General features: G+C 44.4%; 1 protein-coding gene across 1 annotated transcript; it reads right to left on the bottom strand.

Annotated features, from left to right (window-relative positions):
- Window positions 1-8,739: 8,739 nt before the first annotated feature.
- fgf5 (fibroblast growth factor 5) lies at window positions 8,740-44,020 on the bottom strand. The gene is made up of 3 exons (XM_034169608.1): window positions 43,813-44,020; window positions 32,511-32,614; window positions 8,740-9,705 (listed from the first exon to the last, which is right to left on the bottom strand). Exons 1-3 carry the CDS (start codon window positions 44,018-44,020, stop codon window positions 9,340-9,342), a joined length of 678 nt encoding a protein of 225 aa, XP_034025499.1. The 3' UTR covers window positions 8,740-9,339.
- Window positions 44,021-58,873: the final 14,853 nt, after the last annotated feature.

The following is a 58,873-nucleotide window of genomic DNA, read 5'->3' on the forward strand; positions in this document are numbered from 1 at the left end:
TAACAAGCTCTTCTTTGAGCGTACAATATTTCATTTACTTCTACGCCTCACCGCGCCTCGCGTGTGTATCCTGTGCTTAATATATTATTTTTAACAAGCTCCTCTCTGAGCATACAATATTTCATTTACTTCTACGCCTTACCGCGCCTCACGTGCGTATCCTGTGCCTTACTATATTATTTTTAACAAGCTCCTCTCTGAGCATACAATATTTCATTTACTTCTACGCCTTACCGCGCCTCGCGTGCGTATCCTGTGCCTTACTGCACTATTTTCTGCTTCATTAATTCTCATGTATTCTGCACTAACTCTATTTTATTTTATTTTTTTTATATAGTTTTTCTCTTTTCTTAAAAAATTATGTCCTTTATTGAGCTCTTTTTACTTACTGTCAGCTGTGCTACTTTGCACTTTTCTCTTTAAATCTCTTTATCACGTACGGTATTTCTACTGCGCCCCCTCAGGCGCTTATCTTGTGCTTCCTCTGCACGTATTCTCTGTTAAACTCTTTTTCTCACTTATTTCACTTCAGTCTCCTTTTTCTTTAAATAACCTTGTATTACCTTGTACCTATTTGTCAGTATACTCCCCTAAATTAACCCCTACAGCGCATGCTATCAGCCGGCACGTTAGTAACGAATTTCAACACCAATTATTCCCCAAGCATCCAGGTTAGTTCTCCATGCACTCTTTTCCGCACCAGAGTTCATGAACATTCCTGACCTTTCACTCACACAGACATTCTTTTTCCCGGGAACACACACACCTTCTGAGCATTTTATCTACAAGGCCTGATAATTTTCAATCTTATCTTTTTTAGTCTCTTATCAATTTTCTTAGTCCAGGTTCTTTTGGGTAAGAGGCAATTAAAAATATCACCTGTCAACTTGGGCGGAAATCCCAACTCACTCCTCCAGATCGTGCAGAAGTTATAAAAGGTTTCTGCTTACCTTTTAGTCGTGATCACTGTTTTTTACGGTCTGGAGGGATGAGCTGGACCGTCCCAGGCTGCGGGAATGCCCCTGGACCCTCCTGAAGCTGGCTCGCCAAGTTCTGTCGTGGTCCTTCTTTTGGTCGTCTCAGGATGTCTTCTTTTAGATAACACAAACTAATTGCAAGTGATTTGCTAGAAAAGGACACAACACTTTGGAATAATTCAGCCTTAAGCAAGATAAAATGCACAGAGTTTTTAAGTTTATTTAAGCCTTCGACACAGAGCTTATACAAACTGAGTCCTCTAGAGAGACTAAATATGTGACGACCGTGCTCATCTATTTATTGGAGACCCGCGGGCATCGCTCCTCCTTCGACTTTTTTATTTATTTTATTCCCAAGACATGGTTTTCTATTGGAAGCGTCCTCTAGTGAACCCTAAGCAGGTGTTAGGCCATTATTTCAATGTGACAAACGCTCCCATTAAAACTTGAAGGATTTACAACTGATTTTTTTAAAAGACTTTCAGCCACAGGTGCAGCTGACCTGAGGCCCCCTGCACGTGGCCTGCGGGCTCATTACTGCTGGGATATCAGCCAACTTGGAAAGTACCTGACAGATCAAATGACTGATAGAGCCCTTGGGTTGAACACCTGCTAGTTCAGCCAGAGGACATATAGTTCAGATCAGGACACTTGATAGTTCATCATAGTTCAAATAAGGACCTAAAAATTCTTCTACAAGACTCACAGTGGCCCCCAGTTCCTTGCAAAAACTCCTCCAGACCTGAGAGGAGAACTGAGGGCCACGGTCTGAGACAATGTCCGCTGGTATCCCATGCAGACGCACGACGTGGTGGACCAGGAGGTCTGCCGTCTCCTGGGCCGTAGGGAGCTTCGGGAGAGCCACGAAGTGGGCCGCCTTGGAGAACCAGTCCACTATCGTCAAGATGGTCGTGTGGCCCTGGGACGGCGGGAGGCACGTGACAAAGTCCAGGCCGATGTGGGACCAGGGGCGATGAGGCACCGGTAGAGGTCGGAGGAGTCCTGAGGTCCTCTTGTGGTCTGCTTTGCCCCTGGCGCAGGTGGTGCAGGCCTGGACGTAGTCCCGGACGTCGGCTTCCATAGACGCCCACCAGAAGCGCTGCTGGACTACTGCCATGGTCCTACGCACTCCTGGATGACAGGAGAGTTTGGACCCATGGCAGAAGTCCAAAACCGCAGCTCTGGCCTCTGGTGGGATGTACAGCTTGTTCTTCGGGCCGGTCCCCGGGTCCGGGTTCCATGCCAGGACCTCCCGGACGGTCTTCTCCACGTCCCAGGTGAGGGTGGCCATGACAGTGGACTCGGGGATGATGGTCTCTGGGGGGTCTGACAGCTCGGCTCTGACTTCCTCTTCATGCACCCGGGACAGTGCATCCGACCGTTGGTTCTTGGTCTCGGGGCGGTACGTAATCTGGAAGTCAAAGCGCCCGAAGAACAGTGACCAGCGGGCTTGCCTGGGGTTCAACCGCTTGGCGGTCCGGATGTACTCCAGGTTCCGATGGTCCGTGAAGACCGTGAAGGGCACCGTCGCTCCCTCCAACAGGTGTCTCCACTCTTCAAGAGCATCCTTCACCGCCAAGAATTCCCGATTGCCGACGTCATAATTCCTCTCAGCCGGGGTCAACCTGCGGGAAAAATAGGCACAAGGGTGGAGGACCTTATCGGACTCCCCGCTCTGGGACAGCACGGCTCCTATCCCTGAGTCAGAGGCATCCACTTCCACTGTGAACTGGCGAGTAGGATCGGGCTGCACCAGAACTGGCGCAGTCGAGAACCGGCGTTTCAACTCCCTAAACGCGGCTTCGCACCGATCTGACCAGGTGAAGGGGACTTTAGTGGAGGTCAGGGCTGTCAGGGGGCTAACTACCTGACTGTAGCCCTTAATGAACCTCCTGTAGAAATTTGCAAAGCCGAGGAACTGTTGCAGTTTCCTACGGCTTGTTGGTTGGGGCCAATCTCTCACCGCCGCAACCTTGGCCAGATCAGGGGCGACGGAGTTGGAGGAGATTATGAACCCCAAGAAGGACAAAGAGGTGCGGTGGAACTCACACTTCTCGCCCTTCACAAACAGCCGGTTCTCCAACAACCGCTGTAGGACCTGACGTACATGCTTGACATGGGTCTCAGGATCCGGAGAAAAGATGAGTATATCGTCTAGATATACAAAGACAAACCGATGCAGGAAGTCCCGCAAGACGTCATTAACCAATGCTTGGAACGTCGCGGGCGCATTGGTGAGGCTGAACGGCATGACCAGGTACTCAAAGTGACCTAACGGGGTGTTAAATGCCGTCTTCCACTCGTCTCCCTTCCGGATCCGAACCAGGTGGTACGCATTCCTAAGATCAAGTTTGGTAAATATTTGGGCTCCATGCAGGGGCGTGAACACCGAATCCAACAGAGGTAACGGGTATCGGTTGCGAACCGTAATGTCGTTCAGCCCTCTGTAATCAATGCATGGACGGAGTCCGCCGTCCTTTTTACCCACAAAAAAGAAACCAGCACCCATCGGGGAGGTGGAGTTCCGGATCAACCCGGCAGCTAACGAGTCCCGGATGTAGGTCTCCATTGATTCGCGTTCCGGACGTGAGAGGTTGTACAGCCTGCTGGATGGGTACTCAGCGCCCGGAATCAAATCGATGGCACAATCGTACGGTTGGTGCGGGGGAAGGGCGAGTGCCAGATCCTTGCTGAATACGTCAGCAAGATCGTGGTACTCACATGGCACCGCCGTCAGATTGGGCGGGAGTTTGACCTCCTCCTTAGCTATCTCACCGGGTGGAACCGAGGATCCTAAACACTCCCGGTGGCAGGTTTCGCTCCACTGCATCACAACCCCAGACGGCCAATCAATCCGGGGATTGTGTTTCAACACCCATGGAAAACCCAAAATCACTCGTGAGGTAGAAGGTGTTACAAAAAACACTATCTCCTCCCTGTGATTCCCAGACACCACCAAAGTCACTGACTGTGTCTGGTGTGTGATTAATGGAAGAAGAGTGCCATCTAGTGCTCGTACCTTCACAGGGGAAGGCAGAGCCACCAGAGGGAGCCCTACTTCCTTTGCCCATCTGCTGTCCAGCAGATTCCCTTCTGACCCCGTGTCTATAAGTGCTGGGGCGTGAAGGGTTAAATCCTCACAAAGGATTGTGACTGGGATTCGTGCTGATTTTCGGGGTTCCCCCGCATGCGTGTTATGACCCACCCTTAGCCCAGTCTCTAAGGACGAGTGCTGCTGTTTTGACCGTTTGGGGCACTCTCTCTGTGTGTGCTCGGTAGAGCTGCAGAGAAAACACTCACCACGGATCAGCCTTCTTTGTCTCTGATCTGATCGTTTTTTGGCCCTGCTTGTTTCCATAGAAACATCAGCAGGGGGAGCTGTTGTCACGTGGAGAGCCCTGGCAGTGGAGCGTGGGGAAGTCGGCTTCCTTTCAGACCCGGGAGGAAGAGGGACGGCTTGGACCCAGCCACGCCTCTCGTCTCGCTCCCGTCGGTGTTCCGTTAATCGGTTGGCTAACCGTATAACCAGGTCAATAAGCCCATCTAAATCCCGCGGCTCGTCCTTCGCCACCAGGTGCTCCTTAAGGACCAGAGACAGTCCGTTTACAAAGGCGGCGCGGAGCGCAACAGCATTCCAGCCGGCTCGCGCTGCCGCGATGCAGAAGTCGACTGCATACTTCGCTGCGCTTCGACGCCCCTGCCATATCGACAGCAGCACACTTGAAGCGGTCTCGCCTCTATGAGGGTGGTTGAACACCTGTCGGAACTCCCTCACAAACTCAGTATAAACCGTTAGGAGCCGTGAATTCTGCTCCCAAAGCGCCGTAGCCCAGGCGCGTGCCTCTCCTCGAAGCAAATTGATCACATAAGCCACCCGGCTGGCGTCTGACGCGTACATGACGGGACGCTGTGAAAAGACGAGCGAGCACTGCATCAAGAAGTCCGCGCACGTCTCCACACAGCCTCCGTACAGCTCCGGAGGGCTTATGTATGCTTCAGGGGAAGGTGGGGGGGTTCGTTGAACGACCAGCGGAATGTCTGTTTCTGGCATACGGTCAGCAGGAGGAGGTGCTGCAGCAGCGCCCTGAGCACGCGCTTCCACCTGGGCGGTGAGAGCCTCCTACGATTGAGAATACTGCTCTGCTCGGTAACTAAGTCCAACCGAGCGGTAAAGGCGGTTAAGATGTGCTGCAGCTCACCCAACACGCCTCCTGCTGGCGCCTGTGCACCTCACTCTTCCATTGGCCGTTCAAGCGATGGTTGACGCCCCTCGGGATCCATGACGCTGGCCAAGAAATCCTGTTGGGAAAGTGTCGTGACACGGACCCACAACAGGGGGCGTTAATGAAGGGACAATGGAATAGCCAAAAAGTAACAATTTAATGTTGTGAAAGTGCACAACGTGAAACAGACAGATACAAATGTGTTATATCAATCCAACAAAAGGTGACGTGTGGCAGGCTCGAAGATAGGAGATGTCCGGTGAGAGAGAAGCTGGAACCCACACAAGCCTCACCACCAACGGACCTGAAGAACACCGGAGCCGCCAAGCCCTGTGCCCCAGGTGGCCACTGTCTTCAGCAGTCAGACCCGGTACTGCTGGCAGAAAACAGAAACAGTTCTGGATGAGTGTGAGTTCGCACACTCAGTAATCCCACAGTCTGTGTTCAGTTAAGGAGGGAGAACCTCCACCTCCAATCACACACTCGTGCAGCTCCTGTGATAACCACTTATCTGAGTGGGGTGGGAGGTGAAGCCGTCGCAGTCCACACCAAACGCCAACTCCGCAGATAGGGTATCCGTCCCAGGAAAACGGATGCAAAAAGAGATCAGACTAATATTTGAATCTTTTAGTCAGCAGAGAAAATTACCTGTATGGTAGAAGATTTCTCGGCGAGGAGGTGGAGTTGCAGTCTGGTCTTTATAGTAGTGGTGATGGGTGACAGCTGGTGTTGATTGATGACAGCTGTCACCTCCAGCGGCTCCAACGCCCTCTTGTGCTTGGAGCCCGCACTCCAAGCAGGGCGCCATCTGGTGGTGGTGGGCCAGCAGTACCTCCTCTTCAGCGGCCCACACAACAATTTGGTTCTAATTAATCATACCTTAATCTCCCAACCCTCTAAACCTAAATGTAGACCAAACAGGATGCTTCCGTTTAGAATGTTGATGTCTTTGGTGGTCTTCGGCTGCCTTTGTTGGTCATGTGACATTCTGTAAAACTGATGACGTGTGCAGAACTGTTGCAAAAAACAAACAAACAAAAAAAAAAGAGCAGCTAATTTTGCAATGTTTAAAATCGAGCTCAGGTCAAGGTCACAGGTCAGATGTCTCGTACCCAATCTGACCCGAGCTACAGTTCATGTTTGGCTTCACGTCATGTTTTTGAGACATCACGTTGTCCTTGTCAGCAGGTCCGCGTAGACGGTAAAAGCTGCATTACGTTTTATGGTATGTTTTGAGTTTTGTTTGGTGCTCTAGTTTCTGTCACACTTTTTCTCATTCAAATATTTTTTAAATGTTTTGAACCGAGAAAAGAGAAAACAAAATGCCAAACACACAAACGAAAATAACTAAAGATGACTTTAATTAAAAACTGAGCGATAGTTAAAATAAAAATACAGCTGTTACAAGGTCAAAATTTTCATGTTTTCTTTTCTTTCTTGTTTGAATGACTTTGAGGAATTATGGTCAACGGATAAATAATAACACCAAAAAGATTAATAACAACAATAATAATAATAACTCAGAAGGGGTGACGATGAATATCATCGGTGCATATGCCCCACAGGTAGGTTGCGAGAAGAAGTAGAAAGAAGATTTTTGTAGTGTGTTAGTTGAGGCGGTGGAGAGTGTGCCCAAGCATCAACGAGTGGTGATAGGAGCGGACTTCAATGGCCATGTTGATGAAGGGAACAGAGGTGGTGATGAAGTAATGGATAGATATGGTATCAATGACAGAAATGTGGAAGCACAGAGGTAGTTGACTTTGGATGGAAATGGCTGTGGTGAATATCTACTTTAAGAAAAGGGAGGAGCACAGGGTGACATAAGAGTGGAGGAAGGTGCACCCAGTGGGCAGCCAATCTGTTGCTTATAGAAGTAGATGAAGGGCATCAGAGGGCCGATGTCCCGTAGCTTGTATTACAATCAGAAATATTTTGCTGATCAATATAAACTTTAGATCATCTCTCTAACCCTACTGGTTATGGAGATATAGCAAAAATGGGTGTGTGCACACGCCATGTTTTTGATGACCTTGACCTTTGTCTGATCCGCTCCAAAAGTTAATCATCTCAAGATATTTGTCAAAATAATATACCCACAAGGTTTGGTGAAAATCCACCCAGCTGTTTTTTTAGTTATGTTGTTCATAGACACAAACACACACACACACAGGACTGATAACAATATCCTCCTTCCCCGTTGTAATGACGGACCTGAAAAAGACGTTGCTTGGATGGCAGCATGTGTTGCTCCAAAACCTGGATGTACCTTTCAGCATTGATGGTACCATCACAGATGTGTAAGTTGCTCATGCCATGGGCACTAACACACCCCCATACCATCACAGATGCTGGCTTTTGAACTTGGTGCTGGCAACAATCTGGATGGTCTTTTTCCTCTTTTGTCGGGAGGACATGACGGCTATGATTTCCAAAAACAATTTGAAATGTGGACTCATCAGACCACAGCACACTTTTCCACTTTGCGTCTGTCCATTTCAAATGAGCTCGGGCCCAGAGAAGGCGGCAGCGTTTGTGGATGTTGTTGATGTATGGCTTTCGCTTTGCATGGTCGAGTTTTAACTTGCACTTGTAGACGTAGTGACAAACTGTGTTAAGTGACAATGGTTTTCTGAAGTGTTCCTGAGCCCATGTGGTAAGACCCTTTACACAATGATGTCAGTTTTTAATGCAGTGCCGCCTGAGGGATCGAAGGTCACGGGCGTTCAAGTGTTGGTTTTCGACCTTGCCGCTTATGTGTAGAAAGTTCTCCAGATTCTCTGAATCTTCTGATTATATTATGAACTGTAGATGATGGAATCACTAAATTCCTTGCAATTGAACGTTGAGAAACATTCTTCTTAAACTGTTGGACTATTTTTTTCATGCAGTTGTTCACAAAGTGGTGATGCTCACCCCATCTTTGCTTGTGAATGGCTGAGCATTTTGGGGATGCTCCTTTTATACCCAATCATGACATTCACCTATTTCCAATTAACCTGTTCACCTGTGGAATGTTCCAAACAGGTTTTCTTTGAGCATCCATCAACTTTCCCAGTCTTTTGTTGCCAGTGTCCCAGCTTTTTTGAAATGTGTTGCAGGCATCCATTTCAAAATAAGTAAATATTTGTACAAAAACAAAAAAGTTTATCAGTTTGAACATTAAATATCTTGTCTTTGTGGTGTATAAAATTCAATATAGGTTTAAGAGGATTTGCAAATCATTGTATTCTGTTTTTATTTACATTTCACACAATGTCCCAACTTCATTGGCATTGGGGTTGTATATCAAACAAAACTGCAAAAAACTGGTAATTTTAAAATGAAATTTACAGTCGTTATGGGTTATACAGACACAAATGAAGTCTTGTTGTCTATGTTTTTTTTAACCGGCCAAATTCCAACCCCAATTACATCAATAAAAAAAAAAGAAAAAAACTGAGCTTGGAGTGACAATTTATTATTATGTATCAATCAATGCTTCTACCATAAATCGTAGTGATATTTTACACATATCTGCCCCAATGTCTGAGGTGATCTGGGTGAAACACTGTGAAGTTGTGACTCTGGTTGTCTTTAATGACAGCCAGTTTCTATAATGACACTGTTGATGGAGAGTTTTGTCCTTGATCCCTCACAGCCACCCAGAAGGAGCAGGATGCTGGTGGAGAACCAGTCCTCATGTGCAGGACAGTTCTTGTAAATCTGTTTGTTAAAGGGTGGAGATATTCAGAACCTAAGACAAGAATCAACCACCTCCTGGATCCAGATCGCTCTCACCATCAACACTAAGTTGTATAGACACGCCTACAGTTCTTTAAATAAAGGATGTTATTTTTGAGTTATTGACAAAGAAAAATATGTATCAAAATGTAACATGTTCTTCTGAAGTACACATCATGTTTCATGAAAAACACTTCAGTAATTTTAAGTAGACCAGCAAAGACTTCAGCTCCTCGGCAGAAGTAATTAAAAGTTTTGCATCATTAGCTCGTGTTGAAGGAAAACCCGGGAACGAGCTTCAGCTTCAACAAACTCAACAGTCACATGTGAGTCCGTTAAAAAAAATATTTTTTTTAAATCACACTTCGGAGACCCGGAATGTTCTGAGCACATTAAACGTCCAAACCCTTGGACACTTATCCAAACCGATACTTGGGCCAGTACTTCACTTGTCTCCGTCTTTGCGCCATTTCTGCCTGGACGCTGAGCTTCACCTGGGGAATTCTGGGCGGAGTAGGGGCTTTCTGTCTGTCCTTGCTCCTGTCTGTGATGGTGAAGCCACGTTCACTCATATGGAGGAGGCTGACCCTGGGCAAGAAGTGTGTGGAGACGTGTTGGGATTTGACCCGTGGGCTGGAGCCCATTTTCGCCTTCCCTCGCTTGTTGAGGGCCACGAACCACTCGCGGCCAGTCCTGTGGTTCATGTGGATTACTGAGGCGTACGTGTTGTAGCTGTTCTCCTGAAAACGCTCCCTGAACTTGCAGTCCTCTGTGAACTTTTCCTAGAAAGAAGGAAAATAAAGGCATCAAACAGGAGAAAGCAAGAACTCTTCACCGTACACAAAGACCTCCATGCAGTTATCAATCAATCAATCAACTTTTTTCTTGTATAGCGCCAAATCACAACAAACAGTTGCCCCAAGGCGCTCCACATTGCAAGGCAAGGCCATACAATAATTATGAAACACAGTCTACGTCTAAAGCAACATAACCAAGGGATGGTCCAGGGTCACCCGATCCAGCCCTAACTATAAGCCTTAGCGAAAAGGAAAGTTTTAAGCCTAATCTTAAAAGTAGAGAGGGTATCTGTCTCCCTGATCTGAATTGGGAGCTGGTTCCACAGGAGAGGAGCCTGAAAGCTGAAGGCTCTGCCTCCCATTCTACTCTTACAAACCCTAGGAACTACAAGTAAGCCCGCAGTCTGAGAGCGAAGCGCTCTAATGGGGTAATATGGTACTATGAGGTCCCTAAGATAAGATGGGACCTGATTATTCAAAACCTTATAAGTAAGAAGAAGAATTTTAAATTCTATTCTAGCATTAACAGGAAGCCAATGAAGGGAGGCCAACACGGGTGAGATATGCTCTCTCCTGCTAGTCCCCGTCAGTACTCTAGCTGCAGCATTCTGAACCAACTGAAGGCTTTTTAGGGAACTTTTAGGACAACCTGATAATAATGAATTACAATAGTCCAGCCTAGAGGAAACAAATGCATGAATTAGTTTTTCAGCATCACTCTGAGACAAGACCTTTCTGATTTTAGAGATATTGCGTAAATGCAAAAAGGCAGTCCTACATATTTGTTTAATATGCGCTTTGAATGACATATCCTGATCAAAAATAACTCCAAGATTTCTCACAGTATTACTAGAGATCAGGGAAATGCCATCCAGAGTAACGATCTGGTTAGACACCATGCTTCTAAGATTTGTGGGGCCAAGTACAATAACTTCAGTTTTATCTGAGTTTAAAAGCAGGAAATTAGAGGTCATCCATGTCTTTATGTCTGTAAGACAATCCTGCAGTTTAGCTAATTGGTGCGTATCCTCTGGCTTCATGGATAGATAAAGCTGGGTATCATCTGCGTAACAATGAAAATTTAAGCAATACCGTCTAATAATACTGCCCAAGGGAAGCATGTATAAAGTGAATAAAATTGGTCCTAGCACAGAACCTTGTGGAACTCCATAATTAACTTTAGTCTGTGAAGAAGATTCCCCATTTACATGAACAAACTGTAATCTATTAGACAAATATGATTCAAACCACCGCAGCGCAATGCCTTTAATACCTATGACATGCTCTAATCTCTGTAATAAAATTTTATGGTCAACAGTATCAAAAGCAGCACTGAGGTCCAACAGAACAAGCACAGAGATAAGTCCACTGTCCGAAGCCATAAGAAGATCATTTGTAACCTTCACTAATGCTGTTTCTGTACTATGATGAATTCTAAAACCTGACTGAAACTCTTCAAATAGACCATTCCTCTGCAGGTGATCAGTTAGCTGTTTTACAACTACCCTCTCAAGAATCTTTGAGAGAAAAGGAAGGTTGGAGATTGGCCTATAATTAGCTAAGATAGCTGGGTCAAGTGATGGCTTTTTAAGTAATGGTTTAATTACTGCCACCTTAAAGGCCTGTGGTACATAACCAACTAACAAAGATAGATTGATCATATTTAAGATTGAAGCATTAAATAATGGTAGGACTTCCTTGAGCAGCCTGGCAGGAATGGGGTCTAATAAGCATGTTGATGGTTTGGATGAAGTAACTAATGAAAATAACTCAGACAGAACAATCGGAGAGAAAGAGTCTAACCAAATACCGGCATCACTGAAAGCAGCCAAAGATAACGATACATCTTTGGGATGGTTATGAGTAATTTTTTCTCTAATAGTCAAAATTTTGTTAGCAAAGAATGTCATGAAGTCATTACTAGTTAAAGTTAATGGAATACTCAGCTCAATAGAGCTCTGACTCTTTGTCAGCCTGGCTACAGTGCTGAAAAGAAACCTGGGGTTGTTCTTATTTTCTTCAATTAGTGATGAGTAGAAAGATGTCCTAGCTTCACGAAGGGCTTTCTTATAGAGCAACAAACTCTTTTTCCAGGCTAAGTGAAGATCTTCTAAATTAGTGAGACGCCATTTCCTCTCCAACTTACGGGTTATCTGCTTTAAGCTACGAGTTTGTGAGTTATACCACGGAGTCAGACACTTCTGATTTAAAGCTCTCTTTTTCAGAGGAGCTACAGCATCCAAAGTTGTCTTCAATGAGGATGTAAAACTATTGACAAGATACTCTAACTCCCTTACAGAGTTTAGGTAGCTACTCTGCTCTGTGTTGGTATATGACATTAGAGAACATAAAGAAGGAATCATATCCTTAAACCTAGTTACAGCGCTTTCTGAAAGACTTCTAGTGTAATGAAACTTATTCCCCACTGCAGGGTAGTCCATCAGGGTAAATGTAAATGTTATTAAAAAATGATCAGACAAAAGGGAGTTTTCAGGGAATACTGTTAAGTCTTCTATTTCCATACCATAAGTCAGAACAAGATCTAAAATATGATTAAAGTGGTGGGTGGACTCATTTACTTTTTGAGCAAAGCCGATAGAGTCTAATAATAGATTAAATGCAGTGTTGAGGCTGTCATTCTCAGCATCTGTGTGGATGTTAAAATCGCCCACTATAATTATCTTATCTGAGCTAAGCACTAAGTCAGACAAAAGGTCTGAAAATTCACAGAGAAACTCACAGTAACGACCAGGTGGACGATAGATAATAACAAATAAAACTGGTTTTTGGGACTTCCAATTTGGATGGACAAGACTAAGATACAAGCTTTCAAATGAATTAAAGCTCTGTCTAGGTTTTTGATTAATTAATAAGCTGGAATGGAAGATTGCTGCTAATCCTCCGCCCCGGCCCGTGCTACGAGCATTCTGACAGTTAGTGTGACTCGGGGGTGTTGACTCATTTAAACTAACATATTCATCCTGCTGTAACCAGGTTTCTGTTAGGCAGAATAAATCAATATGTTGATCAATTATTATATCATTTACCAACAGGGACTTAGAAGAAAGAGACCTAATGTTTAATAGACCACATTTAACTGTTTTAGTCTGTGGTGCAATTGAAGGTGCTATATTATTTTTCTTTTTGAATTTTTATGCTTAAATAGATTTTTGCTAGTTATTGGTGGTCTGGGAGCAGGCACCATCTCTACGGGGATGGGGTAATAGGGGGATGGCAGGGGGAGAGAAGCTGCAGAGAGGTGTATAAGACCACAGCTCTGCCTCCTGGTCCCAACGCTAGACAGTCACAGTTTGGAGGATCCCAAAAAATTGGCCAGATTTCTAGAAATGAGAGCTGCTCCCTCTAAAGTGGGATGGATGCCGTCTCTCCTAACAAGACCAGGTTTTCCCCAGAAGCTTTGCCAATTATCAGTGAAGCCCACCTCATTTTTTGGACACCACTCAGACAGCCAGCAATTCAAGGAGAACATGCGGCTAAACATGTCACTCCCGGTCTGATTGGGGAGGGGCCCAGAGAAAACAACAGAGTCCGACATTGTTTTTGCAAAGTTACACACCGATTCAATGTTAATTTTAGTGACCTCCGATTGGCGTAACCGAGTTATGTGACTTTAGACCTGGTATTGCTCCATGTGGACAAGCAGGACTGTTGCCTTCCCTTGCAACAGCTTGTTGCTGCATACAAACGGTCTGGGTGATGAAAAATGGAACATGAGATCAACAGGTGGATTGTCAGCAGGAACTCAAGTGTGAAGACGAAACCATGTTTGAAGGTTGACCAGTCAATGATCTTCACACGGTCATCATGACCTTTTTGTTTGTTACTTAACATCGGTGTCAAATAAACCAAAATGACTTTCCTTGACAGGGTGGACTCACCCAGTCTCTAAGGCTTTCATAATCTCATGAGGGATGATGAGATCGACCATGACAGGGAGAAGGTCGCTGGGGCGGGAAGAGTTGACTAAGTTTCAAACAGATCCAATTCAATGATGTCGTTTTGTCAAGAACTATAAAACTCTAGTTTTTCTTGATTGAAACATCCACCAGCCCATGGAGGAAGTGTGTGTGTGTGTGTGTGTGTGTGTGTGTGTGTGTGTGTGTGTGTGTGTGTGTGTGTGTGTGTGTGTGTGTGTGTGTGTGCGTGCGTGCTGGGGGGGGTTATGATTACATCTGTATGTTTCAGATGGGAAAGTCAAAAAGTGTTTAACGGCCCATCATAATGAAATTTTCTGAACAGGCATCACCTGGGTCGAGATGGATTTGAGAAAATGTGGTTGAAAAACTGAATCCTTTTCAAAATTGTTTTCATCTCTAAGTGCTTCAGCATTGTAACTCCACATTTTCCAATGCCCAAAATGATGGAGGCATGAAATGTCTGGTTTTGTCCACAAACAAGTCATAATTCAGTAAAACCCATGAGCTCTAGCATCTGTTGGGGAGTGAGGTTTACTGGCGACCATATGCAAAGTGACTCCTGCTGGCCTCACACGGTAATGACTCTGACGATCACTCATTCAGGTCAGATCTGGGAGCGTTCCTGGTACCGCCAAATCCACGACAATAAGGAACCATTCGGGGTCCTGGATTGCAACCACCTAGGCAGTCAACCAGTCCATCCCCAACTCTGGGAAGTAACATCAGTCTGTTGAAGCTGGGAGAAACATGGGCATCCTCGTGGTCTTCTGCAGCCACCAGGGTCTCCAGAGAAATGCAACACATGGCCAAAATGTTGTACCTGGTGTTCCTGCACAATGCAGGTGACTGTTTGGCACAAAGTCATTCCTGTTGCACCCAGGGACACTTCAAAGAGATATAGTCCTAAATACATCAGTTGTTGCCCAAGTTAACTGGTTAGCAAGAATCACAACGATACACAAGTATAGGAAACACCAAAAGATTTTGATCTTCGTTATCCAGCAAAGATATTGACATCACCAAACACCTCCGTCCTGTGACCCTGTGACTCCACAAACTCCTCCTAGGCAAACTCAAAAGGTTGAAGACCCAGAGACATGGCCGTCCCTAAACCTCATGATCACCATCATAGTAAAATGCAGCAGCGAGACCTTGAGCTTCAGAAGCTTCCAAATTATACAAAAATGCTTTTGACCATGTTTTGTGTTTATTTTTAAAAGACAGAACGTTAGGTTTGATGGACAGAAGAGGACAGAGAGGTGCTGCAGGGTCCAACAACACTCTGTGTGGTCTGAGGGGTAAAAAGTAAAACTGTTGGTTGTTCAGCTATTTTGTTGGTGGAATATTGTACAATACACCACAATCTGCAATCAGAATATGACTTTATCAAAATCCAACGTTTTAGGTTCAGCTTCTCAAATGAGACGCATGTGAATGTTCCTAAAAATATCTTGGGTGGGAAACTCGAACACGTACCCAGGGATGCCTGCTTCCTCGCTGCAGACATTCTAAAACAACACAAAGTGTTCTGGTTTGGTGAAAAGTGCAACATAGCAGAAAATTACAGCATTTGGTAAACATGCCAGTCACAGGAGAGCGCGCCACGATGCAAATGCTAAAGTCATCTAAAGCCAGCGACGGACGGAGCCTTCTGGCTGTTGTTTTAAAGCTAATTGGAAAAATGCACGGACTCCGGGGTGGCTTCATGGAACTGTGTTAGCAGTCAGGGAACGACACATTTGGAAACAGATCTAGTGGTGCGTGTCTGAATGTGCACACAAGCATGCCGCGCACGCACTCGGAGCAGAAACAGACTTCGCTCCCTGCTGGGTTCGACTGGATTTAAAAGCGGCAGCGGATTCCAAAGATTGTATTGTTAAAATCATAATGCTTGTACAGCTGTTTAACCTGGCTGCTGCTCTGCACCATTGGTCACACTCTTTGACAAGGACCTTTCCCATGATCCCCGGGGTGAGCTGGGCTCAGGGCACCGCGGGAAAGATACCAATGATAACACTTTACTTTTATTCTAATGCACTAATGCTCCATTTAAATTACACATACAAATATAGAAATGTATGTGTACAAGTTCTTGTCATAATTATCGGGACATGCGTGTTTAAAGTACAGAAACAGAATGTAAATGAACCAGTTTAGTATGAAAATCAAAGGTATTGATCTTCATCAACAACAACAGCTTTTATATGGTAAATGGACTGCATTTATATAGCACTTTTCCATCTGCATCAGATGCTCAAAGTGCTTTACATTAATGCTTCACCTTGACCCCGATGTCAGGGTGCTGCCGTGGTCACTACACACTGAGAGCAACTAGGAGATTAAGGACCTTGCCCAAGGGCCCTTAGTGACTTAATGATGGCTCTTAGTGACTGAACAGTCCCCCCTAAAAATCGGTCCGCCCTGCCCTCACCGCATGCATCATTTTGGATCTCAGCAGTGTCATTTCTGAGCATCACCAGCGTTTCTGCAATTATCACCCCATTTCTGCTTAAAACTGCACTCCAGTCATCATCAATCTCAGCGACCGATATCTGTTTAAGGTGCTGTCAGAGGTATTAGGGTTCATGCCAGGAAATGGCTGGACACAAATGTTTTACTCAGACACAAATGAGATTCGTTCAAAGCGATTTACTGAGAGAACAAGCAGGGTTCTGTACACAAAGAGGCAGTCCAAAATCAGCAAGAGTAACAGAATCATGAGGCAGAGGTGTGGTCCAAAAAACAAGCAGGAAATTCACAAAAACACAGCAAGACAAATACTACAGAGAAAGGACGGGAAGCAAAGGCAGAAAACATAACTATCTGGTGGGGAAGACAGGGTCAAGAGAGGGTTAAATACAGAGAGTGATGAGGAACAGGTGTGCAGGAAAGATCCAAAGCAGGGCGTGGAAAACAGAAAGGGAACCGGTAAGGTTAGTTCTTATGCTGCGTTTATACATAATGATGACAAGTCACGAATGCCACGAAGTACACATTCTTGGCCGCTGATCACGAATGTGATGATTCGGGGTAGAGGCGTCAGGTGTCCTCAGGAACTGGTGCAACCTGTTACCACACGTTACGATTAATGGCACATGTTGCTGGAGAATTATCAGGAACCATTACGCACGGTCAAGAATAGTGTTCTGTGTTGTTGCGCGCTATTGCGCGTAACAGCGCATCGTTAAGTTCTGTCACGTTGTGAACGAGGTGAATTGTCTCCACACACACACACCCATATTCATCCAACCGAATTCAGATCGCTTCAGTTTTTCAGAAGAACTTTGTGACTGCATGCATAGTTTAGCTCTGTGCCATGGAGTGGCGCAGAGAGGAGGAGGAGGACAGAGACAGATGTGTGGCTTCATACGATGCAGCAGGGTTTAATTGTGCGCACGCTTCTTCCTCCGCCGGACTGGAGGAGGTGCAGAGATTTCTGGCTGCACGTGAGGCTCCTCTCACTCCTCTGGCTCAGACTCATTCTCCCGCTCATCGGTTACAACAGCAGGTGGAACACCTGCAGAAGCATCCTGAGGAGCTTCAGCAGGAACTGTGGAACGACATGTGGAGCCAAGTTTAATTGTGCGCACGTGACAGAAAACTGATTTGTCGTGGCGCGCAGTGAAATGTGATACCGCGTTACAAGTCGTGTCAAAACTTGACAGTTTCCGTGTCACTTCGTAATAAGGCGTGACAGTTTGGGTTCCAAGAACCATCACAGGAACCACTACAAACGTTGTCACGTTCTATTAAGGATCACTACTCATCAAGACGGATCAACACGCTCAGTTGCGACCTCCACAACGTGAGACGAAATGAGGGTGGTGTGTGACATTCGTGAAAGATTTTTTGACAGGCAAAAACATGCTCCACGAATATCAAGAATATCACACACCAACACGCACTACTACCTATTCAGATGCATTAAGTCACATTAAGAATGTCAGGAATGACAGAAAAATGACATTTGTAACGCGTCTTGGTTATGTGTAAACGCACCTTTACTTGTGTGAAGTTCCTTAAGGCAACTTTGTTGTGATTTGGGACTATATAAATGAAAATAAACTGAAATAAATTGAAAACCGCACACCACCAAGCACCTAAGTGACAGAGAACAGGAAGCAGTGAAACAAAGTCCAAGCAGAAAAATAAGGGACAAACATAACCCACAACACATGATAAAATCCCCAATCCTGACAAGAGCCAGAGCTTCCTGTTTTAATTATAACACTGATGTATCTTTAAATTGAGTCCATTGTTGTCCATGTCGTTAGCATTAATAATGACGGCATCTCATGTCGCCACCTATAGTCTGCCACTATAAACATGCTGCCATGTTAGTTTTTATTCCTCAAATATGAGTGCAGCATTGCGGGTGCCCACCCACATTCCAATACCATATCAGAGAATGACTACGTTTACATGCCGTTAATTCGGGATAAGGTCAATATTTCGGTTTCTGAATCATTAGGAATAACCCGTTTACATGCTTAAGCAGACAGAGTTACTCCTGTATACATGGTGACTGGTATCATTTGGAATATCCCCATCTAAACAGTGACGCATGGACAGCGTCCAGACGCACGGACAGCGTCCAGACGCACGGAGAACGTCATGACGCAAATATGCGTCATTTCCATTTCTTCTTCCTCTTTCTACCGTCAATAAAAACATTATTTTCATGTCTTTCATGATACTAATGAAGTATTCGGTTTCCTCCTCGCTCCAAAAGTGTGGTGCTGTGCTGCCGCGTCTGGATTTCGCCATACTTGTTTACCTCTGCTTTTGTGGTGTCCGGTGGGTTGCGCACGCCGCATACAAGTAGTTGCCGTACTCAAAAGACCAAGATTCCTTGCGGATAGGACATGCGCAGAACACAAAATAATGTTCCTTTCTATGGGGATATTCCGATGCGTGTTTATATGACCTGATATTTGGGTTAGAAAAGGAGTAACCCAGGGGTCATATTCGGGTTTTTAAAAACCAGAATATGAGCATATTCGGGTTTTTGCAGGTGTTTACATGGCCATGCACAACCAGGTTATTGCTAATATTCCGGTTATGAAAGGGTTATTGGCTGAATAGTAGAGAAGCTTGAATCTAACTATGGAAACCACCTGGACAACTGAGAGCCTACACAGAAACATTATTGGCTGAATGTAAACGTAGTCAATGTTGGAGCTGAAATGAATACGTTTCAAAAACATTTTTCTGATGCAGACACTCAAAGCACTTTACAAAGCCGTTGCTGATGCCTCTCAGTCAGGTCATCACTGAATATGAGAATTGGTTCTCAATAGATTTTTTTAATTTATTTTTTAAATAAAGATTAAGAAACTTGAATATCTGAGAGGGATGCAGAGTACAGCCTCTACCTCTTCATATCAAAGGAAACTAGCTAAGGTGATTTGGCCATCTGGTGAGGATGTCCCCTGGTCATCTCCCTAGGGAGGTCTTCCAGGCACAACCAACTGGGGGCAGTTCCCGGGGAAGACCTAGGACATGCTGGAAGGATTATATTTCCTAGCTGGTATGGAAATGTCTCAACATCCCCCAGGAAGAGTTGGTAAACTTGGCCAAGGATGGGGGAATATGGTGTGAGGTGCTTGGTCTACCATTGGACGGTGACAGAAAATGAATGAATGAAGGAATAAATAAAATCACTTGGGGAATAAGGACCTTGTGCAGTGGCTAATACTCTCTCACATCTGCATTGTGTTGTGTTGACTCCTCCCACTCGGATGCAAACGTACGATCTCAGGCATGGGAGGTGGACGCGCTAACCAGAAGGCCAAAAACCTGGGCTCGGGCCCTGTGGCCAGACAGTCCTATTAGTTGTTGGGGAGTGAGGTTTAGTGACTACTATTGCACAGTGACACCTGCTGGCCTCCGTCACACTTGCTCAACGGACTGACGGGATCAAACCATCACTTCCTATACCATGCTAAAAAATAATAACTACTTATCAATTAATTTGGCATTGAAAAGATCACTTTTATAGACATGTTGCCTGTAGGGGGCGTCGTTTCTCTTTGGTTTCTTACTTTGAAGCAGATCCGAGTCTGTGACCGATGTTAGTATGTCACAGGTTCATCTCAGCATTTCAAGCTGGCAGGACTGAGAGAAAACAGATCTCATATACAAACCACTGAACCACCTGCTCCACTTCAAACACATGAACTCCAACCTGTCTTACAACCATTAAACCCATATAACTTTTAGCACCAAATTATTCCAGAACAAAAACAAACGGACATAAATAAGCCGCTCTTCGATGCCATTAAAACGCTAAACGAGCTTGTTGTTGTCATTGTGCATTCGTGTCTCCTTTGCTCACTCTATTTACTCAACAGATACAGGTGACCTTTCACCTTTCTGAAGATTATGTTTGCGATGGCGTGCTGAGTAGGTCGGGCGATGTCATGTGCATCTGTCTTCCCATCCGTTATTCGGGCAATAAACTGCCCCTGTGAAAACATACACATGTTAAAGAGGACAGATGATGCAACCAGATAAGGTTCAGGGTGTCACTCGACACCGCACCATGAGGCCCAGCTCTGTCCGGGGGAATTCTGCTGCTGGCGTTTAGATCCACCTCAAATCATCACCGAGGTTAAACTCTAAGGTGCAGCTGGAAGTACAGATTGGAGTTTTACTTGTACAAATATTTTTCAGAGGCAGAGAAGCTCCGCGGGCAAAAATAACCCCAGACAACAGCGAGACGAGCCAGAGGAGTTTATCACGGCGCAAAAAGTGGCAAAGCAAGAAAAGACAAACACTCAAATATTGACATATTTAAAGTTACATGTTAAGTCTCATTTATTTAAAAAAAAATACTTGCAAATGCAAAAAGGATGTGAATCTCCTCAGGAGTTTCAGCAGAAATATGGCAATGATGACAATGGAGTCAAAGGTCAACGAAATCATGAGGAGCCACTGTCGGGGGCGAATTATTTAGTAACACTGGATGTCGGATCAATATTCTGTATTTTGACCGTCTCTTCCTGTTTGTGTCATAATCCCATCTGCACACAAATCACAATATTTAAGAAAAAAACAACACTGTGGCTTCAGTTCAGAAACGACAAATTCTGACCACTGCGGAGGAGGCGTGGTCTATACGTGTACAGCTTTAGATGCAGTGCCACTTCTTACCGCCACCAACACAGTTGGGTGGAGGTTATGTTTTCATCCATTTGTTTGTTTGTTTGTGAACAGCCTGTAACCACAATTTTTCATGTCGTTATGAAATTTTTACAGAGGATTCTTATCCTGATAGACAAGAACTGATTCAATTTTCAAGGTCATAGGTCAAAGTCAAGAAAAATCTTGGAATATTGGAAAAATCTGTAATGTGGATCATGTTATGTTACCTGATGCAGACTGATGATTAGTGGAACAGAAGCAGGCTACACCTTAAGTAGGTTGACTCAGAGCTTTACGGAAGCTTGTCAAGACCTCCATATAAGTGAACATTCTAATAACATTCTCCAACCTTTTTAAGTTCTGAAATTGACATATATATCTCTGTATTGTGAAGTTGTCTATATTAACTGTCCATTAGCAAATTTCAATTACTGAAGCTGTTCAAAAGATGAAATACAATCATACTATTTCTAATAAAAACATTCCTGTCTGTGTTTATGAACTAAGGCTTCTCAGTAACAATAACACAAAGAAGTTGTTTAACACTATAACATGAACACTTTAACATGAATTGACAGCACATCAATCACATTTCTTTCTTCTTTTTTTTTTTTTTACTATGAAGGTGGGGTAGACTGCCCAATCCTTCAGCTGAGTGAGGGGTGTATTCTGCCCCTTGTGCCACTCAGACAGCCAAGGAGTACCTGCTAACTAGTAACAAAGTCCTTCAGGTACTCTGGCACTGTTCTCTCTCTCTCGCTGGGTATCTTCTTGGCTCAGGACTGCTAGGCTGCCCAGCGATAGGTCCAGCAGACCTGGGAACTGCTGTGGGTGGCTCTGCTGCAGTCGGGTCAGGTGGGGTCTCAGTTGAGTTTCCTGATGCTTCTGGAGCCACAGGTGTGATTGCGACGGAGCACCCCACTAGGGGTTTCAATCAGGTAAGATCTTGGTGTGTTAGCTGGTTTCAACCCTGTTCCTCTCTCTTTTGTGTCTGACACCCAGACATGATCTCCTGCACGGAGCCGAGGCAGAGGGTAAGTATTGTGTTGTCTGTTGTAGTTCAGTTGTTGTTTTCTTTTGTTTTCTTTCTCTTCCCGTCTCATTCGCCCCAGGTCAGTCCACTCTGGTTGAAGTGAGGATGGAACGGTAGGGAGAGTTGTTCGGATGCGTCTGCCCATGAGTAGTTCAGCTGGGCTGTGCCCATTGGAAAGGGGGGTCGCTCGATAAGCCATAAGGGCCAAGTATGGGTCTGGCTCTTTCTGTAGCAGTCTTAACTGTTCTGACTGCGCGTTCAGCTTCTCCGTTGCTTTGGGGAAACCCTGGGCTTGATGTGATATGTTCAAATGTCCATTCTTTTGCAAACTGGCTGAAAAGGTCAGAGGAAAACTGCGGCCCATTGTCACTTCTTACAGTAGAAGGGATCCCATGATGGGAGAAAATAGATTTGAGGTGGTTAATAACTGCTGCTGATGTTGTATTAGACAGTTTAGCCACTTCCACATAGCGGGAAAAATAGTCAACCACTAAGAGGTACTGATGGTTATTCCACTTGAACAGATCTGTTCCTAGGACCTCCCACGGTCTCTCTGGGAAGTCAGAGGGAATCAGTGGCTCTTTGTGGTGGCTTCTCTCTCGTGCACAGGTGTCACACAAATCCACAAGGTTCTTGAGCTGAGTGCTTAGTCCTGGCCACCAGATGGCTTGTCTGGCTCTCTCGCGACACTTAACGATGCCGAGATGGCCCACATGCAGTTTCTCCAGTATCTCATGTTGCAGTGTTTTGGGTATGACCAGTCTTTTATTTCTGAGTAGCAGGCCTTTTTCCACAGTTAACTCTCCAGCGAAGGGTGCATACTGGTGGCATCTCCCATCCAGTGCAAACTTGTCAGGCCAACCTTTGTGACAGTATTTCTTTACCTGTCTCAGTATTTCGTCTCTGTCTTGATGTTCTTTTATTTCCTGCAGCCTCTTCTCTGTGGCAGGCAAGCTATCCATCACCATGTTGACGTACAAGTTCAACTCTGTCTCAAGTTTGGTGTCTTTCATTTCTTTCTGAGGTGCTCTCGACAGGATGTCTGCCGTGGCCATGTTTTTCCCGGGTACATGAGAGATTGTGTATCTGTATCACATTAGTCTCATGCATAGTCTTTGTATTCTTGGAGGTAGTTCGTTTAAGTCTTTCGACCCCAACAGGGGAACAAGTGATTTGTGATCGGTTTCAATATGGAAGGCTATGCCTACCAAAAAGTTGGACAAGCGTTCGCATACCCATGTCGTAGCTAGCGCCTCCTTTTTGATCTGGGCATATCTTCTTTCTGTGTCGCTTAGGGCACGTGAAGCGTACGCCACTGGCTTCAGTGTGTCATCCTCTTGCTGCTGTAGTAGGACTGCTCCCAGTGCATAAGAGGATGAGTCTGCAGACACGTCTGTATGTGCTTGTGTGTTGTACAGTGCCATAACAGGTGTGGTGCTCAACCCATTTTTAATGCTGTCAAAAGCCTGCTGCTGGGCGTGTCCCCATGTCCATGTGTTTCTCTCCTGCAGAAGATCTCGCAGTGGCTGTGTCTTCGCTGCTAACTGAGGTATGTATTTCCCAAGGTGATTTGCCATACCTAGGAAACGTCTCACCCCGCTGACATCTCTTGGCTCCTCCATGGCAGTCACAGCTTTACCCTTGTTTGGGTCTGCTTGAACTCCCTCAGCATCAATGATTTGGCCTAGAAATTTAACTGAGTCCCTAGAGAATTCACATTTTTCTGCTTTCAATGTGATCCCTTCTCCTCAAGTCTCTTCAGCACCTTCCACAGGCGTTCATCATGGCATTCCTGTGTCTCTCCATACACAAGAACATCATCCATCTGACATACCACGCCCTCCAAGCCTTCCAGTATGTGGGACATCCTGCGCTGATAGTATTCTGGTGCGGATGAAATGCCAAAACAAAGGCGGTTATGTTTGCCTTCGGGACTGGAACCATACCTGCACACCAGTCAGTAGGATGTTCCACTCTGGAAATGACACCTAGGTCTTCCATGCGCTTCAACTCTTTTTTGACTTTAGACATGAGTGGTAGTGGTATGCGTCTTGGTGTTGAGAGGGAGTATGGCTTCGCGTCTGGTTTGAGCTCAATTTTGTATTCCCCCTCCATTCTTCCCAGACCGCTGAACAACTGTGGGAACTGTTCGGTAACAGTTTTTGGGCAGAACGTGGCGTCAATTCTGGCTACAAGTCCCAATGCTACACTTGCAGTGTGGTCCAGTAATCCTGACTTCAGTCCTGACACAACATACACGGGTGATTCTTAGACTACGGGCACTTATTATGTCCCTTGATCATATTGTATGAAAAACAGAAAAAAGGGGAAATTTCACACTTTTATAGTTATCTTTACAATGAAAGTGTGTTAAGAAATTTGTTCTAGTAGTCTATGATGACTTTTTCACCTTTTTTCAGCATTATTATATGCAAATATTGCTGTTTTGTGCTTGTCCCACACCCAGACTTTTGATTTTCAATGATAAAAATGAATGGTAAAGAAACGTTTCTAATCTTTATAATGTTTTAAAATATCTCTGAATAAAATATCAGTAAAATAATCAAAACATAATTGGGGTATTCAATGTCATACAACTGTTGTGATTTTTTTAAACAAGATGTAGTTGTCCCACACTACTGCCGTAATTTCCACCACAACACTGTAATGTCTCTTTAAACAGTTTGTATGAAAGATTGTTTGCGTAGTTTCTATGGAGATAAACAGTGACATCAGAGCACATGTATATAGTGCCAAATCACAACAGTTGCCCCAAGGCGCTTTATATTGTAAGGCAATGGTGTAGTGGAAATTACATTTACAAGGCCAATAGTGCCCGTAGTTAAAGAATCACCCACACATCTTGCAGGCTAATGTTGTTCTGGCGGCTACCTGTCAGTGTGGCTGTGAATTTCCCCTTAACTGAGAGACGGTTCATACCTGCTCCATATAACACTTTGTCAACCCTCTGTAATGGTGGAAAGGCTTTATATGCGGTGTACTCTGCTTCTGGAATGACTGTGACGTCTGCTCCCGTGTCTATTTTTAGCTGTGTGCTGTGATCATTGATCTTTACTTCCGTAATCCATTCATTTTCTGAGTTTTCTGAGTTGACTATGCCAACATATGCTGTGTCTTCTTCGTTAGTTGCATCGTCAGGCATGGTTTCTATTTCACTCACTGCTCTGCTCTTGCACACCCTTGTGAAGTGCCCTCTTTTGTTGCAATTTTCTTCACGCGCTGGACACTGTTGTTTGCTATGGGCAGCTACTCTCCCGCATCGGTAGCATGCATTGTTCTCCATTGCAAGCTGTTGCTTTGGAGGAATGGTTTTGTTTTTAAACTGCATGCGCGGTCTGTCTTGGTTTTTCGGGTATGATTTCTGGTAGAACCGGGCACTGTCTATGTTTGCACCATTTTCAGCTTTGAAGTTCAATTTCATGAGCTCCTGCTGTTTTTTGACTTGCACGCGTCACTGCTCTGTCTAGCATTAGCTCAGCGTCTATCTGAAGTTGCTCGGATAGCTTTTTGTCTCGCAGCCCCACAACGAGTCTGTCCTGTATCATCTCATCGTGTAAGGCGCCATAGCCACAGTGTTCTGCTAAACAGTAAAGTGCAGTGATAAAATTATCTACTGTCTCTCCGCTTTCTTGGTGTCTTTGGTTGAACTTTGCACGTTCGAATATCACATTCCTTCTCACTACGAAGTGTTGTTCAAGTCGGTTAATTACCTCAGCATAATCTTCCTGCTCTTCCTCTGTTAGAGCTAGGGATGTTATGACGTCCTCGATGTCCTCTCCCATAATGTAAATTAAGGTATTTACCTGGTTCTCCTCCGGCTGTTCATCGAGCTGTGATGCTATCCTGTATCTTTCAAACCTTTTCCTCCACTTTGGCCATTCCTCTGGCTTCAAGACATCGAATTTTGGTGGCGGGGGGATCTGAAGCCGTTCCATGTTTGCTCCTCTCCTCCACCGCTAACAGGCTGTTTGGTTCTTCTCTGGCTACTTTGCACGCTGCTCCCTTGCTCCTTTCTCCTCACAATCTTTTTAAAAGTTGACCAAATTGTCACTGTCCATCTCTAACACACTTCTGACACCATGTTATGTTACCTGATGCAGACTGATGATTAGTAGAACAGAAGCAGGCTACACCTTAAGTAGGTTGACTCAGAGCTTTACTGAAGCTTGTCAAGACCTCCATACAAGTGAACATTCTAATAACATTCTCCAACCTCCAGGGGGCAGTAACAACTATTCCTATCAGTTACTTCCTAACAGATCAGATCAGGATCAAACTTTGTCAGTCGATAAAGGATACCATCCTACATAATGCTGTTAAATATGAAAGAAATTAGATCTTTTTTGGCAAATTTGTTCAATGTTAAAGGACTGGGATTTTTCCAATTTTCCAAGATTTTTCTTGACTTTGACCTTTGACCTATCATCTTGAAAACCGAATCTGTTCTTGCCTATTAGGATATGAATCCTCTGTAAAACGTTCATAACGATATGTGAACAATTGGCTGTTCACCATCAGACAAACAAACAAACAGGTGTGAAAACAACTTCCACCCAACTTTGTTGTCAGAAATAAACATCCAGGCCGGTGTCGCAGACCGAATGGTCCGCCCCTAAAAATTGGTCTGCCTTTTGCATATGCGCATGGGTCATTGTGGACCACAGCAGCATGTCTGAGATGGCGTTTCTTCACCCAAAGCAATCAAATGGATTAACGGGATTATTAACCATCAGATGATGAAGTTAAAACCTCTTAAATCATTCTGAACTCAGTTTTAAGCAGAAATGAGGCTGTTTTAAGCAGAAACTCAGTGAAATTCTGTGACGCTTTGAAATGACCAATGCGCAGTGAATGTGTCAGCTAGCAGCTCATTTAGCCGCGGCGCTCTGATTGCTTCAGCCACCTTTTATGATGAAATAATGCCGAATTTTGTAGACATGATTGTTGTACAAAAGCTTCAGATATCTGTCACTGAGATAGATGATGACTGGAGTGCAGTTTGAAGCAGAAACAAAGTGTTAATCCGTGAACCGCATCAATGGGGGGACCGATTTTTAGTGGGACCATTCAGTTGGAGACACCGGCTAAGAGGAGGAAACCTCGTCTGAACTAGAAATAAGAGAGCAAGAGGTCTTAGAGGTATTGTTGTGTGGGCCGCTGAAGAGGAGGTACTGCTGGCCCACCACCACCAGAGGGCACCCTGCCTGGAGTGCGGGCTCCAGGCACAAGAGGGCGCTGCCGCCTCACAGGAGCAGCCAGGGGTGACAGCTGTCACCAATCATCTGATCTTCAGTGGTATATCAGCAAGATGACATCTCCACCTCTTTGCCGAGATATCGCTCTACCGAGGAGGTAACGTTCTCAGCTGACTGTGAATATCTGTTGCTTGTGTGTCTTCGACAGCAGATATTCTGTTTCCTTTTTCCGACGAGAGGTGGAGGTGGTTTTCCACCATACGTGTTGCTGGGTGCAGACGCACCCACATCTAACTGTTTTTGTTCCTCGCCAGCAGTACCAGATCCGACAAGCGGAGGCAGTGGCCACCTGGGAGTTCGGGACTTGGTGGCTCCAGTATTCCCAAGGTTCGGTGGCGGAGGAAATCGTGTGATTCCGGTTCTGCTTTGGACAGACGTCTTTTATCTTCGAGCCTGCCCACACAACACATTTTTGTGAATTGACTCCATTGACTATTATTGTAATCTGCTGTGTTTGTTGTGCTTATTCACAACAGTAAAGTGTTGTTATTTGACTTCCTCCATTGTCCGTTCATTTGCGCCCCCTGTTGTGGGTCCGTGTTCCTACACTTTCACAACAGGTATTTTATGAATTCATTTTGTGAAATCTTGATGCGTTTCTAGCCATGACGTATAGATTCAAAATTGCAAAATAAGCTTTTTAAGATACTTTTTAAAAGACACTTTTACTATCGTTTTAAATATTTATTCATTTTTTAGACCTGTGTCCATGTTGTAGGTGTGTCTGTGATATCTTGCCACGGTGCAACAGATCACAAAACTCACAGCTCGGATCGGATCATTTTTACAGATAATGAATAAATTACAAAGGCAACAAAGTGTGCAATGTTTAAAATAAAACAGAACACCATCTCACTCTGCACTGAAATGTAAGGCACAACTCGCTGCACCTCACGTACTTCCTGGCTGCGTCGAGACTTCCTGATCATGCACATCACTTATAAATAGGTTACTTGTCCCACTGAGCTCAGTGGACCACCCGCCACCACTGCCCCACCAGCCCCTCAGCTGAGGATGCAACAAGGAATGCTCGGTGCACGCACTCCATCCTCAGCTCTTGCACTATCAGAGTGATTCTTTCTGGGTTTGGACCCTGACATGCGCTGAGCCTACACCAGGCTGCAGTCTAGTGTAGCTGACCTACACCAGGCTGAGGTCTGAACACAAAACGACACCTTTAACATGTCCTTTCACACGAACGCACAACTGCTTTGAGTTCACTGTAACTCTGCATCGAGATTTACACAATTATTCCTCTAAAAGCAAGTCACTGTGACAATCAATCTGTATTCCACTACAATTTAAACTTTGTAATTAATATGCAATTCCTATGTGTGCAGAACCATAGGGGGTGCTCTGTAGGGACTGACTATGGTCCATTGCACCAGTAATACCTTGACAAAGACTTTGAATGTCAAGGTGGGACACAAGGTCTATCTGGCGTACATTGGGCACATTTGGAGTCTAATTGTGCCGAATCTCTGAAACCTTGAGTATGTGATATCTTGATGAAGACTTTGTGTATCAAAATAAAACTTGGTAAAAAGACTGCATTCATATGGCGCTTTTACAGTGATGACTCACATACCGATGTCATGGCACTGCCATGCAAATGGATAATCTGCAAACCAGGAGCAATTTAGGAATTTAGGATTGTGCTCAATGGCCCTTACCGACTTTGTGATATAATGTGGGCTTGATACCGACTTTGTGATATAATTTGGGTTTGAACTGAGGACCCGCTGGTCACAAGCTCACAGCATTAACCACTTGATCATTAGCTCCCCATTAGCTATAGAAGGTTACCTCACTAAGACACTATTCAGACTGCAGTTGGCAATCCATCTTGAACCAGATTCAGGCCTAATCCAGTTCTATCTGGATAAGTTTTTTTTTTCTGAATGTTAGCCACACAAATACAATTTAAGACTGATTGTTTTCCAAGAGGTGGGTTGAGCCGAATTCGCCGAGATCTCCGGGCAGACGTTGCTAGGATTCAGCGAGCTCAGGGATCATGACGTCAAACTTCCTGACTACATCCATGCAGGTACAGCATCCTCTTTCCACTGATGCGGAATTCAGTGATGCTGCGATGCTGACGATGGCAAACAAGCTCCTTTCTCTGTGTGGGCTTCTTGCCAAGAAAATCCACCAGGTGAGTTTTCTTCCATGTGTCAAGCATACCTGCACTGTCATGTCCAGATCCACACTCTTGCACTCACTTCCAGACACCTCTCTTCCGGCTTGTATCAGATTGAGTTTGGACATGTGTGTAGGATGACCCGGATTTGGAAAAAAAAAAAAGGTCTGAATGCTATCTGGCAAGAAAACAATTCAGATTGAATCCAGCTTGTGCCAGATTGCTAATGCCAGTCTGACTGAGGCCCGAAACCTCAGACGAGATTGACGTTGGTCATTAAATCTATTTATGGACACTGTCGTCTCAAGGATTGCTGATAATAACTGCTCATCCAACATGTGTGCAGCCAATCCGGATCCAGATCTGGTGGATTGTGAGACTTTATCAGAGACATACACGCTAATCCTGCTTTAGTTTTCTCTTATGATCCCAGTCTGTGTCGTTTTCGGTTTCCATGTGGAGTAAATCTTGTTTGGAATGTGAACCTGTTTCCCTTTGCAGTGACAGACGCCAAAACGCCATCAGAATATTGAGTATCTCAGCAATGGCGTTCAGCGCCATCACTCTCCCCACTGACAGGGTTTCATCAAACAATCCGGGAAGCTGAGGGGCCACAACTCGCTGTTGCACACCGTAGTTGATGTGCACACTCCCAGTCGGGTCCAGATCTGTAATGTTGTTTGCCTGGTTCATTGTTTACTCACCATATTGGTTTTTCGCGTCTTTGTATATTATCAGCCGTCCCAGACATGACTTAAGCTGCTCTTCCATTAACACATGCTAACAGGAAGCCGCTTGCATCTCAAGGCCCGCCAAAGCTCGCACAGAGCACGCGGCAGCAGTGCTGGCTGCTTGTTGGACGTCCTGCCAAGCTGCTGCCAGCAGATTTGGGCTTTTTTGCATTTGGTGGGATTTAAAAATCGTGAGCTTTGCGGTTAACGATTACAGCTGTTTGGCACGCTGATGTCACATTTGAGAGGTTTTGTTCTGGAGTCCTACTGCACATGCTAATAAATAAAACAAATACAGCCACATTAGGCACATTTTCCCATAGAAAGCATGAGTCCAAAATAAAGGAGCTACAACACCGAGGAAATTCAAATCAGCACCAACAGTGAAGTTGAGTCATCTGAAATATTTTACATTTTTAACCAGTATGACTGAACAAACTGATGCTGTGGTCACATTTACACTGTAGCTTCAAATTACTTTCAGTGTAACTCACAGCATTTGGCGCAAAATTTGCCCAAAATTTCCAACAGGAAGTGATATACACGTTTGCAAGACTAATCCATGTTCAGGTATTTATTATCAATGGTCAATAAAGAAGAAATGCTGCTGCTGGACATTAGCAGTAGCATAGGTTTCCAAACAAAATGGCAGCGGTCTGTGACTAATCTTACCTAGCTTTTATAACTTTTTTTAAAATTCTGATCCTGTTTCAAAAATAGGTTTATGTAGTTTGTAGTGAGTGAGAGTACTGGATAGTACAAATACACTCCCCTTAAACACCTTTTAGCTTGTTATCAGGTAGTGCCTTAGCTAGCTAACTAGTCTAGCTGTTGCCACAATGGCTCTCTGCCCTACTTTGTTTAGTTAGCATGTAGAATGACAATAACAAAGTTATTGAAGGCAGTTTAATTGTGTGAAAATCACAGCCCATTTTTGTAAAATACATTTACAACAGCTAGGCCAGCACTAAAGGCCCTGCCGGCCCTGTAATAGCTTGGTAAAACAGTTGCATGTTCATTCCTTCTTATGAGCACTGTAAAAGTATGTTTATGATAGATTTAACATCTCGGTATAATCGTTCATCGCTGTGCTCTGATGCGGTGCGCTGACACAATCACACGAAACGTTTTTTAATTGTGTAATGTTAATGTGAGGTTCACATAATTAATGCGTGATGGAGATTTTAAACATTTCAAAATTTTCTTTGCGCAGTTGCACAAAGCTGCGCAGTTTACGACGAGTTTGAAACAAGTTTACTCTCATGCACGGCAGAGTGCATGCAAGTGCACAGATCAAAGTCGTGCAAGTGTCAGGGGGCCTTTAGACTGTTACTATGTTACTGATTCTACTCAACAAATTCTTCTGCATTTGTGATGTCAGATAGCTGCATACTGACAACACAACAGGCACAGCAGCCAGAGTATCGATGCTCCTATGGCCCAAGTTGAGACGTTGAATTCACTTGAAATAAATACATATCATGATTAGCAAGACAGTGTTGTTCAATTTACAATTTTACTTTATTTGTTAAAACCTTTGTATATACAAATGTCTCGAGACACCCCTGGTGTATACGTGCACTGTTTCACCCAATGCTTTGACAAGTTCCCTCAAGTGTAGGCATGTTAGTATACAGTCCTACAGTTGTGTTGGGGAACAGAAAATCCCCTTGAGATGTTAATACAGAACTGGGGAACATCTTTTTCAGGTATTCACTAAGTGATCTGGGTGTCCCCTCGTCCGTGTTGTGACACTGGGGTAACAGGTTAAGTGTCTATTGATGTGAAATATGGTGAGGACATTGTGTGCCCCATGGCTGTTACGGTAACCAAGAAGACCCAACAGGAACTCTGAACACAAGATGGCGCTGCATCGTCTCTGTGCTGAAACAAACACATGCATTTCTCAGTGGATGGGACTCTGAACCACCACAAAAAGAAAGAAAGAACTGTTTCTGCACTAAAACACGCAGGAGAATGCTGCTCTGGGTGAAGGGTGGGGGATTTCGGAAAAGATTTACTAAGTTACGTGTTACATGGCAGCTTGTGGACAAAAGTACTATATTGGTGGTTTTGATGGAAGTGGGTTGAGTGGAAAATCCATTTGTGTGTCCAACATGTAAGTTTTCTGGCTGCTGCAGACTCAGTGAGTTGATGTCGGCTTGACCTTACTAAACATCCTCTTATTTCCAGTCCTTCCATTATTGTGAATCCACTTGTTTTTAAGCGCTGCATTCTTTGTAAAAACATAGAAGTTCACGTTTATCCGTGAGATGGGTACTGAAGCATCCAGGGACAGAGAAAGTAATCCACAGCATTCTGAGCATTTTGTTAACCTTCTGAGCATGTCTGTGCTTCCATAGCAATCACACATTTCCCACAATCCCCTGTGTGACCAAAATCTAATATGGTGAATATGCAATCCCACCATTCCTCATTAATGGTGACACACTGGTTGGAACGTCAACCAACCCGTCTGAGCATTGCAGGGTTTGCTGATGTCAGATGTACACTGTGATTACTTACGGTGCCATGGAGTCGTCCTCTTTTATTCATGGCCAGGAATCTGTTACTGTAGACCCCTCTGATGCCAATAACTCCCTGAGAAACTGCAAACAGGTCCAGAACACCTGGGAGGACAAACAATCAGCAGTGGTGACCAACAAGGTGGAGTTTCAATCCACTTTTTTGTTCCTCACTCAGCTTCTCGAGTGCTACAGTCAGGTTATCCAAGGATTCCACAAAGATCACAGTATTGTCAGCAAAGTCAACCAAGTCGCAAAGAAGCACTGCACATATTTGCACTTGCATTCAATGAGTACTGGCAAAGATACTGTGTACAACCCCTGGCAAAAATTATGGAATCACCGGCCTCGGAGGATGTTCATTCAGTTGTTTAATTTTGTAGAAAAAAAGCAGATCACAGACATGACACAAAACTAAAGTAATTTCAAATGGCAACTTTCTGGCTTTAAGAAACACTATAAGAAATCAAGAAAAAAAGATTGTGGCAGTCAGTAACAGTTACTTTTTTAGACCAAGCAGAGGAAAAAAATATGGAATCACTCAATTCTGAGGAAAAAATTATGGAATCACCCTGTAAATTTTCATCCCCCAAACTAACACCTGCATCAAATCAGATCTGCTCGTTGACATTGACCCTATGCCATGACATTGACCCTATGTGTCTTTTTGCAAGGAATGTTTTCGCAGTTTTTGCTCTATGGCAAGATGCATTATCATCTTGAAAAATGATTTCATCATCCCCAAACATCCTTTCAATTGTCCAAAATATCAACGTAAACTTGTGCATTTAGTGATGATGTAATGACAGCCATCTCCCCAGTGCCTTTACCTGACATGCAGCCCCATATCATCAATGACTGTGGAAATTTACATGTTCTCTTCAGGCAGTCATCTTTATAAATCTCATTGGAACAGCACCAAACAAAAGTTCCAGCATCATCACCTTGCCCAATGCAGATTCGAGATTCATCACTGAATATGACTTTCATCCAGTCATCCACAGTCCACGATTGCTTTTCCTTAGCCCATTGTAACCTTGTTTTTTCTGTTTAGTTGTTAATGATGGCTTTCGTTTAGCTTGTCTGTATGTAAATCCCATTGCCTTTAGGCGGTTTCTTACAGTTCGGTCACAGACGTTGACTCCAGTTTCCTCCCATTCGTTCCTCATTTGTTTTGTTGTGCATTTTCGATTTTTGAGACATATTGCTTTAAGTTTTCTGTCTTGACGCTTTGATGTCTTCCTTGGTCTACCAGTATGTTTGCCTTTAACAACCTTCCCATGTTGTTTGTATTTGGTCCAGAGTTTAGACACAGCTGACTGTGAACAACCAACATCTTTTGCAACATTGCGTGATGATTTACCCTCTTTTAAGAGTTTGATAATCCTCTCCTTTGTTTCAACTGACATCTCTCATGTTGGAGCCATGATTCATGTCAGTCCACTTGGTGCAACAGCTCTCCAAGGTGTGATCACTCCTTTTTAGATGCAGACTAATGAGCAGATCTGATTTGATGCAGGTGTTAGTTTGGGGGATGAAAATTTACAGGGTGATTCCATAATTTTTTCCTCAGAATTGAGTGATTCCATATTTTTTTCCTCTGCTTGGTCTAAAAAAGTAACCATTACTGACTGCCACAATCTTTTTTTCTTGATTTCTTATAGTGTTTCTTAAAGCCAGAAAGTTGCCATTTGAAATGACTTTAGTTTTGTGTCATGTCTGTCATCTGCTTTTTTTCTACAAAATTAAACAACTGAATGAACATCCTCCGAGGCTGGTGATTCCATAATTTTTGCCAGGGGTTGTAGGTACAGCTCTGAACCCAATGCCAACTGGTTTCAACAGGAGTTATTGCAGCTGCAGAAAAACAGGCTTTAAACAACTCTGAATCCAAAGTAAACTGATATAAACTAGATAATTCTGAGAAAGTACTTTGAGTTGTCACAGCATTTTCTAAACACGACATTTTATTAATGAACATAGTGAGCGTTACCACGTTTTTGAGACAATACATTTTCATTGTCATTTTCCCTTTAGTCCTGATGTGCCTGATGGTCAAACAATCTCACAAATGTCTGTTTCCCAGCGTGCAGCAGTCAAAGCCACATGAAGGCCTCCATGTTGAAACCTATATGTAACCTGACAACTCTACTGAAGGCAACCATGAAATGGTTGCACAAGTGCACTTCCACTGCGAGCAGACGGGTGATGATGGCTCTGACCGTGCACTACAAACTACACTTATGATTTATGATTTCAGTCTGAACATAAAGGACAAGTGTGACTGGGAAAGGTTCCAGTCAAAGCTCGTAACTCATCGTTAATAGACTAGTGTTTGTGGACTAAACTGGTTGGAGTGCAGCCGCTGTCCTCCTCTTCTTATATCAGAAGAACTTTCGTTTAACTGTTTATTCCAATTAAGGTACAAGCATCAGAATTAAAAACAGGCATGGGTGCTGTAAGAATTCAGCCCACTTTCACAAATCTGTAAAAAAAAAAAAATTTTTTTTTAAAATATATTAATAAATTTATATTTTTTAAATTTATTATTAAAATGTCATTTGTCTGTTTTTACAAATTACCGTAAAGCAACTAAGAAACACAGCAACGGTGCTGACTGTTTCCATGGAAACAACTTTTTTCATTGCTGTAATTTGTGTTCATAATATGTTTCTACCATATTGGTCATTGGAAAATATACAAAAAGACAAGCCCAGTCACAAAATGATTCAAATTTTCGTGACAGTTTTTTTTAAACTCACTATTACTAACCCTACTCCTACCCCGAACCCTAATCTTAACCATCCCCGACGCCCCACTGCACTTTTAGTTACGTGCAGCCATCACGGAATGATTTCGAATGAATTTGTGCTGCCATGAAGAAAATTGTGCACTTTTTGTGACAATGTGACGAATCAATAGATTCATTTATATTTTGTACTGCTGAATCACGACAATCCATGAGACTGGGTTGGACATATATAACATATATCAACACACAAACAAGCAAACAAAATCATACAGGAGGGGCACAATAATCCTTCCCAAATTACATGTAGAAAAAAAGAATAAGGACTTTGCATGATCCAACTTTTTAAACAACAAATACATGAATAAAAAATATGTCATCAGCATACAATTGCATATTGCCAAAAAAAAAAAAAAAACCCTAAAAAAAAATTAAATTCCAGACAATCTCCTAAAGGAAATCCAAAAGCACTCAGAGAATCCATACCTCTGTCAAAGCCAATAATCTTTTGATTACCCTATTAGAGGTTTGTCTGTTTTACATCTCTGCATGTTTCAAAAAGCTAAAATTGGATTTTGATGAAACTTTGTAATGGAGTGAACTTTGTCAAAAGAAAGAGCTGAGGAACCAACAAAGTGTAATGCCAAAAAAGAGGTGAAAAAGTGAATTCACAAAATAAATAAATAAATAAATCAAATCAAGCCACCCCAAGCACCACTTCTTCACAAATGCTGCCTTCAAGACAGTTTCAAACTCTGAAAACTCAAGTAGGGAACTTCCAAGTTCCAAAAAGCACCTTCACTTGATCAACTCTAAAAACAAGATGGATGATGCCTGTTGTGTGGGCCGCTGAAGAGGAGGTACTGCTGGCCCACCACCACCAGAGGGCGCCCTGCCTGGAGTGCGGGCTCCAGGCACCAGAGGGCGCTGCCGCCGACGAAGGCTGTCAGGATGACAGCTGTCACCCATTACTGGACACAGCTGACTGCACTCAGGACGGAGTATATCAGCAGGACAGCGTCTCCACCTCAGTGCCGAGATATCGCCTTGAGCCTAAGGTAATCTTCTCTGCAGCTTATTTAAGTAAAATACTATAATACTTGTTAAACCTTTCAGGACAGCTGACTACCGAAAGCCGAGTGATCGGATAAGTACTCACCTTCCTGCTTATTGTGACAAGAGGTGGAGGCGGCTTGCCCCTCTCATCTACTGGGTGCGGTCGCATCCCAACCTGTGTGTTTGTGTTCTTTCCCGCCAGCAGTACCGGATCCGACGAGCGAAGGCAGTGGCCACCTGGGAATTCGGGACTTGGCGGTTCCAGTACTTCTGGGTTTCGGTGGCAGAGGAAATCTGGGTGGTTCCGGTTCGACTAGGACGGACGTCTCCTACCTTCGGGCCTGCCCACAGGACACCAGCAGATTTCGGCTTACACCTCCAAATTGTGAATTATTGTATCAGTTGTGCTAATTTCACAACAGTAAAACTTGTTATTCACCTTTCTCCATTGTCCGTTCATTGCGCCCCCTGTTGTGGGTCCGTGTACCTACACTTTCACAACAGGATATCTCGGCCAGCGTCATGGATCCCGAGGGGCGTCAACCGGCTGTTGAACGGCCAATGGAAGAACAGGGCGCAGCGGCGGCTTCGGGAGGGGTAGTCGGTGAGTTGCAGCGGATCCTCACCGCTTTCACCACTCGGATCGATTTCATGACCGAGCAGCACGTTCTCCTAAACCGCAGGGTGGAGGCTCTCGCCGCACAAGTGGAAGCGCGCCCTCCGGGCGCCGCTGCGGCTCTCCCTCCCGAGGACCCTGCGTGTGAGAATGACGTTCCACTGGTCGTTCAACGGTCCCTTCCTCCATCCCCTGAAGCATACATAAGCCCTCCAGAACCGTACGACGGCTGTGTGGAGACGTGCGCGGACTTCCTTATGCAATGTTCGCTCGTCTTCGCTCAGCGTCCCGTGATGTACGCAGCTGATGCTAGCAGGGTAGCTTATGTGATAAATCTGCTTCGCGGGGAGGCACGCGCTTGGGCTACAGCGCTCTGGGAACAGAGCTCACGGCTCCTTCAGTCATACGACGGGTTTGTACGGGAGCTCAGAACGGTGTTCGATCATCCCAACAGAGGAGAGTCCGCTTCAACCGCATTACTGTCCATACGACAGGGACGTCGGAGCGCAGCTGCCTATGCAGTCGCCTTCCGCATCGCGGCAGCGAGATCCGGCTGGAATAGCACTGCCCTCCGCGCTGCCTTTGTAAATGGATTGTCTCTGGTCCTAAAAGAGCACCTGGTGGCTAAAGACGAACCGCGGGATTTAGATGGGCTCATTGATCTGGTCATACGGCTTGACAACCGGTTAGAAGAACGTCGCCGGGAGCGAGGCGAAGGGCGTGGCCAGGCACGGGTCGTCCCTCTCCCTTCCGGGTCCGGTCGAGTTCCGCCGTCCCCACGCTCCTCTGTTCCGGCGCTCCGTGCGCTTACGGCTCCCCCTGCTGACGAAGCTATGGACACGAGCAGGGCAACATTTAGGGCACCTGAAGCACAAAGGAGGCGGGCCCACGGAGCTTGTTATGTTTGTGGCTCGAGTGAGCATATGGCAAACGACTGCCCCGAGCGGTTAAACTCCAACGCCCGCCCCTAGAGACTGGGCCAGGGGTGGGCCAAAACATGCACGTGGGACACACCCACATTGCTACACGACTCCCAGTCACGATCCTGTATGAGGATTCAACCCTGAAGGCCCCAGCACTGGTGGACACGGGCTCTGAGGGGAATCTGCTTGACAGCAGATGGGCCAGGGAGATAGGGCTCCCTCTGGTGGCTCTTACCTCGCCTGTGCAGGTTCGGGCACTAGACGGCTCCCTACTCCCACCAATCACGCACAAGACACCTCCAGTAACTCTGGTGGTGTCAGGTAACCACCGGGAGGTGATCGAGTTCTTCGTGACTCAGGCCACCTCCCGTGTGGTTTTAGGGTTTCCATGGATGCTGAAGCACAATCCCCGGATTGATTGGCCGTCCGGGGTAGTGGTACAGTGGAGCGAAACCTGCCATCGGGAGTGTCTCGGTTCCTCGGTTCCTCCTGGCTCCCAAGCTAAGGAGGAGGTCCGAGTCCCGCCCAATCTGAAGGCGGTGCCAGCGGAGTACCATGACCTCGCTGACGTGTTCAGCAAGGATCTGGCCCTCACGCTACCACCCCACCGTCCGTATGACTGTGCCATTGATTTGGTTCCAGGCAGTGAGTTTCCGTCCAGTAGGCTGTACAACCTCTCACGGCCGGAACGCGAATCCATGGAGACCTACATCCGGGACTCATTAGCTGCCGGGTTGATCCGGAATTCCACCTCACCGATGGGCGCAGGTTTCTTTTTTGTGGGTAAAAAGGATGGCGGGCTTCGTCCATGCATTGATTATAGGGGGTTGAACGAGATCACGGTTCGCAATCGATACCCGTTGCCCTTGTTAGATTCGGTGTTCACCCCCCTGCATGGAGCCAAGATGTTCACCAAGCTGGATCTTAGGAATGCGTATCATTTGGTTCGGATTCGGAAGGGAGACGAATGGAAGACGGCATTCAACACCCCCTTAGGTCATTTTGAGTACCTGGTCATGCCGTTCGGTCTCACTAATGCTCCCGCGACCTTCCAAGCGTTGGTAAACGATGTCTTGCGGGACTTCCTGCACCGGTTTGTCTTCGTATATCTAGACGATATACTCATCTTTTCCCCGGATCCTGAGACTCATGTCCGGCATGTCCGTCAGGTCCTGCAGCGGTTGTTGGAGAACCGTCTGTTTGTGAAGGGCGAGAAGTGTGAGTTCCACCGCACTTCTTTGTCCTTCCTGGGGTTTATCATCTCCTCTAACTCCGTCGCCCCGGATCCGGCCAAGGTTGCGGCGGTGAGAGATTGGCCCCAACCCACTAGCCGTAGGAAGCTGCAACAGTTCCTCGGCTTCGCTAATTTCTACAGGAGGTTCATTAAGGGCTACAGTCAGGTAGTTAGCCCCCTGACAGCCCTGACCTCTCCAAAAGTTCCCTTCACCTGGTCGGACCGGTGCGAGGCCGCGTTCAAGGAGTTGAAACGGCGCTTCTCGTCTGCACCAGTTCTGGTGCAGCCCGATCCTAGCCGCCAGTTAGTGGTTGAAGTGGATGCCTCGGACTCAGGGATAGGAGCGGTGCTCTCCCAGAGCGGGAAGACCGATAAGGTCCTTCACCCGTGTGCCTATTTTTCTTGCAGGTTGACCCCCGCTGAACGGAATTATGACGTCGGCAATCGGGAACTCCTTGCTGTGAAAGAGGCCCTCGAAGAGTGGAGACATCTGTTGGAGGGAACAGCCGTGCCATTCACGGTTTTCACTGACCATCGGAACCTGGAGTACATCAGGACCGCTACGCGTCTGAACCCCAGGCAAGCCCGCTGGTCATTGTTCTTTGGCCGTTTTGACTTCCGGATTACCTACCGCCCCGGGACCAAGAACCAGCGATCGGATGCATTGTCCCGGGTGCACGAAGAGGAGGTCAGAACGGAACCGTCGGATCCCCCGGATCCCATCATCCCGGAGTCCGCTATCGTGGCCGCCCTCACCTGGGACGTGGAGAAGACCGTCCGGGAGGCCCTGACCCGTGTCCCGGACCCCGGAAACGGACCAAAGAACAAACTATACGTCCCACCAGAGGCCAGGGCCGCAGTCCTAGACTTCTGTCACGGTTCTAAGCTCTCCTGTCACCCAGGGGTGCGACGGACCGTGGCAGTCGTCCGGCAACGCTTCTGGTGGGCATCCCTGGAGACCGACGTCCGGGACTACGTCCAGGCTTGTACCACCTGCGCCAGGGGCAAGGCCAATCACCAGAAGACCTCAGGGCAGCTACAGCCACTGCCCGTGCCTCATCGCCCCTGGTCCCACATCGGCCTGGACTTCGTCACGGGTCTCCCGCCGTCCCAGGGAAACACCGTCGTCTTCACGATAGTGGACCGTTTCTCCAAGGCGGCCCACTTCGTGGCCCTCCCGAAGCTCCCTACGGCCCAGGAGACAGCGGACCTCCTGGTCCACCACGTCGTCCGTCTGCATGGCATACCATCAGACATCGTCTCCGATCGCGGTCCCCAGTTCACCTCACATGTCTGGAGGAGCTTCTGCCGGGAACTGGGGGCCTCGGTCAGCCTTTCGTCCGGGTACCACCCCCAGACCAACGGGCAAGCAGAGCGGGCCAACCAAGAATTGGAGCAGACACTACGCTGTGTGACAGCCGCGCACCCGACGGCCTGGAGTACCCACCTGGCCTGGATCGAGTACGCCCACAACAGCCAAGTGTCGTCAGCCACCGGCCTCTCCCCGTTTGAGGTGTGCTTGGGGTATCAGCCCCCCTTGTTTCCGGTGGTCGAGGGAGAGGTCGGTGTGCCCTCGGTCCAGGCCCACCTACGGAAGTGCCGTCGGGTGTGGCGTGCTGCCCGCTCTGCTTTGTTGAAGGCCCGGACGAGGGCGAAGACACATGCAGACCGGCGGCGGGCCCCGGCCCCCACGTACCGTCCTGGGCAGGACGTGTGGTTGTCCACCAAGGACATTCCCCTTCAAGTGGACTCCCCCAAGCTCCAAGAACGATACATCGGTCCCTTCAAGGTCGTCAAAGTCATCAATCCCGCCGCAGTGAGGCTTCAGCTTCCGGCCTCACTGCGGATTCACCCAGTGTTTCACGTCTCCCGGATAAAACCCCATCACACCTCACCCCTCTGCACCCCGGGTCCGGCACCACCTCCTGCCCGGATCATCGACGGGGAACCGGCTTGGACCGTGCGCCGGCTCCTCGATGTCCGTCGAATGGGCCGGGGTTTTCAGTACCTGGTGGACTGGGAGGGGTACGGCCCCGAGGAGCGCTCCTGGGTGAAGAAGGGCTTCATCCTGGACCCGGCCCTCCTGGCCGACTTCTACCGACGCCATCCGGACAAGCCCGGTCGTGCGCCAGGAGGCGCCCGTTGAGGGGGGGGTCCTGTTGTGTGGGCCGCTGAAGAGGAGGTACTGCTGGCCCACCACCACCAGAGGGCGCCCTGCCTGGAGTGCGGGCTCCAGGCACCAGAGGGCGCTGCCGCCGACGAAGGCTGTCAGGATGACAGCTGTCACCCATTACTGGACACAGCTGACTGCACTCAGGACGGAGTATATCAGCAGGACAGCGTCTCCACCTCAGTGCCGAGATATCGCCTTGAGCCTAAGGTAATCTTCTCTGCAGCTTATTTAAGTAAAATACTATAATACTTGTTAAACCTTTCAGGACAGCTGACTACCGAAAGCCGAGTGATCGGATAAGTACTCACCTTCCTGCTTATTGTGACAAGAGGTGGAGGCGGCTTGCCCCTCTCATCTACTGGGTGCGGTCGCATCCCAACCTGTGTGTTTGTGTTCTTTCCCGCCAGCAGTACCGGATCCGACGAGCGAAGGCAGTGGCCACCTGGGAATTCGGGACTTGGCGGTTCCAGTACTTCTGGGTTTCGGTGGCAGAGGAAATCTGGGTGGTTCCGGTTCGACTAGGACGGACGTCTCCTACCTTCGGGCCTGCCCACAGGACACCAGCAGATTTCGGCTTACACCTCCAAATTGTGAATTATTGTATCAGTTGTGCTAATTTCACAACAGTAAAACTTGTTATTCACCTTTCTCCATTGTCCGTTCATTGCGCCCCCTGTTGTGGGTCCGTGTACCTACACTTTCACAACAGATGCCCATGGGTTGTTTTTCAAGAAATTAATAAAAAAGTTATTACAACAGCTTGTTGTAGGTGAATAAGTCAGAAAATGTCTCAGCATTTTGGTCTCGACTCAGTGACCATTTCAATGATTGTAGATATCTTAGTGAAAACAGTAAAGCTTGTAACTTAATTCATATTTAAGGAATGCAAACATGTCACAACCGGGGGGAGATCTTAGGGAAGACCCAAGACACGCTGGATGGACTGTATTTCCCAGCTGGCTTGGGAACTCTTCAGGATCCTCTGGGAAAAGTTACGACTTGGCCAAGGGTAGGGAAGTGTGGGATGAGCTGCTTGGTCTAACACCAAAGTGGCATGGATAAGCAGTAGAAAATGAATGAAAGACTGAAATATGACATACCAAAGTACAGTTAAATATTTGTATTATTTCCACCTTAACAGAAGGAGGACGCTGTGATTGTTAGAGGTGGGTGGATCGATCCTAATATCAATAATATTGATACCAATGCTGGTATTGATATTGACTGATCCTCGTGTAAAAAGATCGATACTCAAGCTTTTTTCTCTCCAGCGCGCACTGACTGCTGCGCACGCAGATTCATCAAAGTCTACTCTCTGTCTGTAAGAGCAGTGCTGCGCTGTGTCACACAGCACGGAGCAGCGCACCCTTGTATTGTGGTTTGTCAGCCCTCTACCTCAGGAGATTTTGTTTTAAGTTGTGTTGAGTGATATTTTTTTAAACAAAAATGTTGATTGTGATAATAAAGTATTTTGTTGTCAAGTACAATGTTTGGCGAAATTCTATCTTAGGTCTTTTGGATCCTTTGGATCTATGAAGCTTAAATATGAAACAGTATCGGTATTGGTATCGATATCGGCAATACTGGGCCTATATTTACTTGGTATCGGATCAATACCAAAATTCCAGGTATCGCCCACTTCTAGTGATTCTTAGTGTTGTAATGTTAAGTCAGATAAATTCGTTCGGAACCAAAAAAAAAAAGAAAAAAAAAGAAAAGAAAACCCAACCTGACCTTGTGTTCAAATAATTTTGTCAGAGTTGGACCTCTTAATACTGCAATTTCTGATGCATCATGAACCCAAAATAAATTATATGCAAGTCAGTGGAGAACATTTGGAGATATCCTGCAGACAGACAAAACACATCAGAGATGGTGGGAATTGAAATGGTCTAGAATCCACATCCCGATCAGCACCCGGATTGGAGAAATTTTTCCTCTTGGTAAGGTTGATAATTCCACCAACATTTGTGAAAATGTGCTGAAACCGTTTTGAGAAATTGACCAAAATGTTCAGGGAAATAAATAAATAAATTTCGATCTCTCAATGTAACTTTTTTTAATGATCTGCAAACTTTCTTGTGGGTCCTGATCAAAAAACGTGTTTTCCTTTCTAACATTGCTCATTACACAACAAACAAACAGGTTGATCAAAACTCTGACAATATTTGACCATATATATTTCATTCTATAAAACCACAAGCTGCTGCTGCTGCCAACTGTAAATTTTATTTAAAAATATTTTTCAGCTGTAGTCAAGCTCAGCTTGAGGACTCGACGGCGTGTAATCGCTTTTGTGTTGACGCCAATCACACTAATTGATCCAACATCCGGCTGCACCTGTTATTCCCCAAAATAGTCCACCTGCAGACAAACGGCTCGCCAGACTCGCTCAGATGTTTCATGGGGTCAGCCAGCCTAACTTTAGGACTCTTCGGGCATAAATCATTAAAAGTCCCCGTGAGAAGGATCTAACGACAGGCGGGTCTCAGCGGGGCGCATCTGTGCGCCAGGCCGCTCGGTGCGCCGTGAAACCCAAACGGAGCACTTACTCAGCTGGTTGGGCTCATGGCTGCCGTTCACTCTTCCATCCGAGTGGATCTGGAGATGGAAGCCGATGCCAACACGACAGTACAGCCTGCAGGTTCTGCGTCCCGCACGGATCCCGTCCTCCACAACAAGTTGGCGCTCCAAAGAGAGTGCTGCGGCTCCGGCGCAAATCAAGTGAGCGAAGGTCAGAAGGGAAAGGAGAACGTTCATTCTTCCACAAAGGAGCCTAGGCCACTTGCAGCATTTTGGTGTCGCTCCACAAAGCGTGTGTGCACACGCGCGGAGTCGCTGCAGCGCTCTTGGGCATTATAGCCCGGCTGCAGAAGCTGGAGCGGAGATATTTATAACACCGGTGATCTCACTGCTCCGTGCATGCCCGCGCTCTGAAGGACGCGCTTTCATCCGGATTCTGTCACCGGGATGCCACTCCTGCTCAGCGCCGACCCACAAGAAGAGCGTCGGCCACCGCGCGCTTCCCATGGAGTAGCCCGCGCTAGGGCGCATGACGCGCGCCATTTTACGCACAGAGACAGAGAGTTTAAAAAAAACAAGGCAAGCTGGTTTAAAGTTAAAAAATTAATAATGACCCAAACGTTCCGCTTATGTTCTTCCACATGAGGAGCAAGAGGTTAATCCGTCAAATGGAGTTGGAAGGAGATCATCAGGTGCGGCGCAAAGTTAAAGGCTCAGGGGCTGTTTTGATTGACTTTAGTCCATTTTAAAACCTGATACATACACATGTACCTCCTGCCGAATGTAATCTGAGCAGTGCATGATGGGAAAGAGGACATCACTCACTGTGCAACAGTAGAGAAGAAAAATATTTAAACATAATTCGATGTTTTGTCACTGAATCATTAAATTTAGAGATTTTCTGTTCTAACAAGTGCCATGTGAGTTGCCAAAGTGCCCTTGCGCAAAACACCGCATATATGAAGCAAAAGCAGCTTCAGTGTGCGCCTTTGAGCCAACGTACAAACTGCAACATGAAGGTCGGGTTTGAGCTCCGTGATGTGCCACCGTACAGACCAAATATCAGAATAGAAGATTACGAATTAAAGTGCTGACCCAGACTTTTGTGGGATGTTTGTAGCTCCTGCGCCATCTGCTGCTGTGTGGTTTGAACTACTAATATTTATCTTTGGAGCTGAACCAAGGATCTGCACTCTGTACAGATGGAACTGATCCCTCGCGGCATAAGAAATCGTAAAATAAGCAACAAATCAGTAACCAGCGGAAAGTCTTTATATTTAGAAAAGTAAGTCCTGTATCACCTCTGAGCCTTTGATCTCCAGATTCTGAAGCAGATAAGAGTCACTCCCAGGATACCAGTCCAACACAGGTTGCTTCCCCAGCAAAGGTTGGTACCAGAGTACAGCTGGGTGGACTGAGATGATGCAGATTAAGTATCTTGTCCAAGGATGCAGACAATTAGCATGAGTGGGGTTCAAACCCAGGTCTATACATTGGCAGACCAGCTCCTTATCCACTCAGCTGTTCTACTTTATTAATAGTGAAAGGTCTGGGGTTCGAGTCTACCCATGCCCCCAGTTCCATTCTGTGTGGAGTTCGTATGTTCTCCCCGTGTCTGTGTGGGTTTCATCCAACACTGGCTTCAGCGAGTAAGGAGACTTATTCTCTGAAGCCAGAGTTTTCCACCTCTGCATTCTACTTTCTCTGCCCTCGATCTATGCAGTGTCTCTACATCTGAAGTTGGTCCCTGGATGCTGGACTGTGACGACCCGCTGCTCCTAGTGGTTAGATTGTGTCTAAGTTTAAGTAGGATGAGTTAAATCTATTTACAAGGACATAATGGATGATGTCAGTCACCCTCTGCACACCGTCATCAGCAGCCAGAGGAGACTCTTCAGCCACAGACTGCTCCTTCCCAAGTGCAGGACCAACAAACTGAAAAACTCCTTCGTCCCTCAGGCCATAAGACTGTACAACTCCTCACTCGGGGGGAGAGGAGTAACAGGAAGACAGAGGATGGGAAGGAGAGGAACAGTAGTAGCCAGTAAACCAGTACGGTAGAGATCAGTATGTCTGGTTTTTATATTTGTGTATTTATATTAGAATATTGTTTTTTTTTTATTTTCACTTTTGAGTGAAAGTAAAGTTGAGTGAAGTTTAAACATGTATGGCTGCATGCTTTTTGTGAATTCACAAAAACTATTCGAGGACATATTCAAACTTGTGCAGCTTTTTGTGAAAGTGAAGTGTTAATGACACACTCGGCACACCCAGGAACATCTGTGGTGTACTGAGGTGAAGTTAGATTTAGGTTGGGTATTCAATTTCAACTTATTTTCATTTATATAGCGCCAAATAACAGAGTTGCCTCAAGGCGCTTCACACAAGTAAAGGCTAACCTTACCAACCCCCAGAGCAGCAGTGGTAAGGGAAAAAACCAAAAGCAGACCAGACTCAAAGGGGTGACCCTCTGTTTGGGCCATGCTACAGACACAAACTACAGAACAATTCACAAAATGAATATACAGGAAATGCTGTATTCCACAAATAGCCAAGTTTCAAACTATCTGAGTGTGTGTGTGTTCACGTGTGCAAATCTGGATGTGAGAGCGCGGGTGTTTACACATGAAAGAGAATGAGAAGGTCCCACAGAGAAAGAAGGTCGTTTCCTGTCCTCGCTGTTGCTGCCTCACTGAACGCCACCACAGTGGTGTGGACGCACAGACGTAGTGAGGAAGTTTGTGTCATGATCTCTCAGCTAGCCAGATTCTAGGCACGTTTACGTTTAGACCTCAGCAAATCCCACTCAAAAAATAATCCAGTTTAAATCCTAATAGTACAGTTAAAATTCAGAAAAATCTGTCTGGGCAAATCCAGCTCCACCTGGTTTGCCGATCTCAGACTGAGCAGAGCCTAAATTAGATTCCCAAAATCCACCCCAAACCCAGTGGACCCCTGACCCATAGACACCCCGACCCAAAATATGCGAATGTTGAGGCCTATTCCACATATGTTGTGATGTCATAAAGAGCCTTTGTTGTATTTCCAGGCATCCAGAAAGTATTCATAGTGCTTCACTTTTTCCACATTTTGTTATTTCACAATGGATGAAAATCATTTTCCTCAAAAGTCTATACACAATACCCCATAATGACAATGTAATTTTTTTTTGAGATTTTTGTAAATGTATAAAAAAAATTAAAAACTAAGAAATCACACATGCACAGCATTTGCCATGGAGCTCAAAATTGAGCTCAGGTGCATCATGTTTCCACTGATCATCTGTTAGCTTAACTGGTCTCCACCTGGGGTAAATTCAGTTCATTGGACATGATTTGGAAAGGTACACACCTGTCTACATAAAAGGTCTCCCAGTTGACATTGCATGTCAGAGCACAAACCGGGGATAATATAATAAGAGATATGATAAAATTTACTGATCTCACAGTGGAGAAAATCCCTTGTTGCAGCAGGAAGAGTCATGCAGTAGTAAAGAAAAATATTTACATTAAATAAAGGTGACTAAACTATATTGCAATGTTTTCTGGTGGGTGCATAAATACTAATGCGAACAGATTACATGAAAAATATAATATAAGTATATATATATATGTATGTATAAGTATGTATAGATATGTTAAAATTATTGTACAGTATAAATTGCACACTTGAACATGTAACAAAGCTCAAAAGGTGGTAAAAGACGTAGTTAATAGTTGGAATGAATGACCTGCGGAGGCGTTCTGTTTTGCACCAAGGGTGTCTGTAGACCTTCGAGACAGGATTGTCTTGAGGCACAAATCTGTGGAAGGCTACAGAAACATTTCTTCTGCTTTGAAGGTCCCAATGAGTACAGTGGCCTCCATCATCCATAAATGGGAGAGGTTTAGATCCACCATGACTCTACCTAGAGCTGGCAGCCTGTTTAAACTGAGAAGGACCTTAGTCAGGGAGGTGAACAAGAACGTGATGGCCATGCTGTCAGAGCTCCAACATTCCTCTGTGGAGAGAAGAGAACCTTCTAGAAGGACAACCAACTCTGCAGCAATCCACCAATCAGGCCTGTATGGTAGATTGGCCAGACGGAAGCCACTCCTTAGTAAAAGGCACATGGCAGCCTGCCTGGAGTTTGCCAAAAGGCACCTGAAGGACTCTCAGACCATGAGAAACAAAATTCTCTGGTCTGAGGAGATAAAGATTGAACTCTTTGGTGTGAATGCCAGGTGTGATGTTTGGAGGAAACCAGGCGCCAACCCTACAGTGAAGCATGATGGTGGCAGCATCATGCTGTGGGGATGTTTTTCAGCAGCAGGAACTGGGAGACTAGTCAGGATTGAGGGAAAGATGAATGCAGCAATGTACAGAGACATCCTGGATGAAAACCTGCTCCAGAGTGCACCTGATGGCGCTTGAGAGGTGCTGCAAGAAGAATGGGCAAAACAGCCCAAAGATAGGTGCACCAAGCTTGTGCCATCATATTCAAGAAGACTTGAGGCTGTAATTGCTGCCAAAGGTGCATCAACAAAATATTGAGCAAAGGGTGTGAATACTTTTTTTTTTATTTTCAATCAATTTACTAAAATAAAAAAAAAAAAAAAATTTTCATGTTGTCATTATGGGGTTTTGTGAGTAGAATTTTGATTGAAAAAAAGGAATTTACTCCATTTTGGAATAATGCTCTAAATGTGGAAAAACTGAAGCGCTGTGAATACTTTCAAGACGCACTGTAACTCCAAGTTAACCAAGTAAAATTTGCATATGTGACCTGTGACCTCACGTAACTGGCTAAACCTGTGTTTCTTCAAGACTGAAAGGACATTAAGGTCAGATCGGACACTGATTGGGATTTGAACTACAGCACCATGTTGAGTTTTAAGATTTACAAATTCCCTCTTCTTACTTCTGCATGTAAAGTATATTTAAATTTTTTACAGAAAATATCATATTGCGTGTCCTTTACCCGCAAATTTCAGAGTTTAATCTTCAGCGTTGCAGCACACACTGACCTTTTTAATGTCCACCCGTACTCGGCACTCTAATCCCTCATTGTTTCAAGGATCCAGCTCTGTTTGGGATGGATTAGCTCAGGCGCGGCAGTGGATTATGGTCTGGATGGGGGTCTAATTGTCTCTGGCACTGGGCCGAGGGAGGGCCCATGTTACCTTTTTAAACAAACAGCAGGGTGGTGTTTAGTCCCGCTGGTCTAATGGCCGCTCGTTCCTGTAACCATGAGGTAATCCTCCTCAGTTGTGTAAACACGGATGATCCTGATTGATTCCTGCCCTACTGATCTCAGATTTTAGAAGCTTTTTAGTCCAAGCAGACAGTAGAGGCACAATTCTGAACGGCCCGAGTCATGACACCATGATAAATCTGAGGGTCGAGGGCACAATTTAGACCACCTAAGGTTCCAATCCAGATAGACCGACAGTACAGACGCCGGAGCACCGCCTTCATTTTACACCTAATCCTGACTTTTCTCTCTGGTACTATTTTTACCAGCTATTAGTTTGTGATCTTGAAACAGTGAAAAATGTTTAACTACAAGAGTCTGACAACTGATGACAAACTTATTTGAACCACAAAAATGTGAACGTGCAAATGCGATACGTGTGAAACTCTGCACCACGTTCAAAGACATTCTTTATGGGGAACAACACACACCTCTCTGTTGGTCTCACGAACACCAAACAAACAAACAAAAAGATGTGGTCAGCAACAATTTCGTTATCCCTGAACACCACAAGTCAACAGAGTGGAGCACTGCCTCGCTAGAACCATCTTTGGCTAATTCCCAACTTCACAGGTGAGAATTTGGATTTTAGAATATGGACAGCTAAAAAAGCAGTGATACTTAGCACAATCACAAAAAACTACATAAAATCATATCTTTCACATTTTGATTATTGATCTCTAAGTGTGAGGTACAAGCCTGCCTATAGATTTTTTTTTGTATTAATATTTAATCATAATTGGGCTGAGTCTGCTTTGACTCTATATATTAAAAGCCACGTGGCCTCATGACTTCAATCACGGAGAAACTGGGGACAGCTGACATTTAATGTTTGGTATGCTTATGTATTTTGTGTCAAGGATGAACACTGTGAAAATGGAAAGTTGATAGTACCAATATTTTTGGAGAAATTAGCAATATTACATAACAGCAGTGAACAAGGGTCCTGGATATCACCATTAATCAGTCAACCAAGACATGTTGAGGAAGACTATTGTTCCAATTGTCTTCCTCAACATGTCTTGGTCAACCAAGAAAAAGACATTTTCCCTAGAGGCCTATTTCACCAACAAATCATATCATTTGAAGCATTTGAAAGAACATGACTTTTATGCAAAGCGACCAAGATAACTGAAAATTTAGGGAATGATCATATAGAGACTGAAGTTTAAGTCCGGAGAGCTTTGTAGGATTTATTATAAGTTTTATGGGTTCTGATTTTTTGGGGGGGGGGAGTCACCCTTTGCAAGTGGCATCCTTTCATAAACCTGCCAGTCTCAGTGCACATATACACCCAGGGATACATGAACATCATAAGGAGGCCTACATCATTTACATGACTACCACACATTACTGATATTTTGGGGAAAAAATGATAATATACTATTATGTTTTTACTTATTACATGTTCCCTTTTTTTTTTCTTCAGACTTGGCAAGTTGTGCTCTCATGTTGCTGCAGTACGGCTAGGCAGGACCACCAAGACCTGAATCAGTAAGCTGTGTGAGTGGTACAACGTTTTTACAACGAAAGTGGAGCCAGACTGAGTAAGAGACATGAAGTTTTATGGTGAAGGAGTAGTTGCCCATGTTGCTGGCAACGCAAGAAAACCATGAAGAACAAGCAACACGGGCAGATCTACAGGCGATGAGCAGTGTGCTTTTCTTCAAAGGAGGAACCTGCACCGGTGGGACTTCCTCTTTTTGGGGAGACAGCTGATGTGTTCAGGTGCCAGCGAATTACCAAGCTGACAGTGAAGTTGCCGCCACCACTGAGAAAGGTATAGAGGGAAGAAAACACCAGACTGTCAGAAGAAGTACTCACAGTGAAACCTATGCAGGTGATAAACAACTTTCAAGTCAGCGAATCACAAGTTGACTTTCTTGAGGAACAAACCTGCAACCAATCTAAGAGCACCGTTTGGTATGAACAACGCAACCAATCTAAGAGCACAGTTTGGTATGAACAACGTAACTAAACCAAGAGCACCATTTGGTATGAACAATGCAACCAATCCAAGAACACCGTTTGGTATGAACAACGTAACTAATCCAAGAGTACAGTTTGGTATGAACAACGTAACTAATCCAAGAGTACAGTTTGGTATGAACAACGTAACTAATCCAAGAGCACTGTTTGGTATGAACAACGTAACTAATCCAAGAGTACAGTTTGGTATGAACAACGTAACTAATCCAAGAGTACAGTTTGGTATGAACAACGTAACTAATCCAAGAGCACTGTTTGGTATGAACAACGTAACTAATCCAAGAGCACCGTTTGGTATGAACAACGCAACCAATCCAAGAGTACAGTTTGGTATGAACAACGTAACTAATCCAAGAGCACCGTTTGGTATGAACAACGCAACCAATCCAAGAACACCGATTGGTATGAACAACGTAACTAATCCAAGAGCACTGTTTGGTATGAACAACGTAACTAATCCAAGAGCACCATTTGGTATGAACAATGCAACCAATCCAAGAACACCGATTGGTATGAACAACGTAACTAATCCAAGAGCACTGTTTGGTATGAACAACGTAACTAATCCAAGAGCACCGTTTGGTATGAACAACGCAACCAATCCAAGAGTACAGTTTGGTATGAACAACGTAACTAATCCAAGAGCACCGTTTGGTATGAACAACGCAACCAATCCAAGAGCACCGTTTGGTATGAACAACGCCCAGGACATATCACTGCACCATTTGTGGTCAAAGGAGTGACCACAATGTCAGAAGTCCCAGTAAATGCACCACTGGTGAAGTATGGACAGGACAACGAAGATGTCATTTTTCAGCACTGTCGGCAGGAATTTTATGTGGGTGAATTTTTTTCTGTTTGTTTAATGATAGAATATAAAATGCTTTCCGTAAAATCAAAACATGTTGCATTGACCCCAACTCACCAGGCTTTGTACAAAATGATAAAGAAATTGGACTGAATTGAAATTGAAATTGAGGACTGTTTGGGCTAAGAATTAAAGATAAGTTACACACTACATGGTAGTTATACAGTAAAAAAATCTGTCTTTTTCATTTGTTTGTTTTTTCATTTCAACATAAAAATCAGAACTTACACTAGTTGTAATTTTGTAATTCTAATACAAAGTAACATGTTTGACATTTGTGTTAACAAAGATAAACTACTGTATCATACTGAAATGTAAATATGTACATAATAGTGAGACGTCAATAATCATTCAACTTGATATTGTATCAATCAGTGCGATATACATTAAAACAATTTTTCAGCATACCAAATGCTTGCACATTCTGATTTTTACTGCATTCATGGGAAAAAGTGATCAGCAATTTGTTTTAACAAGATTGATGTGGTGTCAAATTTAATTTGTACAGAGGTTTTTATAAATATCATTCAAAAAGTTCTGTTTAGATTGTAGACTCACGTTTTTTTTCTGTGCCCCTTTCACGAAAAGCGCCCGTTTTTTGTGACACAGTTTTTTTTAAATTTTGCTATTTATAATCTTCCCCTTCTCCTAACTCTAACCATAACCATAGCATTAGTGTCTACCCTCCCCTAACCCTAACCATGACCCCCCCCCCCCCCCCCGGACTCCCCGTCACCCCACATTTTCGTGTCCCTGTCATGAAATGAAATCATGCCCCCGTCACAAAAAGTGCCCCATTTTCGCACCCCATCACAAACCCATAGATTTATGTACTTTTTATAATGCCGCCATAAACTGCTGTGAGACTAGGCTGCTCACAATACACGTAGCGCATCTGTAAAAATTCCAGGATATTAAACACTTTGACTCATGTTTAATTACTTAATTTTTTCTTTCTGAATAGACAATATGTCAGGGTTTGAATTCTGCTTTGGTTATCTAGTTTTATTTTTCGAGTTCATGTTGTTATTTTTCTGTTTCATTGGGGGTTTTTTTTGAGTGTGTATTCTCTGAGTGTGGGTGTTTCCCTCTCTCTGGCCACGCCCTTGTTCTGGTGCTTTCCATGCACACGTGTTCTTGATTTGCTGCTCAACACCTGGAGTTATGTAAGCTCACTGTGTTAGTCCTTCACCAGACTGTTGTATCTTGTGCCCTCCAGCTCTGGACCTGCTACCTGCATTCCATAGTCCTGCCTGCCTCTTTGTGTGTTTCTGCCTGTTGCATCGACCACATCTCAAGCCTGATGATTTTGGGACAATTACTGTCTAAACTAAATCCTCAGGCTACATCTAATACTGCCACCCACAGCACCAGTGCACCTCCACCGGGGCCGTCAGCAGCCACACCGTCTTCCGTACCAGAACTTGTCTTCTGCAATCTGCTGTCTTGGTCTGAACGCTTCTCAGGCGAGTCCGGTGATGTCAGACCATTTAGAACTCAGTGTGAGTTGCATTTCGAGCTCATGTTATCAATGTTCTTGTCTGGTAGGATGAAGACAGCATTCATGATAACTCACCTGACCGGTCATGCTACGGAGTGGGCAACAGCAGGATGGGGTCGTCAATCCGCCTCCTGTACCTCCCTTCCGGCATTCACCACTGCTTTACAACAGGTGTTTCAGTACACATCTCCAGGGCATGAAGCTGCACATACCCTGATGAGGCTGAAGCAGGGCGGCCTCCGAGTCAGACTATGCCATTGACTTCCGCATCCTGGCAGCCAAAAGCGAATGGAATCCTGTGGCGCTTCTTCCAGGGGCTGGCAGACAGTATCCAGGACCAACTCATAGCCGTAGACCTTCCCAAAGATGTTGATGAGCTCATCGCACTCGCCATCCGGACTGACCAGCGTCTCCAAGATTGTCCCTGCCGTGCAGCTCCGTTTCCTGACCAATGCTCCACCACGCCTACCATCCGTTCGACTTCTTCAAGCCATATTGGAGCAGAATTACCACATCGCAGCATGGAGGAGCCCAGCAAATGGGTCGCACCCATCTGTCTTCGGCCAGGAGACGACGCCATTGAGAGGGCAGACTTTGTTTTTACTGCGGACATTCTGGACATTTGATAACCATTTGTCAGGCTAGGGGTGCCACCGTTCCGCCAAAGTACGACTTACGGGTGAGTCAAAATTCTGTTACTCCATCCTCAATACAAAATATAATTCTGGCTAAATTATGCTCTGAAAATCTGTCAGTTTCCGTGCCTGCTTTTGTTGATTCCAGTTCTGGTGCTAACTTGATGTTGTCCTCTCTTGCCAGGTCCCTGCACCTTAGATTGTTTAAGCTCTCGCACCCTCTGGTGGTGCGTGCTGTGGATGGCCATGAATTGGGTTGTATTACTCACTGGACTCAGTCTGCCTCTATGACAGTTTCGGAGAACCACTCTGAATCAATCAGTTTCCATGTATTTGGTAACATGACTCACTCGATAATTTTGGGATACCCCTGGCTGCAACAACACAGTCCAATTTCAATTGGGTGAAAGGTGAAATTGTTTCTTGGGGGCCTGTCTGTAAAAATTCCAGTCTGATTAAACCTGTTCATTCTCAGTCAGTTTCCAACCCCAATCTCGTGGGGGTGCCGCCATGCTACCATGATTTGGCCCCAGTTTTTAGCAAAAGCAACGCCAAATCTTTGCCTCCTCATTGGGAATAGGATTGTGATATATTGACCTTCTCCCTTAGGCAACCCCACCTTGGGGAAAGACTTAATGACATTACAGTTAAGAACCATTATCCTCTGCCACTCATTTCTTCCACGTTCGAGTTGTTAGAAGGGGCCAAAATCTTTACCAACGGAACAGACTCCTCCACCAGCTCCACTGGCCCCACTGGCCACAGCATCTCCACTGGCTCCCTCAGCTCCACCGGCTCCACTGACCCTGGCATCTCCACACCAGCTGCGGATGTCCGCGATGTCTTTACCCAAGCTGTACTGGAATTATAAGAGGAAATTGTGACACCCATCGGTGGCATCAATGATCATCTGTATCAAATGATTAATGTCCTTAGTAATAATAGTAAAGCAATGAATGCACTTGTGAATAAGTGAATTCTGTCCTTGCCTCTTTACATGGTTGAAATCACATGCTGCTGGGCCCGTATGGTTTCCAGGGGTGGGTTGAAATTGTTCTTCGTGTGTAGCCATGGTCCCCTGTGGTCAGATGAAGGCAGAATACAATACACCAATTAAATGAACCTCATTGTAATCTCCCTAAGTAACCACTTCTTTGATAGAAAGTTATACCAGCAGTACCCAAGGATCCCCTGAAGAGATGTAGCACAGTCTTTACTTTAGGTAACTGGTTAGTCCACATCCGAGCACTGGATTTCACTTTTGACAATAAATAAATAAATAAATATTAAAATTCCGTTTTGATCTGTTTACATCAATGTCTCACAACCATTCAGTAAGCCAGGTAGCACTAGGACACCAAAGACTTGAACCTTCATTCTCCTGCAAAGATATCGGCATCACCAAACATCTGTCTAGTGACTTCATGACTCTATAAGCTTTTCCCAGGTGTCTCTCCATCTAAAAGGCTGAAGATCCAGAGACATGAATGACACTGCCAAGGTAAGTGAATGTCTCCACAAGTTCAACACTTCCAATGGCCAACGGCTTTTGACGGCCAACTCCAGGAAGTCATTAAGTGTCCAGATCTTAGTCTCGATCCACGACAACCACAAACCCACTCTGGTTCCTGACTGAGCCATACTGCAATCAGGGTATCCATAGATTCCACAAAGATCACCGCATTGTCCATGAAGTGAAGGTCAGTAAACCTTTCCCCCCTAACAAAAGCACCCATGTCAATGGTTTCTCCAACTCTAACCCTAACCCTAACTCCAACACCCAGTCCATGTGCGCACTGTAGGAGCCAGAACACATCCCTGAAGAACACTAGTTTTCACTAAGAAAAGTCTCTGCCTCTGCTCCGTACAGCAATCACAGTGTCTATGTACAGACTGGCTATGATGGTCAGCAACTTCTCATGGATCTCATGAAATCTCAAGATCTCCCCTATAGCAGCCCCATCAGCCAAATCGAACACTTTGTGAAACTCAACAAAGAAATGACAGTTGTTAGCCAAAACAGCATCACATAATTACAGCACAAATAAAACAAAATACAAGTTGATCTGACAGATGCTATTAAAATACGTCTTACCTTGTGTAGTTGGAAATCATGACTGTGAGCAGAATAAACTTCCATCTTTCCGTGTTTATGGAAACTTGTGTTTGATTCATTCCAGTTTTTCCAGTTGTGTTAGTACTGTTAAAATCAAAATATTAAATACATTTAAAATGTGCTATTAAATATTACAAACAATAATATTGTTCAATTAGGTGCTGCTCAGATATTTGGCCATTTTCAGCATGTTCATTAAAAGACTGGAAAAGTACCAAACAGTTAGCATCATGTGTGCTAACACCAGCTAGTGAATGGGAGCACAGAGGTAGTTTATTGTATTTGTTCAAACTTTGAAAAGTTCCACATTCAGGTGGTTATTTATTTGAATTTAAAGAAGTTTGTCCTGAAAACCATTGCGCAGAAGTGCTATTTTCCAATGTTCATTTTAACAGCTAAGTAACAGCTGCTAGCTTCACACTAAACTGGATTTTTTTTTTCCCCTGGTTTTTGTTGTTGTTGTTTTTAACCTCCTGGCCCGCCCACAAGCAATCTGATTTGGCTTTGTGGCAGTCAAATGTTAATGAATGATTTAATAACAAATCTCCTCATAAGTAAAACATAAGTCTGAAATCATTCAAATTTCCCCCTTTGAAGTTATAGCTAACTAAAACCACTAGATGGCAGAGTGTACAGGATGTCTTATAATAAAGGCCAGATTCCAACTACCAACCTCTAAGAAAAATACTTTTAAAATGTACATGTAGATGAAGGATTCAAATGTGGGAGCATGATTTATTTTATTTTAATTTCAAAATCAAAGCTCTATTTTTTTTTTTTTTTACTTTTAGAGGTTACAATGCATGACACATGTCCATATGACGTATAGGGGGCGCTACAGTCTCTCTTGGCGCTCTGCTGATATCAGGTACTGATTTACACAGAAAAAAAAAACACAAATACGGGCAACAGCTCAACGTTCTGCTGCTGTTTTTTTTTTTTTTTTTTTTTTTTTTTAGTAAAACAAATCATAAAAATGAAAACTGTCAATTATTCAGTGACAACGGCGACATAATTCACTCTTAGAACCTAAACATTTTAAAACGATTCCCTTCATTCAATGTGTTTACATCGACCGCTTGATGGAGCTGTTCAACAATTTTCCTTTGATTTGCTTCATGACTTTTTGCTGTTGTTGCTCCACCGATATAGTTTTTATTTTATTTAACTTGAGCAGTCACATGACTAAAAGGAAAAGCTACTAAGTGATGAAGGAAAAAGTAACCATTTCATCATATATACTTAGTTTGTTGAATATTTATTTAATTTCAAATGAGATCGGACAAATAATCACTTAAGATAGGTTTATTAGTAGTCAGAGTAGCACTATAGTAGCTTTAAAATTCAGAAGAAAAAACACGATATCAGTGTGATTGTGATGGTTAATTGATGTTTGCTTTTTATTTATGTGAACAAACATGTTATGTCTGTATGCAGGTGTGTGTCTTTTAACTGTTTTAAACTTTAATCTTTAATCTTTTCAGGGTTCCCTTTTTGCCACTGAGCAAATAAAAAAAAATTGTTTTTTTTTTTATTAAAAAACTACTTTGCACCACAAAAGTAAATAAAACTTGTCATCGAAACATGGAAGTTCTTCAATACAACTTGATATATATAATGGACATATATATATATATATATATATATATATATATATATATATATATATATATATATATATATATATATATATATATATATATATAAGGACAGAATATATATATATATTAATAATAATGCCTGTATATTGTATCCAAAAACAAAATCTCATATGATTTGTTTGCGACTTGAAATTTCTCAGTTTAAAATTATTGCACCCGATATTCAAGTAGAGATTACATTCTTTTTAAAAATGAATGATTTTTATTAAAGTAAAATAAGTCCCTGATACAACTTTATTCACATTATATTAATATAAATAAACCAAAACAATTTTGTAAATCAGGCTGCAAAATATTAAAGCACTACAGAAGTAACCACAGGCAGTAATGATTGAAACAATGATTCATAATATATATATATATATATATATATATATATATATATATATATATATATATATATATATATATATATATATATATATATATCATGATTAAAGTGTTAATTTTTTACAATTAATAAATTAGTTATTTAGTAGTATACAAAGGTTTGGAAAATAAAACAAAGAACCTCAAACAATCTCAAAGTGCTGATGGTGTTTTTCTATCTTACATCTTCTGTGCAATTAACAGTTCAAAACTCAAAGTTATTACATTTTACAATTATATAAAACAGAGCAAAATAGCAAATTTGAATATTTGGACCAGTTAATGTTTGTTTGCAATTTAGTTTAATGAAGGACTTAACTGATTAAGTTAAATTATTTTAATGCTTTTATATATATATATATATATATATATATATATATATATATATATATATATATATATATATATATATATATATACACTCAACAAAAATATAAACGCAACACTTTTGGTTTTGCTCCCATTTTGTATGAGATGAACTCAAAGATCTAAAACTTTTTCCACATATACAATATCACCATTTCTCTCAAATATTGTTCACAAACCAGTCTAAATCTGTGATAGTGAGCACTTCTCCTTTGCTGAGATAATCCATCCCACCTCACAGGTGTTCCATATCAAGATGCTGATTAGACACCATGATTAGTGCACAGGTGTGCCTTAGACTGCCCACAATAAAAGGCCACTCTGAAAGGTGCAGTTTTATCACACAGCACAA

This window comes from Thalassophryne amazonica, chromosome 5, assembly GCF_902500255.1.
Source record: "Thalassophryne amazonica chromosome 5, fThaAma1.1, whole genome shotgun sequence".
Classification (NCBI taxonomy): Eukaryota; Metazoa; Chordata; class Actinopteri; order Batrachoidiformes; family Batrachoididae; genus Thalassophryne; species Thalassophryne amazonica.

Bases quoted from the DNA above. Each gene is read 5' to 3' on its own strand.
- fgf5 (XM_034169608.1), bottom strand. From the start codon at position 44,020: ATGAACGTTCTCCTTTCCCTTCTGACCTTCGCTCACTTGATTTGCGCC. The intron at 32,615-43,812 runs GTAAGTGCTCCG...TTGTCCTCCCAG, and splicing joins CCATGAGCCCAACCAGCTGA to GTGTTCTGGACCTGTTTGCA. The intron at 9,706-32,510 runs GTAAGTAATCAC...CCTTCTTTCTAG, and splicing joins GAGGACGACTCCATGGCACC to GAAAAGTTCACAGAGGACTG.